General features: G+C 36.9%; 4 protein-coding genes and 3 non-coding genes across 10 annotated transcripts in view; 4 read left to right on the forward strand and 3 right to left on the reverse strand.

Moving 5' to 3' along the window:
• LOC107810206 (type IV inositol polyphosphate 5-phosphatase 11) overlaps nucleotides 1-5,126 on the reverse strand; it is a 6,642-nt gene extending 1,516 nt beyond the window's left edge. For both annotated transcript variants that reach the window (XM_016634960.2, XM_016634959.2), the window contains exons 1-5: nucleotides 4,622-5,126; nucleotides 4,358-4,520; nucleotides 3,982-4,112; nucleotides 2,840-2,916; nucleotides 2,571-2,696 (exon numbers count right to left, since the gene is read on the reverse strand). In XM_016634960.2, the coding sequence (XP_016490446.1) occupies nucleotides 2,571-2,696; nucleotides 2,840-2,916; nucleotides 3,982-4,112; nucleotides 4,358-4,520; nucleotides 4,622-4,659 (535 nt within the window). In that variant the 5' untranslated portion in view covers nucleotides 4,660-5,126. The remainder of the gene's footprint in view (nucleotides 1-2,570; nucleotides 2,697-2,839; nucleotides 2,917-3,981; nucleotides 4,113-4,357; nucleotides 4,521-4,621) is intronic.
• Nucleotides 5,127-21,405: 16,279 nt separating this feature from the next.
• LOC107810207 (F-box/FBD/LRR-repeat protein At1g13570) lies at nucleotides 21,406-26,105 on the forward strand. Of its 2 annotated transcripts, none has more exons than XM_016634961.2 (5): nucleotides 21,406-21,539; nucleotides 22,796-22,889; nucleotides 23,555-24,400; nucleotides 25,075-25,230; nucleotides 25,409-26,105. In XM_016634961.2, exons 2-5 carry the CDS (start codon nucleotides 22,878-22,880, stop codon nucleotides 25,688-25,690), a joined length of 1,296 nt encoding a protein of 431 aa, XP_016490447.1. In that variant the 5' UTR covers nucleotides 21,406-21,539; nucleotides 22,796-22,877; the 3' UTR covers nucleotides 25,691-26,105. The 2 variants fall into 2 exon arrangements, with proteins under 2 accessions (XP_016490447.1, XP_016490448.1); XM_016634962.2 differs by having other exon boundaries at nucleotides 21,431-21,539; nucleotides 22,800-22,889.
• Nucleotides 26,106-27,366: 1,261 nt separating this feature from the next.
• Nucleotides 27,367-30,867, forward strand: LOC107810208 (small ribosomal subunit protein uS9c). Of its 2 annotated transcripts, none has more exons than XM_016634964.2 (4): nucleotides 27,367-27,798; nucleotides 30,019-30,307; nucleotides 30,422-30,463; nucleotides 30,635-30,867. In XM_016634964.2, exons 1-2 carry the CDS (start codon nucleotides 27,454-27,456, stop codon nucleotides 30,304-30,306), a joined length of 633 nt encoding a protein of 210 aa, XP_016490450.1. In that variant the 5' UTR covers nucleotides 27,367-27,453; the 3' UTR covers nucleotide 30,307; nucleotides 30,422-30,463; nucleotides 30,635-30,867. The 2 variants fall into 2 exon arrangements, with proteins under 2 accessions (XP_016490450.1, XP_016490451.1); XM_016634965.2 differs by having other exon boundaries at nucleotides 30,640-30,867.
• A 647-nt stretch (nucleotides 30,868-31,514) lies between these two features.
• LOC107810203 (putative E3 ubiquitin-protein ligase ARI2) lies at nucleotides 31,515-36,564 on the forward strand. The gene is made up of 6 exons (XM_016634957.2): nucleotides 31,515-31,922; nucleotides 33,618-33,650; nucleotides 33,736-34,018; nucleotides 34,663-35,143; nucleotides 35,426-35,971; nucleotides 36,087-36,564. Exons 1-6 carry the CDS (start codon nucleotides 31,779-31,781, stop codon nucleotides 36,196-36,198), a joined length of 1,599 nt encoding a protein of 532 aa, XP_016490443.1. The 5' UTR covers nucleotides 31,515-31,778; the 3' UTR covers nucleotides 36,199-36,564.
• A 1,559-nt stretch (nucleotides 36,565-38,123) lies between these two features.
• Nucleotides 38,124-38,319, reverse strand: LOC142167612 (U2 spliceosomal RNA). Its single transcript, XR_012697707.1, has one exon. It is a non-coding gene; the product is annotated as a U2 spliceosomal RNA (small nuclear RNA).
• Nucleotides 38,320-49,234: 10,915 nt separating this feature from the next.
• LOC142167613 (U2 spliceosomal RNA) lies at nucleotides 49,235-49,430 on the reverse strand. The gene has a single exon (XR_012697708.1). It is a non-coding gene; the product is annotated as a U2 spliceosomal RNA (small nuclear RNA).
• Nucleotides 49,431-62,399: 12,969 nt separating this feature from the next.
• LOC142167610 (U2 spliceosomal RNA) lies at nucleotides 62,400-62,595 on the forward strand. Its single transcript, XR_012697705.1, has one exon. It is a non-coding gene; the product is annotated as a U2 spliceosomal RNA (small nuclear RNA).
• The last annotated feature ends 9,494 nt before the right edge of the window (nucleotides 62,596-72,089 follow it).

The raw sequence follows: 72,089 nt of genomic DNA on the forward strand, positions 1-72,089 counted from the left end.
GGCCGACAAGAAGTAGCAATAGTAAAACCATGTCCAATTAGAAAGTATTCTAACAGTAATTTAGTAATTAATATAGAATATATTAGATAATATCTAATAGGTAGGGTATTGAACTTATTACTATTGGTATATGGATGATGGACTAAATATAAAATTATAAAATTTCGAATTTCCGGACATCCAAAAATTCGAGGTACAAAATCTAATCTCCAATCCAAAATCCAATCCGTAATCCGAAAATCTAAGCCAAAAATTCAAAAAATTCAGATTTCGATCTGGATTTCGGGTTTGCCCAAGTTATGCCCACCCCTACTTATAATTATAAAAGCATAGGACATCATGGATGTTATATAGCTAGAACGTAACGTGCGTGTCTTTCTTCAAGAGTAAGGATCTTTACACAAATAGACGATGGAATTTGTTGTTTATTTTTTCTAGCAAGTATACATAAATTATATAATGTATACATAAATTAAATTATACACATATTATACATAAATACTACTTATATTATACATTTTTCGGCTATTTTAAATTTAAGCGTTTAGGTAGGCGGCTATTTATATGTCCCTTTCTAGCCAATTGATGCAAATCTATGATTAGCTTTGGCCTTTTGTTATAAGTTATAACATATTCTTCACACTTGTTTTCTAGAACTTAAACATGGTATTACTTTCAAATTCCTATATGAAATTCATCATTTTTATTTGATGATCTAATTATGACCACCTATGATTTAAAAGGAAATAGGAGTTGAAGTCTAATGATGGTGATTCTACTCTTGGATTACTTGGATGAGAGTTGAAATCCTACCAAATGCACTTCTCTTTTCTTCATTCCCCTCATTGTTCACAGGCTCATATAATCTTAACTTGTCTATATTTGATGCTCACAAGTCACAGGTGGAACTACTTTTATCGCTCTGTTTAAATTTTTCTTTTGTTTCCCAAGCTAGCAGATAATAAAAGGACAAAAAAATATAATATTGTTTTCCTTTTAAAAGAATAAGAGACCAACTCATGTATTGTTAGAAGGAAATTTTACCTCATATATCAAATATTTACACCTTATTTATTATAAATAAATATATTTTTAAAAAATTATTTTCTATAGTTACCTTTTAGGTTTTATAGCAAATTATGTATTTATAGTAATTTCCTACTCTTAAGTCATTAAATATGCTGTGAAATATTTTTCTCTCTCCTACTTTCTATTCTTTCTCTCACAATAACACCGGTATTGTATACAATTTTGCTAAACCCATGATCTCTCTCCATTATCTCTCTCCCAACCCAGTATCTTCCCCACGAATACAACCACCATTATCAACCGATTCATCTCCATTCTCTCTCTCGATTTTCAAAATTGATTGCTCAAAAAAGTTGTGATAAGTGTTAAACTTGTTAGATTTTTACTGGCACATGTATTCTTATGTATCTCTGTACTATTTTATTAGAAATAATCATCATTGTTATGCTTTTACAAAAAACTCGGAATTTCTTCAATAATGGCTGGTTCAACTCCTTACAAGAGGGTTATTCGAGTTATAAAGACCAAAGCACTCAATTTTGAAAGGCCATCTTTCGATTTGCAAATCACTCAAGCGGAACATGTATTTGCAGGTTCAGCGGTAAATACAGTCGCGAAAAAGAGAACAAAAATACGCAATGACACATCGAATAAATCAATATGTATTCAACAGATTGTACTGTATATGTACTGCAGTTTGTATTCATATGTATTCAAATATATTTACATAATGTATTCATATATATATTCCACTATATATTAAGCATTATGTAATCATATGTATTTAGCAGATTGTAGTGTACATATAATGTAGTTTGTATTCATATGTATTTAGCAGATTGTATATATGTATTCAGATATATTTAGAATCTACATTGGGCCTAGTGAGCAGTAGGTAAAAAGTACACAAATAGCCCTCAAAGTGAATAGTCTTAAATTTTTGTCCCGCTTTGTCCTATGTTCAGAATTTCAAATTTAACAAGTGTTGCCACTCGTTTGTACCATGGACAGCAATTTTAACATTTGTCCTTGAAGTTATGCTCATGGAACAAGTAGATGCTAAAAGTTAAAGATCACCCAAAAAGTGTCATATTTATGCAATTTTTACGTTTAGAACTATTACACATAAACTTTCTCTCTAGGGCCCAAACATGATGGCAGTCAAACTTTGATTTTCAATGCTACCAACTTTGCGTAATGAATTTCCCTTCCCAATTTCAGCAAACATAAAAAGCTAGATTTCCAGATTCTTCTTTGGGATAATCTTAACGAAATTTTTTTAAAGTATATTTCAACGTACTCTTAAGTATATATATATATATAGTCTACTAGTATCTGTCAATTTCTCGACCTAACTAACTACCACCTCTACCTTCAAAGACTATAGGCTTACACAAATTCTAAGTCTATAATACATAGGTATAGATCTTACGGAAAAAAGACTTGCTGTAGAAAATGCAACTAATTTTTAATAATTAATTAACAAACAAAAGTATCCATTGTTCAAGTATAATTTTAAAATTCATTGGTAGAGAACTTACCAGAGAGGTGACAAGAAATAAAAACCATTTGTATGCCTTTGTAGCTAATTCTAACCCCCACTGCTCCTTTCTTTCTCCTGATTAACCATCCTAATCCTCCAATTTCATGCTTATCCACCTTTACTTCTATATGAAGTCAACCAATCAAACATTAGTAATAATCCCAGAATCAGGGCTCAATTCAATTAGCATAAACGTTAGTACATTGAAAATAAAATAAATAATAAAGAACTAAAGAAATAAAAAAGAGAGAAAGAAAGAAACTATACCTCTAGTAAATTGCTCTGAATTCTTGGGGCCAAATACATACAGCTGTAGAGATTGCATTACAGCTTTTCCTAATAGCCTTCCTCACAAAAATGAAGTAAAAATGTCACAATACTATAATAAGGAAACTAATCTAAATTATGACAAGTACCTTTCAATAATATTAATAGAGTTACTAATTTCAATTAGAAAATAGAATAACTTTCTTGTAGTATTCTTGTGAAATGAAATTACTCAACTATATTTATCTAGCAATAATGTGTCATGATTAGTGGTATGCATTTCTTCTCTTTTTCCTAGAAATTTAAAATGTGGCCACAAAAATTTGAAGGTTAATTCATGAGATACGGCAATGTCAGAGAACACGACTTTTCTAGAATAAAAAATCTAAATTGAAATTTGATATTGGAGTGAAAACACGTGAATATTATTTGGGTCGTCATTGTCAAAGATCAATTATATGGTGCTTCTTGTGTGGCTATATATTATGCATGTTTCATCTTATCGTCTTTGAATTTATTTCCTTCATTTTCATATACATATAACCTACCCTACGAAAAGACGATTGGTCCCAACTGAAATATTGATACATTAAAAACATTTTTTTTTTAAAAAAAAACTAAGTGAGAACAGTTTAAATTTCATGATGGATAGTATATAGATTTGTTTTTGTCAAATTAAGTTGACCTACGATGATAACTAACTCTTCCTAACATGTTTGATATGATAAATTGAAAAATAATAAAATAATAATAAATTTTAATAATCGATTAAATTGTAATAATATACTCCATCTGTTTCAATTTATTTGAACATATATCCTTTTTAGTCAGTGCCAAAAATAATAACCTTTTATTATATTTGGAAATAATTTAATTTCCTTTATGCAATATTTTATAACCACACAAAATATATGTGCATCATTTTATACCACAAGTTCAAAAGTTTTTTATTTTTTCTTAAACTCCGTGCACAATCAAATTAAATAGATTTACGTAAATTAAAACGGGAGAGTAATTGTTTATAATATTGTAATTAGTATTTTTTTTATTTTATTAAATTCAAAAGTTACCATATTAAAGAATGATTTATATTTTATCTTTAAAAATGATCTGCTAGAAGGTAGGGTTAAATGTATACATACATATGAGTAGGAGCCAAAGTGTTCTTCAACAAGTTGAGAATGTTGTTTCGAGGAGCCTCTTGCAAACCCATCACCAATAGATCATATTTCCTCTCTTCACCAACTATTTTTGCTATATCCTCGCAAGGGACCTTCAAAAATGTATGTGAAATTTTGTAAAAAATATGAGAGACAAAATAAAAGGGCAACTCAGTGCACGAGTCATCCCGCATTCACGTAGAGTCGGGAGAAAAGTGGCACCTAAGAAGTGCGATGTAGGCAAAAGTTAACTTAATATCTTTTTAAAAAAGCTAACAAACTAGAGCAACAATACCAAATAGAGATTGGAAAAAGAAAAAGAAAACATTACCAAAACAGTTAATTACTAGTAAATTACCTGTCCATTCATATTCCAAGTGACAAAATAGATGCAAAGATCAGAACTTCCAGAAAATTCACAGCGTTTCTGGATATCAACAGTTTTTATTCCTTCGTGACTAGCCTCAAAACTATCTACCATTCCCATTGCTGCTTTTCGTCTCTTCATTTTATACTTTTTTCTGCATCCAATTGAAAAACCAACAACAATAGTTAATTACAATGTTCACTAATTCACACCATAAACAGAAGACAATATAGCAAAAAGGAAAGTAAATCAAACCTTGAAGCTTCAAAAAGCTTAACACATAGCCCCTCCATTATATTAAAAAAGAAGAAGAGAGAAATGCAGTTCTTTGGATTATTCTTGAGTCGCTTAAGCAGGAACACAAAGTTCTAAGATATATCAGAATTGACTGACTTTTGAGATTCAAAATTATTTTTATTCTCTTTCTCTCTCTCTCTCTCTCTCTCTCTCTCTATATATATATATATATATATATATATATATATATATATATATATATATATATATATATATATAAACACGTACTAGCTAGTGGGCGGCGAGAAAATATAATGCATGGAAAAAGAGAATAAGAAGAAGAAGGAAAAGAAGTCAAAGGTTTGGCGATAATTAGATGTTTCCCTCCGCTCACGTCGGCACTTTTTGAATTTGCACTTGTATCGAGAAATAATAAATGAAAGGCATATTTTATCATGTTATCCATTAGGGCCGGCGCTAACAGTATATGGGGTAAGGCAAGTGCCTTAGGCCCCCAAAATTTTTAGGAATAATATATATATATACTTTTTATAGTAGAAAAATAGTTTTCAATTTGATTTGATTTGACAATTCTATTTTTTACTCTTCCCAAGTAAATCTCAACGTTATAATTTCATTTCACTCCTCATATATGATATTCCATATATTAGACATACCTTCTTCCTTCCTCTTTATTCATGCTCATATTCTTTCTACAATTCTATTAGATTTCTTTCTTTCTCCTACAAGCCAACAACTAGATATTTTGGAATCAAAGTCTTCAAACTTTTTGAATCAGGATAATATCATTCTAACTTTCTAGTATTATTTATTATTTATTATTTTATTAATTTTACTCCATACATATTGTTTAATTCTTTTTAGAATATAAATATGTCAACAAGAAAATATGAATCTGGTTATTCAAAAATCCAAAAGAAAAAAAAAGTTAAAAATTTAATAAAATCTCAAAAGGGAACTCTTGACAAATAATGAAAAAACTAAATCCCAAAATGGAGGAAAATGTTCTGCAGATGAACAAGCCACTAACTTAGTTGAGTTAGACGATAACAAAAATGATTGCAGAATGTTGGGAGTAAATAATAATAGTTTAAAAAAATTAAGGCCTCACTTTTTATTTTCGTCTTAGGCCCCATATTATGTCGAGTCGCCCCTGTTATCCATATTAATTGATGCATATTTTATTGGATTTGAGAAAATAATTTGAAATGGTAATAAATACTATGGGTAAAATAGAAATAAATTTATTGTCTTCTCTTGATATGCGTAAAGTGACAAATAAAAGTGAACATCTATTTTTAATATTAATGTCAAGTAAAAGTGACCGGAAGGAGTATGTTACTTGATGATGAACAGTACTTGGAATTTGATATGTCATTAAGTTAGGTAAGAATGCCATCGACATGTTTAAAGACATTGTGACAAATCCGAAAGGGACATGAGCTTAACGTTCAAGAAAATTCTAGAATAGCTAGCCTTAATTTGCCATGACCATGCAAATTACGTATTCCACTGTCTAATTTAATTGATTTTTTTGCTTTTTTTGTGGTCCATAATATTTAATTTTTTCATATTCAAGAAATAATTAACTTTTTTTTCCATAGTTATCATTGGAGTAAAGAGCCTAAAAGTATTTGTTATAGTTTCAATAAACAAACAAATCCTAGGAGTATAATGTGATCTATTTTATTGTTAATTAATCATAATATATGAATTTCCTAATATGTATGAAAACAACCAAAACATCAATTAAAGTGGACCGGAGAAGTATTGAATTTTAAAGAATACCAGTATAAATACTCTTCTGACTTTTTTGAGTTTATCATTTCATATTACTAGGAGTACTCTATTTTAATTGTTGGGTTATATTCACACTTCAGCTTAAGCTTTTGGATTCTCAATATTGCTTTTGCTTCGAGTCCCTCCAAAAGCTATTAATGTTGGTAGGTCATATTACTGGGGGTACCAAAATGAAGAGGACACTTGTTAGCTTTTGAGTGGAGTAACGTGAGAAGGTTTCATAAGTTAATTATTCAGCCTTAACTTATTGAATTTTGAAATCTAATCAAAAGTCAAATTGCAAGACGATGGCCGCAAGAGCTAGATCAAAACCGATTTCGTTAAGTAAAGGTTCAGCAACTCCAATGGCACGTGCGATATTTTTCGGAGCACAACCATCTGTTTACCCGCAAAACGCTACAGTTAAATTTATACGTGATTTTTAAATAAGTGACATAATTTGATTCTGAAACAATACAATAATTGAAGAAATGTACAATACTTAGCCTTGAAATATAGACGAAACAACAAAGATAACAATTTCGGGAACAAAGTTTCTGGGCACATCAATGATGAGATCAAAAAGCAAGAAAGTAACATTGTATTAAGCTTTGTATAGAATGTAGTATAAGTTTTTTCAGAAAATTTGTATCCTCTACAATTATAACTGAGCTCACTATTTATAGTTATGTCTAGGGAAGGAGGTCTTAGGATCGTGTCCTCCTTTAATGTAAATTATGAGGGTCATTGATGAAGACGTAATGGTAGACATAAATGCCAAATTCTCTGTAACGGACCATCGCTCTTAATACTGCAGAATATTCCGTATTAAATGCTACCGGATGCAGAGCATTTAACACGAATTTATGAACGTTATCCTTTCCGGTGACAAGTGGAATGGTTGCGTTCGATCTTCGGTCATTCATGTCTTGAGTTCCACGTGTCCTCCCTTTAGACGACCACGTATCATATCATATTTCACCCTATATAGATAGCCCCCCTGCGTGTCCCTATTCTAAGTTTTACTTTTTCTTGTCTTCTAGGCCAATTTTCTTGCTTCTGGGGGCCTTCAAAGGTTGATTCGTGAAAAGGAAGAACTTACTTCTGAACGGAATCAGCTTTTGGTGGAACGAGACCAAAATGTTCTCCGCCTCTCAGAACTAGAAACCAAAGCTACTCATGCCATTATTTTGGAGGCTCGTTTGCAGCAAAATGAGCAAGAAGTGGTAACCTTTAGCTAAGAAATTGGGCCGCTGAGGGTTAGATTTGATAAAGCCAAGGCCAAATGGGTTGAAGTCCAGGACGTTGTTCTTGCTACAACCGAGCGTGAGGCTGCTGCTGCCGAAAAAGTAGCCAACTTAGAAGCAGCCTTGAACTCCAAAATCGAAAAGTTTGCTATTGTGGGGGCGAAACACGCCCAACTAGAAGAGAAGTACAGGAAAACTATCGAGCATAACAGGCTCTTTAGTTCAACTTTTTGCGACCTTGATGTCAGTCTCAAGTCTACTAGGTCCACCCGCGAAAGCCTTTCTACCTAGGTTTCCCAACTCAAAGAAGAACTTAAGCGCTGAGCGACTTCCCTCATTATTGAAAAAACTTATGCCATGTACAACATGCCCTTGGTGTGGAAAGATACACTTAGGAATATGCTACATGGACTTACACATATGCTACGGGTGCGGATTGAGGGGTCACATTCAGAGGGATTGTCATTCATCCCGCCAGCGTGCGGGCAGGGGCACATCATAGCTAGCCAGTTCTGCAGCTACCACATCCGCAACACATGAGGTGAAAAACCTTGAAAGAGGCCAAAGATGGCATCATTGATTTTGATTCCGAAATTGCTAAGGCCTAAGAGCTTGAGTTGGCTGCTAAAAATGGACTCCCAGTGCAGTCTGATGCTCCTGGTTCTTCTGGTTCCGGTTCCGAATTTTCGGGAACTAAAGAGGGATCGGAAGGCGATGATGCTGAAGACCAATTGGGGAAAATGTCGAGCCATCGGTGGACCCAGAATGCAGACACTTCTCTTTCTCCTCGTTCCGGAGGCGCTGCAGTTTAGCTTTTCTTTTCTTTTTCCCATTTTGTATTTTTATCATTTCGACACATTCTTGTAAATAAAGACATATTGTTTTCTCAAGTATCGTTTGAGTCTTACTTTCATTTGAATATCCATGCAAGTCTTTAACCTTTGCATTTGCTCAAGAATTTTGTGCACGTTTTTCTATTCATATTTTACTATATGTAGTTTCGGATGCATTCTCCTCGAAGCATTTTAGTTCCGAGCATTATCCCTTTTACGTGAGGGTTACTATAAGTATTTGTGCGAGTTTACTTTTTGCGTCCTTTTCATATGCAACTTCGGGTGTATTTTTTCCCGATAGTATTTTAGATTCCGGTCATAGATTCTTCCGGAACCAACCCTTTAACGTGAGGGTTTTTATAAGTATTTGAGCAAGTTTACTTTTTGCGTCCTTTTCATATGCAACTTTGGGTATATATTTTTCCCCGATGGCATTTTAGATTTCGCGCATAGATTCTTTCGGAACCAACCCTTTAATGTGAGGATTTTTATAAGAGAGACATCTCTTATGTTTACGGTGCTTTTGAAGAGGACGTCTCCTGTTCATTACGGCACTAACATTTGAAGTTCTTGTTTAACATTCAAATGACAAAGTTAGCTCATCGTTCAGACAAGAAACAAGATAAAAAGAAAAAGGATTTTATTTTATTCCTTCTATTTTCAAAAAATACATAAGCATTTTGCTATGAAGAAAAGAAATTGCCATTACTTGTGGCTATCTTGTACGACTTATTTCTACGGGGCTGGCTGCGCAGTCCCCGATCCCGATGATGCGTTTATTTTTCGAATTATTGTTCCCCGATTGACATGGCAGTCATTTTTGTCGTATCCTCATATCATTCCCCCTAGTGTTCGAATGCGAATAGTACGAATTGAAACACTCTATGTCTTGTATTTTTGAAGATTCCACTAATGAATTCCTAGATAATCCTCAACTTGGTAACACAACTTTACTTCCCCTCATGAATTTATGCTATCGAGCGAAGGAATATCTAACAGCCCTCTAGTGGTGTGCTCGTGAACAGTTGGGTAACCTTTGTTCGGTAGCAAACTTAACTTCCCAGTGGGAATTTGCTATCGAACCAAAGATTATCTAACTGTCCCCGAGTGGAAGCTTGTTTGTTTGCCTTGCTATCAAAGGTCTTATTGTCGTTGTCTTCGTAGTATGCTTTCTATTGCTGCCTCGTTAAAAACCTTGCCATAAAAACCCAATTGGGACAAAAATTGAATGAGGAGAAAAAGAGTGCAGCACATACTTTCCGCTTGAATAATATTCATCAACAATAATATCTTTTGAGGTACACCACGTTCCAGTTGCTTGGCAACTTGTCTCCATTCTGGTTCTCCAACTCGTATGAACCTTTCCCAATGATAGCCGAAATTTGGTAGGAACCTTCCAAAGTTGGACCTAGCTTCCCCGCATTGAGCTCCCGGGTATTTTGGGTTACTTTTCTCAAAACCAAGTCTCCTACTTTAAAATACCAGAAGTGTCTCTTCGATTATAATATCACTCCATTCTCTGCTTTTTAGCTACCATTCTTACATGCGCCAAGTCCCTGCATTCCTCGGGCAGTTCTAAGTTGATTAACATCCCCTCGTTGTTTGACTCTTCATCTGCCCAAATATATTTCAAAGTAGGTTTACCTACTTCTACCGGGATTAGGGCTTTAGCACCGTACACAAGGGAAAAAGGAATTTCTCTTGTACTTGATTTGTCCGTTGTTTGGTAGGCCCACAAAACTCCGGGAAATTCTTCGGGCCATTTTCCTTTTACCGCTTCCAACCTTTTCTTGAGGCTTTGAATAATCACTTTGTTTGTTGACTCCGCTTGACCGTTTGCGCTCGGATGATATGGGGAAGATGTGATCCTCTTTATCTTTAAATCTTCGAGGAACTTTGTAAATATTGCACCGATAAATTATGGCCCATTGTCGCATGCTATTTTTTTTGGTATTCTGAATCTACAAATTATATTTTCCCACAGGAAATCGTCCACTTCGCATTCTCCGATCTTCTGACAAGGACCTACCTCCACCCATTTAGAAAAATAGTGAATCAAATTTAAAAGAAACCTTACCTTTTAGGGAGTCGTTAGCAGCGGTCCAACGATGTTCATCCCTCATTTCATGAACGACCATGTAGACAGAACCGAATGTAAGGGTTCTGCCAGTTGATGTACTAGTAGTGCATAGCGTTGGCACTTATCACATTTTCGTACGACGTATTTGGCGTCTTGTTCCATACGAGTCCAATAATATCCTGCTCGTACCAACTTTTTCACCAAAGAATCTGTGCCCGAGTGATTGCCGTATATCCCTTCATGGACTTCTCTCATGACATAATTAGCTTCTGATGCTCCTAAGCACCGGGCCAACAGGCCTTGGAATGATTTTCTATTCAATTGGCCTCTCTTGAAGCTATATCATGCAGCTTTGGCGCGTAATGCCCGTGATGCTTTGGGGTCGTCGAGCAACTTCCCGTGCTCGAGATAGTTGATTATTTTATTTCTCCAGTCCTAGACCAGACTAGTCGAATTTACCTCATAGTAACCATCCGTATCTAGGACCGAGCTCATCAGTTGTACTACCGTTTTGGATTATGATCCCTTTATTTCCGTCAATGATCCTAAGTTTGCTAATGCATCCGCTTCGGCATTATCCTCCATCGGGATGTGATTGATTGACCACTCCCGGAATCGAGCCAAAAGAGCCTGAATTTTTACCACAAATTGTTGCATACTCTCTTCTTTGGTATCAAAGATCCCATAGACCTAATTTACCATCAACTGCTAGTCACATTTAATTTTGATAACCTCGGAATCAAGTTCCTGAGCCAATTTGAGCCTTGCAATCAAAGCTTTATACTTTGCTTCATTGTTAGTTAAAGGGATCGTTCTGATGGCTTGTCTTAGGGTAAGCTTCGTCCGTAAATAAGGTCCAAACCCCGATGTCGATTCTGACACCATTACTGCCTCCTTGGTTGCCGGAGACAGTAGTCCCGGGCTGAAATCGGCCACGAAGTCAGCCAAGACTTGCTACTTAATTGCAGTCCTCGATTTATATTCTATGTTGAACTTACTCATTTTGACGGCCCATTTGGCCAATCTTCCCTAGAGCTCGGGTTATAGAGGACGTTCAGCAAAGGAAAAGTAGTCACCACGACTATCGGTTGACATTGGAAGTAGGGCCTCTGCTTCTGAGCGGCGACTCTGAGAGTTAGGGAAAGTTTTTTCATATGTGGGTAGCAAGTTTATGCTCTCGTTAAAACTTTGCTAATGTAATAAATGAGAAATTGTATACCTTCGTCCTTCCAGACTAAAATCGCACCTATCGCAACTTCTGAAACCGCGAGGTAGACTAAACAGTGTTTCACCTTCTTTTGGTTTTGAGAGCAATGGAGGACTCGATAAGTACTTCTTTAGATCCCTCAGAGCCTGTTGGCACTCCGGCGTCCATTCGAAATTCTTCTTCTTTTTGAGCAGTGTGAAGAAGCGATGGCATTTTTTCGATGACCGGAAAATGAACCTGCTCAAATCTGCTAGTCTTCGTGTCAGCCTTGGACTTCCTTTACATTCGATAATTGATCCGGGATATCCTCTATGGCCTTGATTTTGTCGGGGTTTACCTCAATTTCCCTCTATGAGACTAGAAATCCCAGAAACTTACCAGAACTAACCCCGAACGTGCACTTCTCGGGATTAAGCTTCATGTTATGCTTCCTCAGGATGTCGAATATTTCTTGCAAATATTTAAGATGGTCACCTACATTCAAAGACTTAACGAGCATATCGTCTATATAAACTTCCATAGTCTTTCCTATTTGCTTATTTAACATCTTATTTACGAGTTGTTGATAAGTGGCTCCAGAGTTTTTCAACCTACATGGCATTACATTGTAACAATATGGAAATTCATTATGAACTTCCGGGTTCATCTTGATTTGGTTGTACCCGGAATAAGCATCGAGGAAACTCATTAACTCGTGTCCGGCTGTGGCATCAATCATTTGATCGATATTTGGCAATGGGAACGAGTCTTTCGGGCACGCCTTATTAAGGTCTATAAAGTCTACACACATGCAAAATTGATTGTTCTTCTTACGAACTACTACTACATTGGCTAGCCAGTCCGGATATCTTACCTCTCGGACCGAACTAATTTTAAGAAAGCGGGTTACCTCTTCTTTGATAAATTTATTCCTCGTATCGGTAATAAGGCGTTTCTTCTGCCTTACTGGAAGTATGTTGGGATACAAACTCAGCTTGTGCACGGCTATTTCCATCGGGATACATGTCATATCCTCGTGCGACCATGCAAAATAATCAGCATTAAATTTAATGAATTCAACAAAACCAGACCTGAGCTCGGGGTGCAGTCCTGTCCCCAAATGGAATTTTCTCTCTAGGATTTTCTCGAATAATGCAACTTGCTCAAGTTCCTCCACCGTGGACTTTGTTGCGTCCGTCTCTTCTGGAACTTGGAAATATCTTGGCACCTGATATTGTTTTGACGACACTACTTCCGAGCTAACTCCTTCTAGCTCGGGAGTAGGTGCATGTTCCTTTTAATTGTTATGCCATGTGTTCCTTCCCTTTGCTACTGGAAACTGAGATTGCATTCATCTCCCTCGCTGCCGGTTGATCACCTCTTATCTGCTTGATTCCTTCGGGCATTGGAAACTTCAGCAATTAGTGATATGTCGAAGGTAAAACTTTCATATCGTGTAACCATGGCCTTCCCAGGATGATGTTGTATCCCATATCACCATCTACTACTTTTAAGAGAGTTGTTTTCATTACTTCTTCAGCGTTTGTGAGTAGCAAGATCTCTCCACGGGTCGTCACGCTCGCAAGGTTGAATCCAGCGAGGAGTTTTGTTGCCGGAATAATGCTTCCGGTGAGTTTAGTTTGTTACAATACTCTCCATTATATGATATTGGCGAACTCCCTGGGTCAATTTGAACATGTTTAATCTTAAAATCTAACATATTTAAAGAGATTACTAATGCATCGTTGTGTGGTTATTGCAACTCGTTTGCGTCCTCCTCCGTGAAAGTGATATCGTCTTCCCGGAGTCTTTTACTATGAGTTATTGATACTTTCGTCTTCTTCGCTGCCGAAAAGGTGACCTTGTTAATCTCATTCCCCCCGAAGATCATATTGATCATTTGGCGTGGGGGTTCTTTTCCTACTTTCGGAAGTTCCGCATTGTCTCTATTAAGACCATAATTGTTCTTAGCTCGGTCACTCAAGAATTCTCTGAGGTGGCCATTCTTCAATAGTGTTGCCACCTCCTCTCGAAGGTGTCGGCATTCCACTGTCCGTTAACTGTTCGTCCCATGGTACTCACACCATAAGTTGGGATCCCTCTGGCTAGAATCGGATCTCATAGGTCTCGGTAATCGTGCATGTTTAATGTTTCTCATGGCTGACACCAGTTCCACTATGCTGACGTTCAAGTTGTATTCCGATAACTTGGGGTAAGAAGTATCCCGAGACCCCGGCGTCTCTTTATCCTGGAGTGATCTGTTGTTTCGAACACGCTCGTTTACTCTATCAACGGTAAACTTGTTTGCTGCCCAGAAGCTCCTGCCACGGCCTTCGGTCCGCTAGTAAGGTAAAAACTAGCCCCTCGAACTCCGTCTGTCTGGGTCGTAGTCATCCTTTGATTTTACTCTGCTTTTCTCTCGTCCTTTGGCCGATGATGTAGAACCGACCTGGTCATCCTCGATCCTTATCTTTGATTCATATCGGGTTGAACATCTGCCCAAGTTGTTGCTTGAAATTCAAGCAGGCTCTCCTTCAGCTTCCGAGAAACATTTGAGTTTCTCGAGTTTAATCCTTTGGTGAATGCTTTAGTTGCCCATTCATCCGGGATAGCCGGGAGCAACATTCTTTCTTTCTGGAATCGGGTAACGAACTCTTGTAATTAGTTGGATTCTCCCTATGCGATCCTGAATATATCGGCCTTCCGAGATTACACTTTTTCTGGCCCCAACATGAGCCTTGATGAAAGAATCTGCGAGCATCTCAAAGGAATCTATGAAATGCTCGGGTAATAATGAATACCACGTTAGGGCTCCCCTCGTGAGAGTTTCTCCAAATTTCTTTAGCAGCATAGATTCAATTTCGTGAGTAGCTAGATCATTTCCTTTTACCGTCATTGTGTAGGTGGTAATATTCTCCTGTGGGTCTGAAGTCCCATCATACTTTGAAATTTCAGGCATCTTGAACCGATTCGGGATTAGTTCTGGTGCCGCACTCAGCTTGTACAGTAATTAAATATACTTCTTCGAGTTTGGGCCTTTCAATATTGGTGGCACACCAGGATTTGGTCCATCGCAGATTCAATGTCGTGAGGAGCGAGATCATTTCCTTTTACCGCTATTGTGTAGGTGGTAATATACTCATGTGGGTCTTAAGTCCCGTCATACTTTGGAATTTCAGGCATCTTGAACCGCTTCGGGATTAGTTCTGGTGCCGCACTCGGCTTGTACGGTAATTGAATATAGTTCTTCGAGTCTGGGCCTTTCAATACTGGTGAGGCACCTGGGATTTGGTCCATGCGGGTGTATACTTCGCTCAAGAACCGTAAAAGTTCATTCTTGAACTGGTCGTTCTCATTGTTGAAACCGGATCTGCTCCCCTCAGCCCCGTCGGAGCCAACTTTGCCCCTGGGAGTATTGTTACCAGTTCTTTGCGTTGTTTGGTTTGTTGGAACACCGAGAGGAATTGGATCTCGTCTGTTTGTATTATTCGAAGCCCCCGATAGCGCATGTTTCAGTTCCGTCATAACCTGATCTTGCCGCGTGAGATGGCCTGGAATGATTGCTTGTTGCTCTTACAGGATCCTCACCGCATCCACGACATGCTCCTCGTCAGCATCATCAGGAGTTGTCTCTCGACGCTGTCGAGGGTTCTGCCGGTCATGTACCGGCGTGTCGTCATTTCCCTCATTGCGGGTGTCACTGATTGAATCCTCGAAATGAGGCTGATCGCCTCGAATTTTTGGGTTGTACGTGTTGTTAACAATGTTATTCGCCATTTTTTGTGATTTTTTCTATGACAAAAATAATCAAATCGCGTTACTAAAAAAGACAAGGATCAATTTTATTGCACGACTGTCTAGGCCCCATGGTGGGCACCAAAATATTTACCCGTAAAATGGTACAGTTAAATTTATACGTGGTTTCTAGACAAGTGAACTAATTTGATTCTGAAATAATGCAATAATTGAAGAAATGTACAATACTTAGCTTTGAAATATAGAAGAAACAACAGAGATAACAATTTCGAGAACAAAGTTTCCGGGCAGAGCAATGATGAGATCAAAAAGCAAGAAAGTAAGATTATATTAAGCTTTGTATAGAATGTAGTATAAGTTTTTTTAGAAAATTCGTGTCCTCTACAATGATAACTCAGCGCACTATTTATAGCTATGTCTAGGGAAGGAGGTCCTAGGATCGTGTCCTCCTTTAGTGTCAATTATGAGGGTCATTGATGAAGATGTAACGGTAGACATAAATGCCAAATTCTCTGTAACAGACCGTCGCTCTTAATGCTGCAGAATATTCCCTATTAAATGCTACCGGACGCAGAGCATTTAACACACTTTTATGAACGTTATGCTTTCCGGTGACAAGTGGAATGACTGCATTCGGTCTTCGGTCATTCCTGCCTTGGATTCCACGTGTCCTCTCTTTAGACGACCACGTGCCATATCATATTTTACCCTATATACCCTCTTTAACAGAGGCGGAGCTACAATTTTAAGCTTAAGTTATTGGGTTCTAAATTAATAATTTACATATATTTAATAAATTTTTTAAAGACAAATATAGAATTCGAATCAAAACTATTGGGTTCGGCCGAACCCGCTCCCGATATTTTTGCTCCGCCTTTGCTCCTTAGCTAGCTTTAGGTTTAAGCACTAAACGAACAAGACCGGTGACAGCATAAGAACCCACTATTAATTGAAGGGGACTCCAACTTTAAACTGTTTATGAAGTATAACTAATAATTATTATTATAGCTTTTTCATTGTTTGAGTTGCTAATCCATATAGAGTGAGGAATTATTTGTAATTAACTTTAAAAATTATTTCATAATTTGAAAACTAACATTCCCAGTATATAATATACCTTCCACAAAGATTATGGGCTTATGACCCGAGAGACAAATTTAAACTAAAATTATAGTCATGAAATAGTAGAACTGGAACTTTGCATCCACAACAACTCAAAAAACTATACAGTATATTTATAAATAGTCGTTCTAAAAAATAATAGCAAGTGAAATGTATATTTATTGAAAATTAATATATAATATACAAAAAGTGTTTATATTGTTTATATAACCAGCGAATATTTTTTGTATATCAACTAGTAAATGTAATTATTTTTTGTCGACCGGCTAAGTATGTAACTTGTCCATATCTGAACCTTAGATGACCCAATCCATTCACAAAAAAATGTATTGGGCTCTCCGTATAAATGATCCAGACCTTCAATTCTTAGAATTGGGTCTTCCAGAAACTGCTGGCCCATCCAGCGACTAAATGAATCATTATTATTGCTTGATATTGGAAATAAACAGGAACCAAATGCAAACACATACTAATAGCGGCATTAGTAAAGTTTGATGGATTCCAAATTAAAACGTATCATAGACAAACATATGTTTAATTGATCTTTGTTCTATTGGTATAATTTGGTATTATTTTTTTCATTCTATCTATCTTATTAAATTGTTCATAAGTCATGTCAGATTGGCATGACTTTAATTTGTGCTTGTTCGATGTTCATAGAATTCCGTCAGATTGACATGACTTTATATTTTCTATATTCTATCTATCTTGTTATATTGTGTATAATGCCTACCTAATTGACATGACTTTGGGTTGTATTTCATTATATATATATATATATATATATATATATATATATATATATATATATATATATATATATATATATTGTTAAATTGAATTTGGCATAACTTTGTGCTTGTTCAATTGTTAATAAATTCTACCATATTGACATGACTTTGTTCTATATTCAACCTGCTATCTTGTTGGATAACTCACAAAGTCTACCTGATTGTATTATGCATGCATTTCACGCTAAACAAAATATAACGATGGAAACTATTTTCATATTTTTGTTGTACTCATAAATTGAGTAAAATAAAAAGCTAACGGGATTCGTGAAAAAATAGGTCAAAAAGTTGTGACGAGCACATCTCTAATCAAGAAAGGAAAATAATTTTCTAGAAATGTCAAAAAGCTAAAGTAGAGTTAAATTGTGTCAAAACTCAAAAGTTATAATTCAATTCGATTATGGAATGTTGTAACCCACAACTAATTATTTTGTTGGGTAGTGTAGTGACTGTAGTCTAATACGATATTCTTAATAGGCGTTTTGACATAACAACTATGGAATTTCGGAAAAGAGCGGGGAAAAATATTAAATAAAAAATGGTATTTGAAAATTAGAATTATGTTTGAATATGAATACAATTTAAATTGTTTTTGATTTTTTGTGAGTCATTAAAGTATAATTTTTTTGCAGTTTTTCAAATTCCGAAAAAATCTAAAATTTAATTTCAAGTGAAATTTAAAATTTTTATGACCAAATACTAATTCCGCAAAAAAAGTAAAAAGAAATTCGAAAAAACATAATCTTTTTAATGGACAAACGGGCCCTTAATCAGTAGCTCCAAATTCCAAAGCAAGCAGCAGGTCAACATGGAGCAATATGATTGGTCAAAAAGAAATTCCACTGTAGCTGCTGTATATAATTTTGAATGTTGACAAAATTGCCCTTTTCTTCTGTGTCACTACACATTTTTCCCTACAACATTGTTGCCTTACATTAGTACTCCCTCACGTGGATAGCACGTCCTGGCCCCACACAAACCTTCCCACCTTTGCCTTACACATGTGTCAAAGCAATTACACCCTTTTATATAATACTTCATCCGGTCCACGATAAGCGACTATTTTACGTTTTTATTTTGGTTCAAAATAAGTGTCAATTTATATAATTAAGAAGAAATTAATTTTTTTTTCCAAAATTTACCCTTATTTATATATTCCAATCTGTCAAGGTAACAATTAATTAAGGTTAATTTAATGAATACATTTTTTTTTCTAGAAGTTCGTATTTCCTTAATGGGTGTGACAAAAGTAAAATGGTCACTTATTATGGATCGGAGTGAGTATTATATATTTGGGTCCTACTTGCGTATCTCAAGTTACACCCTCATATCCTTTTATCTACTCCTATTATTTAAGAGTTTGATATACTCATTGAGAAAAAATAATCCAATTGAGTTAATAATAATAAGAGATAATTAACTAAGTTACTCTTATCTCCTATTTGAAAGGATATAATTAACGCCTTCTTAATTTTTTAAAGTGGCAATATCTTGAACCAACTTTTTAAAATTGAAATACCAGATAAAAATAATTGGAGAAACATATTACATGTGCAAGAGGCAGTACTTCTTTACTAGGTCAAAAACTATATTCATTCTTTGCTATAGGATAGAAAATTTATTGCCGCACATTGTTGAATTTCTAACAGGACATTAGTATAGTGGTTAATGTTGAGATGCTAAGACCAGTAATCTTATCGAACTATGAATTTGTGTACAATGAAAATGAAATGCGACTCCTACCAAGAGCTTTCACCAATTTAGCATTGATTTTATGGGTAATACATAGTAGCAGTGGTGGCAGAATGAATGAAAAAAATAATTCATTCATATTATTCATTAAAAATGAGTTGGATAGTAAATTTTTTAAAAATTGGTTAAATATAAAAAAGATTTATATTTACCACTTAAAATATGGATAATTAATAGATAACCAATATGTTTAACTTTTATATTAATTTGCAAAGACTCAAATTGGGGTTATTCAAGTTTGGAAAACTATTTTTTTTCCAAGTGTGATCATATTCAATAAACCATAAATAAAATGAAATACATATTATCCACAAGTTAACTCATTTTCTATTCCTATTGGGTCAGATATTTTATTTATTTTTGTATTACCCATTTTCGTCCCGTCCATATCCAAAATGACTCGCACGTTTAATTACCACTCCTAAATAGTAATATCCAATAAGGTAAAGGGCTAAAAATCATATAACCAAGTTTTTATATAGAAAAAGATTTTCTTAGCTCAATATTGGAATCTATATGGAGCTGAATCAGAAAGAAAAGATTGAAAAGGGAAGCGAAATTTTACAATTACTATGTTACGGAAAAGCATAAATACAGCACATAGATAAGCAAACGACATTGGTTTTGTTTAACGATATAATATATAGAGTAACAAAATACTTTATGTAAATTATCTTATTAATGATTTTAAGTGATTTTGAAATAGCTATTGATCGTCTGAAAATAAACTCTAACATAAGAGTATCTTCTAATAATGAAACTAAAATTGCACTCCAACATTTATCAGAGAACCAAAGATATACATATAGATGCGGATTATTCACATATTTAATTTTTATTTACAAAAAAAAAATAATAATAATTGACGGTTATAAGCAGCTCCTAAAGGCATAAGTCTATTACCATATATAATAACTAATTTTTTGACATGCGCATCGCGCGTGTAACCCATACGAATGAGTACAAAAGTTAAAAAAATATATTATTAAAAATGTATTTGAGTCATAGAATTAAAAGAAAATGTTTAAATTTTTTTAAAAAAGTATAAATATGATCTTATTTAGCTCACTCAACAACAAAAGAATAATTGAAAAGAAAATTTATAAAATTAAATGGGCAAAAAGTAATTTTGTGTTCGGCTTCCTATCGAGAGTGAGGAAGTGTGTTAGATTCCTCAAGTCCAAGAACCAAAATTCCTTTGCATTTTCTCAAATGCCCATATTTCAGGAGGCGCACAGTAATTTTGGTAAATTAAAAATAAAAAGATAAATAATTTAAAATATTTTACTGGTATTTAAAAATAAAAAAGATAAGGGCAGTTCAGTTTATCTTACATTAAAATGATCCTCACAATTCATTGAGATACTTTCAGTATTATATCTTGAAAAAATTAGTGAACCAATCAATGTAAATAGATACCTTGCGATGCACTGCAAGAATTGGATTTGCATTCCAAAATATGAAATTAATTTATACTTTTCACATACTAGTATGAATTGCTCACAAATAGTAAAATCTTTTGCAATTTATTTTGAGAAATATATTTGGTGTTTAACATTTCTGCATGGCACTGGTGCTAAATGATTTGGCTCGTTTTGTACTCAATGCGTTGTAGAAGCAGGGAAACAAAATCAGGAAAAATAGTATCACACAAATTCAAAATAAAAATTGAAAATAGAAATAAGAGGAAGAGAAGAATTGAGTAAGTTGTTGAATGAAATTAGGCAAACAAAATATTTAAAGCAGCTCCTCAAATTCTCCAAATATTTTACAACAATGAAGAGAATATTGGTTAATGTATTTAAGTTTGCTAATATGTTTTTTTGTAAATCGGTTATGAAATTATAAAAGGTAGCTCTTAATTGGTGATACATGGATGAAATGTTAGAAGAAGTTAATTTTTTGAAAAATAAAAGCGAACCAATAAATCACAAATGAAAAATACAAGGGAATTGACATTTAAACTTTATGGTTTACAACAAATTAATGTGTAGTTATAATTCATCATATAATAGGATTCCCAATTAACCACATTCATGGTGGAGAATTATTTAACATTTAATAGGAGATTACTTTTTAGTGATGAAGATCAAAGGTTTGCCAACTTTGTCTTTATTTTAATTAAATAGTTTCTTTTTAATTAATTTTCTTATAATGTATATTTACATATCTGTACAAAATCATATTTAAAATAATAATATGTTGAAGAGTATTATAATATAGTATAATAGCATGTGAATTTATAGTTATTGGGCTCTCACTAGTTTTAGTATAAACGGTGTAGCTACTACCCGTTTTCTCTCCTTCGTACACCCAGTAGCTTCCATTTTTTCCGGCTAAACTGAATCATCAAATTCATCAAGCTAAAGGTATTCGTCTTTCTCTCTCTGCTAATTTAGCCCTTTACCATGGTTCAGGAAGTAAGCTCTAGAATTGTTGAGTATTCATTTATTGCCCTTTTGTGTTAAATACCAATTTAGGTCTAATGGATCTTTTTCTGAAGTAGCTAAGAAAACAAATGTTGTTTGTGGATTATGCTCTTTTGAGTTAATTTCATTTGCCTGGGCTCGTTTAGGTCTTTTTTTTTTCCTTTCCGAAAACAACTTGCACTGTATTAATACACTAATTTCTTCTGCTACTGCTCTCTGTTAGTAACATAAGTGTAGCAGATTGTATAATTGCTCATTTTTTTGGGATATGGAATAATTTTTATTCTTTGGTTAAATGCCTCTGATTTAGATTTACTTGGAAACTTTTAATTGTGAGTTATGTTAGCGATTCTCCATATGATTTAATCAATTGAATGTACATTGTACTGGAAGTATGCAAGTGGCAAATTTAAATGATTCGGTTGAAGATTGTACCTCAATTAGCGAAGGACAAGCATAAAATTTATTAAAACCAAATAAAGAAATATTTGAAGAAATTTGTACAAATACGTGTTTGTTTAAATTTTTTTAGAAGCTATTTTTTGAAGAAGGGTGTCCCTTGGCGTAACTGGTAAAGTTGATGACATGTGACCAGGATGTCACGGGTTCGAGCTGTGGAAACAACCTCTTGTAGAACTTACCCTGCGTATAATAGACCTTGTGGTCCGGCCCTTTCCCGAACCCCGCGCATAGCAGGAGCTTAGTGCACCGGGCTGCCCTTTATTTTTTGAAGAAGTTTTAGGGTTGTTTTAAGAAAGTTCCCCGACCTACAAAACACTTACAATCTTCATAAACCTACAACTATTCAAACACATTTTCTTTTTGCTTGATGTCTTTTTAGAAAAAGGGAATTTCGGAAAATTTCTTTCAAAAGTTATCCAAACAACTTTGCAAAATTCTGTAATGAATTCATTAGCTAATTGATGAAGTTAGTAGTTAGGGCATCTCTTTTCGAAGCAACATTTAAAGTGGTTGCTTCTGTTGATGGAGGTGTTCAAATGATTACTGAAATCTAATTCAGCATTCTTAGAACAATGAAACTTTGGTGGTGAAGGAATGAGACTTTTCTTTTGGAAAATAGTAGAGAGCTACAGTTTTAATGTTTATGCAAGTGGATGTGTGCCTTCTACTACTCTATGGATGCTAATGCTACTTGGTGGCTTACTGTTACGTTTGACCCTTTATTTTTGAATCAGGCAGACCAGCCCAAATCCTCAAATAGAGCTTGTACTCTGAACTCTCTGAGGTGTGCCATTCTTGACGATCTCATTTCCAGAAATGAGTGTTGTGGTAAGTTCCATGCTTCCTTTCATGGTGGACTGCGTAATGATGAATTCATTTTTTCCACTGATAGTTGCTTCTTTTCTACATTTTTTTTTCTGGCGATAAGATAATTGATGCCCCTAGTTTTTGGTTTATCTGCTGCATTTCTTGACAGAATATATTAGTTGTATTTACTCTTTGATAAGTTTGACAAATTACATTACTATATTTTCTAGCACAATTTTAGAGGTTGTCATCACTCGCTCAGTCTTGATTGCAAGATGAGGTTGTGCAATGGGAAAAACAAATGCAATAGCTGATTGATGATGGGCACTACTGCTCATTCTTAAACTTATGTGTTTGTGGGTGGAACCCCCCTGACAAGAGTTATAAGGGCAGTTCCTGCTTCTTGAGCTTTACCAAATAAATCACTACTTGAATCGGGGGCATTGCTCATAATTGCTTGAATATTGGTTAGGATATCTAAACTGGTTTCTTTTTACAAAACGTCTAGTAGCATCATATTTTCTATTGCTCGAGTCTGATTATGTTGTTCTTGGTCAAAAACCCGCTGTGATGATTTCTAATTTTTTTTTGGGTTTTCATATTAACATATTTTTAAGGATGTATGTTGTGAACTAAAAAGACATGTTTCTCTCATTTGAATGGACTTCTTCTTTGTCACTATGCAGAAGCAAAGGATACTACCGAACCACCCTTGCAATGCAGAACTGGAGGTGGACAAGATCAGCAACTTACCAGCACAGATTGTTGACAAGATTTTGTCTCATTTGTCACTTAGAGATGCTGCGAGGACAAGTGTCTTATCCAGTAAATGGAGATATAAATGGGTTACTCTTCCAAACCTTGTATTTGACAATCAATCTCTTTTGATCTCTTCCCAAGACCAAACCTTCATAAAAAATAAGATAGTAAACATTGTTGATCATGTTCTCTTACTTCATTCTGGTCCCATACACAAGTTCAAGCTTTCTCACCGGGATCTTCAAGGGGTGTGTGATATTGATAGATGGATTCTCTTTCTATCAAGAGGTTCTGTGAAGGAATTTATTCTTGAAATATGGAAAGGACACCGCTACAAACTCCATTCTTCTATATATCTTTGTCAAAAGTTGATCCACTTGGAGTTGTTTAATTGTCTTCTAAAGCCTCCTCTCTCATTCAGTGGCTTTAGAAGCTTGAAAAGCCTCGATCTTCAGCACATCACCATGGAACAGGATGCATTCGAGCACCTTGTATCGAGCTGCTATTTACTTGAGCGGCTTACACTAATGAATTTTGAGGGTTTCTCTGATCTTAAAATCCATGCACCAAATCTCCTCTTCTTTGACATTGGAGGCGTCTTTGAAGACATCAATTTTATGGACACATTCAATCTTGCCATCGTTTCTATTGGGTTGTATGTTAATCCTGGATTTGACAGAAATCTTACTCTAGGCAGTGCTGGAAATTTGGTAAAGTTCTTTGCTCATTTGCCTCGTATTCAAAGGCTCGAAGTACAGAGCTTTTTCTTGAAGGTATTCTTCATACTTATCTTTCGTGCTATGATTGTCGGTTTCCCGAGAGTTCATGGCAACTTCTCTTCCCAAACATTTGTTTTCTGTAAAACTTCAGCATAAAAAGATGTTTGACAATCAAAAGTATGTAGTTGGATCTTTTACTTTCTGGTGTTTGGTTGTCTAACACACTGCAATTTGATTATGGACTATGGTCAAAGTCATTTAATACTACCACGTGAAAATGACTTGTGTCCTACGGTGCAAGTCATATTTTATTATGAATCTCCCACTGTCACTGCCCATTAGTACTCACTAGTCCTTATTTGAGCCATTGTAATCACCGTTTATGATTTACTATTTCAAAATACACTATCATCACATTTGCCATTACATTCTACTACAGCCATTGGCGTCATTTTAGATTCACTGGAAATTTTGTAAGAATTGGTTTCTTGAAAAGATTTTCACAAATACACTGTTGTGTAATATATCTTGTACCCAGCCTAACAGACCCTAACTGTTTTTATTTTTTAAACCCAATGTAAAAATTTGCTAAAGGATGCCTTTGCCAAATTCTCTCCCTGCATTATTTATTGGATGCTTGAAAATGGAGAAACTAAGTCAACTTTGGAGGAAGTTTTTACATTGCATGTTATGCTCATTACAAATGCTAATCATTGTTATGCCCACAGTATCTGGCTGATGGTAAGGTACCAGGAAGACTACCTACACCTTGTAACGAGCTTAGTTTTCTTTCGATACGCATAAATTTCAACCATTGCGAAGAGTGTCTGGCAGCACTTTGCCTTCTCAGAAGTTCCCCTAACCTACAAGAGCTCGAGCTGTTGGTGAGTTTCAGATATCACTTGAACTTCATTAGGACCAATCTTAAACTGGCATCGCCACGCTTGACTGCATTGATATATTCATATAACACATACCAATTCGCAGCTTTTGTATATTTCTCAGTCTATGTTGAACTGTGCCTTTAAAGTTTTATGCATTCATGTCGTTGTCGTTATGCAGGCACGTACAGACGAACAAATTGCTCTGAGAACAGTGGCCAGTGTTATGGAAGAGAATTATCAGAATTGTATGTTTAATCAACTGCGGCATGTTAAAATTTCTGGTATTTCTGGCGTAAAACAAGAGCTGAACTTCATCAATTTTCTGCTTGCAAATTCACCCATTCTTGAAAGGATGACAGTTAAGCCCGCGTCAGTTGATGGTGCATGGGAGATGTTAAAAGAGTTGCTTCGCTTCAGGAGAGCTTCAGTACAAGCTGAAATTGTGTACCTTGACCCTTAATCGGTAGCATGTCAAAGCTAGAGAGCTTAAGGCCTAGTAAGATATATGCGTTTCAAGTATGGAACTTGACTATATTAGTTTAGCATATATATAATGTAGAAACTGCACTAGGTTGTCTAATGACACAGATGTTAAGATGAAAGCACCAACATGATAGGCCGAGGTATTGGAAACAGAAAGATGTTTCATACTCTGTGGTGCTGAAAACTCATTATCTTGTTTGGTCAGTATGTGTACTTCAATGTCCCCGTGAAGTCTTTAAATTTCTGAACAGTTCTAGTTGTTAAGAGGACGGCAGAGCCCTCTTGTTCTTAGCTGATGCTAAACCCCAATATGAATAGGTTGCTACTTGATACTCACGATACAAACCAATGACTATATGTTACTCTGTTACACGCCAAAACATTATCGTCCCATTACTTTTTATCAAGTCACTAGTTTACAAACCAAATTGCATAGAGTATATCATCTTATTTCAGTATCTTCCTTTCATTCCTCTACTTCAAAGTTTTTATTTTTATATTTTAGGGGGTTAAACAGTTTCAACACCTTTTTCTCCCCTTCTTCCTTTTAGCCTCCAAGAGGATGGGAATTTCACTTACTCCTAACATGACAACTTTCTAGGAGTCCTTTGGTTGACTGCTTTGCTTTAGCAAAATGAATCTTTTACATAATACCTCCACATAAAATATTAATTCCTCCGTGTTAAATTATGTGAACCTATTTGAACGGACACAGAGTTATAAAAAAAAGAAACTTTTAAACTTGTGGTGTAAAATGAGACACATATTTTGTGTGGTTATAAATCACTGCACAAATTATTTTCAAATATGAAAAGGAGTCATTCTTTTTTGCACAGACTAAAAAAGAAATAAGTTCACATAAATTGAAATGGATGGAATAGTATAATGTTTAATTGGTGGTGTAAGAAACATTTTTTTTGGCATAGTTAATGTTACCTTCAATTGTTCGCATAAGAAATAATAATCACAGCAAAGCAACTGCAACATTGGCTCACAATATTAATCTTTGTATTGTATTAGTAATACGGAAAAGGGCCAGAAATGCCCTTAACGTATTGGAAATGGCTCAAAAATGCCCTCCTTCCATCTATGGGTTCAAATTTGCCCTTAATGTTATTTTTAGGCTTAAAAATGCCCCTCTTAACGGAAAGATGACATGACATTGATGGACATTTTAATTAAACATATAGCATTTATTCAGCTTTTACAAAAATATTGCTTTAGAAAATTGCTTTTCAGTTTTTACAAAAATATTGTTTTAGAAAATATTTTTCAGCTTTTTTAAAGCAGTTTTTTGTAAAAACTGGAAAAAAAAATATTTTAAAATTTTTCAGTTTTTAGTAAAAAAAATTCACTTTTTTCGGACTAAATAAATGCTACATGTTTAATTAAAATGTCCATCAATGTCATGTCATTTTTTCGTTAAGAGAGGGCATTTTTAAGCCTAAAAATAACATTTTGAACTCATAGGTGAAAGGAGAGCATTTTTGAGCCATTTATAAAAGGAGGGCATTTTTGGCCCTTTTCCGTTAATAATATATATGCATATCTATGCATTAATATAATATATACCTTTGAGGAAAAAGAAAAAAAAAATCTTGGGTATTGCCGTATTGGGATAATGGATTGGGGATTTAACAGTCCCTTCAACCAAACAGGCCTTTACCGATCGGCTTTACATTATCCACTGCTTCGCTTCAAAATTCGACCCTTCACTCTTAACCCGAGAGAAAGTCGAAAATGGCGATTTCTCTCGCTTCTCTCACCTCATCCTTTGCTTCTCTCTCCTTCTCCTCACAAATTTCTCAAAAACCCTATGCCATATCTTTCGCAAATTCAAAGCCATTCCCTTTATCTCTCACTTCCAAAATTCCTACACTCGTAGTGTCAGCTTCCGTCGCCGAAGCACCGGCGCCGCCGGAATTGGAAACGCGAGAGGAACTTCTGAAGCTTGTGAAAAGTAGACTTCCCGGCGGTTTTGCTGCACAGCCTATTTTCGGAACTGGCAGACGTAAAAGCGCTAGTGCTCGTGTTGTCCTTCAGGAAGGTTCTGGAAAAATCATCATCAATTATCGTGATGCCAAGGTCCGCTTCGTTCTCCTTTCTCAGTTGCATTTACCGATATGCTTTGCTTAATAGAAATTGTATTTCTTAAGTTTATTATAGCGGTATAGAATTGTTTTCTTAAAGTTTCAGTGGAGATTTGTGTGTGTTGAATAAATGTGAGATTTAAAGAACCTAATGTGCCTTGATTGAGAAATTGCTTAGTGTTCGATGAAATGGACCAATTAGAGCAGCGTGCTTCAACTAGTTTGCAATAAATAGGTAGAAGACATACAGACAGGCACTAATGTGGCTAAGTTAACAATTTCTTTACTTTTGGATGAAATGAACCGATTGAAACTGAATGATGACAGAAGATTCATGTAGGCGACATATATAAAATTATCTGTCATTGGAACAATTTATTGCAGATGATAATTTGGAAAAAATTTCGCTTCTCAAGCAATTGCATTAGGTATTATCTTGCTCAGTTTCATAAAATAAGCAGGTAGCCCGTTGGTTTATCATGGTTTGACCATGATTCTCACGTGTCTTATTTAAAGCTGCTGTTTGCTAAATTGGTCACTTAAAATGGATGTAGATAACAGGGTTTAGGAAGACAAGCGGTGCTTCATAATGTTCTATGTGAAGAAATATATAAGGGAGGGACAGCTCTCTTAGGCATCATTTGTTTTTTTTTTTTTTTTAAGATTAAGACGTCTGAATGTGTATTAAGATTAAGACATCTGAATCTGAATACACAACTGAATATTAAGATGTGTATTAAGATCTGAATACTAAATGATTAAGACTGTTTGATTTTTAACACCTGAACGTATAAGATTTATCTTTATTTGAAAATTAATAAACATAAAATTCAAATGAAATACTAACAATCTAATATTCTATCAATAAAATATATAGTTTTTTAAAATATGATAGTTGCTGGTGGTGATGGCTAACGGGTGAATGCCGACTAGAGGCGGTGGTTAGTGGTAGTTTTGGTTGAAGGTGGTGGTTCAGGGTAGTAGCTAGTGGTGATTGGTAACGGTGGCGATTATGATTGAGGATGATGGCGGTGGGTGGTGATAGTTAATAATGGCGGGTAGTGGTGGTAATTGTGATTGAGGAAGATGATAGTTGTGATTGAGGAAGGTGGTGATGGGTGTTGGTAGGTTATAATGATGGGCAGTGCCGTCTGTGGTTGTTGATAGTGATGGGGTAGTTAGTTGTGGTAGTTGAGGTGAATGAGTGTTGATTGTGGTTGAGAATGATGGTGGCGGTAGTGGTGGAGATGATGGGTGGTGATAGTCGATAATGGTGGCGGCTATGATTGATGATGATGGTGGTGTGGTGGCGGCGGCATAGTGGTAGTTGATAATGGTAGGCGATGGCGGCAGTTAATAATGAATATGGATGATAGCATCTTAATGAAATTAAGTCTCCGTTATAGATCTTAATCATACTGACCTATTCAGACCCATTAAGTGGTAGTAAAGTAAAAAAAAAATCACACTTAATGATTAAGATCTGAATAATTAAGATTTAGACTTTAAAAACAAACGTACTTAACGTCTGATATCTGAATGATTAAGATTCAAATATCCATTAAGTGCAAACAAATGAGGCCTTAGAGTGTATATAGATTGTAAAGTGTGATTTGACTTGGAAAAGCAATGATAGCAAAGTTGCAGAGGAATAACTTTGAGTTTCTGAGAAATGCATGTGTAAACTAGTTCTCTGAATCATCGGTGCATATAAGTTATAACAGAAGCCTGAGAACACAACTTATCCGTTTCGAATTACATTTCTAAAAGCATGGCAGAAATTGAATAATTATATTAGATAAGTAGGACGTGCTAACCTAATATAGGGAATTAAGTTGTGTTTAGCACACTTGAAAACCCTTAACTTGGGATCAAAAGGTGTGTGAAATTTGTACCTCTATAGTGTTGCTATGGGAACTCTCGACTTTTTGGGAGTGTAATTGTAACAAGCAATGCTGTAACTTTTTCTTTTTGAAGTACCTCCTTGGTACTTTGTTAATGAAATTATCTTACCTTATGAAAAAGAAAATGTTGCTATGGAAGTGCATCTAGATTATTGAGTTCTCTGTCATATACTTGGTGTCGATGAGGCAACAAGTCATTAACATTCTGATTAACATTGCCTGCTTCTTTTTGTATGTAATGTACTGCTATCTTTTTCTTCATTGCTTTATTGCTTTGATTCTATCAGACTAACACTTGTCATGAATTGCAGGAATATCTTCAAGGAAATCCGTTGTGGATTCAATATGTTAAAACTCCTCTGGCCACTTTAGGATATGAGGCTAGCTATGATATTTTTGTCAAGGTGGAAGGCGGTGGTCTTTCTGGGCAGGCTCAAGCAATCTCCCTTGGCATTGCTCGTGCACTCCTAAAGATCAGTGAGAGTCATAGAAAACCATTGAGGGAAGAGGGCCTGCTAACTAGAGATGCCAGAGTTGTGGAGCGGAAGAAAGTTGGTCTCAAGAAGGCTCGCAAGCGTCCACAATTCTCCAAGCGTTGAGGTTATACTCCAAATAAATTTTCAGTTTGAAAAACTGTGCGCTTTTCCACTGAAGCACACAAGTGCAAGAGCTTTAATGGAATTTACTCACGTTTTCTTTGCTTTCCCTTTCTAGGTTGGGAACTTCTTATTTACCATCGTTGCATTTGGTAGAAAGGTATGGAAATCATCATAGACCATTGCTTTAATAATACGTAATGGATTGATCAGGCATGAAATTCATAGCCATATTATGGATTCCTCAATGCACTTTTTTGTCCCTTTGCGAATAAATGAATGATGTAAACCATGATTTGTGTTTGTAATTCTTTCTACTTTTGGTTTGCAGATTAGGTGGTTTTGTTAATGCAGATTGAGGAAATACCATATCAATGATCTGGTTCGACAGTTGGAGATCGGAAATGTTTCCGATCCATTACTCAAATGCTTCTTGTAAATTTTGTATCAGTCTTGACTCAGAATTACAATTGAATCTGTTGAAGTTGTTATTGAGTTTGTAAGTCTAGATTCACATTGTAAACATTCACCGAGAGAGTTTAATATAATTTGAAGATTTTGTTACCTGTTAATTTTAAAAGCCTGGAATGAAATGGGTCCAGATGGAGCCAAATGATTGGTGAGAAATATCGACTATTAACAGCTATTAGATTGAGATGTGATTGTAAATTAGGGTAATTTTTTGTGTTAGTTACACAAAATATAAACAAGCTAACCTATCTTCAAATTATAAATGAGAAACATGTTAGGGCGGTGAGAAAAAATAATAATTGATTACATCAAATGAATGAATTTAAAAATTTGTTTCTTATAAATACATTTATCACTATCCATGGTCGAATCCTCACTATAATTTGTAATCGTATTAAATTGATTAGTTTGATGTAAACAAGGAGTGCATATAAGTATTATTAACCAACTCAGTTTAACCATATTTTCCTCCACATTATTCACAACTATCTTCATTTCAAAACACGTTTTATTTTCAATCACTAAAAAGTAAATTAATAAATACAAGTAATAAACTGAGGCAAAATTAGTTGTTCAGTATATGGTTTAGCGCCTTTTCTTCTACCTTCTTCTCTTCTACACTATTTACGGTCCACCTTCACTCTAATTAATTTTTAAAAAGAAAATATATGGTTAACCAATGAGCAAGGAGTGCCAGTGAACAAAGAACCTATATAACGGGCAAGAATATCACAACAATCAAAAAACACTCTGCTTTTCTCTTTAATTTCCCAAGAAACAAGAAATTAACAACCTTAATAACATCAAAAAGTACACACACAGAAAAGACAAAGATTGTCTCTAATTGGAGGGGGTATTTGCTTCCCCCTAAAATTCGTCACCAATATTTTGCATTGGTGACTAATTAAAAAGAAGCAAATTCCCCTTCTAAGGAATTAACCTTGCATAATTTACCATTTTTGTGCCACATTTTTTCATTTTTGAGTTTCCTATAAATTATTACAATGTCGGACTCTATGTATGGCAGCAGTGACGAGGAATACTATAATGGAGCGTACGATGATGATGAAAGCGACAATGAATATGATCGTGACCCTGAACCTGAATATGATAGTGACGTGTCCTGTGGCAAAGCTCCTTCTTGCAGGGTATAGTATAAATTTTCCCAAATATCATTTTCTTCTGCCTTTTATCCCTTGTGATTTTTTCCCCCTTAAACTTCTGGTGAGGTAATTCATACACAAACCTTATACCTTACCTTGTGGTGGTAGAGAAGGTATTTCCGGTAGACCCTTGAAATATGTTAATTCTGCTCATATGGCTGATACATGATGGTTTTTTACTTGATTAAGTTGTAGGATAGGTTTGCACAATTCAGTGAGCCTTTTTGTTATGTTTAGAAAATTGTGTGTCACTAGAAAATGGAGAGAACCTCTAGTATTAGAGAACTTATAATTAATTACTCCCTCTGTCTTAATATATGTGACACTTCGCTTCTCGAGATTCAAATTATGTGAACTTTAACTATCATTTTAAAATATATACTTTTCATCATATCGACCTGAGAAGAATTGCAGCGTATAGTACTAATCGTATAGTTTTTGAATATCAAAATTTTAGTTTTATAATATTGAGTTGATCTAAGCTTCAAAAATTAGTAAAGTTGACTCTGGAGAAGCAAAAAAGGTCTCATAAACTGCGAAGGAGGGAGTATTTAAATGAAATGCGTCCAAATGGAGCAGGGTGCATATTACAGATTCAGCTGGTGCCGAATAGTTTGGATTGTTGTTGTTGTGTTTGTTCTTTGCTCTGCTGAGTGATTAAGAACTAGCCTGTTTGAGTTTGATAAGGGTTGGGGTTATCTAGTTTGTTGCTTGAGGATATATTATGAACTTCTGGTAAAATGGCATTGATTTCCTCTTAACTCATTCATAGAAAGCAAAATGGCTCTTCAATTATGTGACCTTAGGTATTTAATGAGCTGATAGTTGTGTGATTTCTTATGTGTTAGTCCCGCCAATATTGCTGTATTTGTAAATAATAATTCTGGGAAATATAAGTTATCGTAATAAAACAGTAATTAATTCGAGCTCACTGAATTCACAGTGTTTCCTTAAGGAATTTAATCCCCTCCTAGTACCCAAAGTTATGGATTATTTCCTCCCATGATAGAACGAATCACACACTGGTGTAGCGGTACTTCAAACCCTAGTGTTTCAGCGAACACAAAGTTCGGTAGCAAATCATACTTACAGTTGCTTTGTTTGAAGTTAAAACAATGCAGAACAAAGGAGTAGAAACTCAGAAAATCGTATGTAAATGCTGAGAGGAAAGAGTGCAATGTATAGCCAAAGTTGAACGTTTTCAGTTTGGTGTCTTTCTTCAACAGCTGCTGCACATATTTATAGCAGTCAGCTTTGAAGATGAACGACCCTCCACCCTCCATGGTGGAGCATGCACTGGCTTGTTTGTGGAGCAAGCACTTGGCCATGGTGAGAAGAATATTAAGCGGCTGCTATTGCAGCTGGTGGTCAATACACGGATTGGAACATATCCGAAGCCGAAGCCGCCGAAGCCGAGTAGAGCGATGACGACGACGGCGCGAGGCTTACTTTCTTCTTAACTCTTTAAGAGCTACAAGAAGAGCAATTATATATATACCCACCAAAAATCTTTTCCTCTTTCAATATGGGACAATGTCTCATTGTCAAGAGGGGCAAACTTAAAATTTTACTCAAAATTTTTATTTTCTCTCCATTTCCCATTCACCTTAAATAACAAAAACCTCAAGTTTATGTCCTTTTAAATTTGAAAATTTAGTCCTGGTTTTTTGGCTTTTGCAGGTAATAAGGAAAGAGTCCCTTTTAGCAGCACAGGTGAGCACATCTTTGTCCTAAAATTTCTTCTTTTTTCAATTTGTTATTAGTGTCTGAGATGTGAAACATTTCTATATATTTGCAGAAAGAAGATTTGCAAAGAGTGGTGGACTTGCTTTCTCTTAAGGAACATCATGCTCGGACATTGCTTATTCATTATCAATGGGATGTTGATAAGGTTTTTGCAGTGTTTGTTGAAAGAGGAAAAGAAAAATTATACGCAGAAGCTGGCGTATCACTTGAAGAGAAAGATGATCAGCATCCTGCCTCCGAGCCCTCAACAGAAATAACATGTGAAATCTGCTTTGAAGATTTCCCTGCTGAGGAAACGACGATAATGGATTGCAATCATAGGTTTTGCAATGATTGTAAGCATCTTTCATCCTTCCCCCTAATCTATCTTTCTGTGTTTGCTTTTTCTGAATCACATGGCCGCTCATTGATCAGTATAAACAATGCTGTTAACTTCCTTTGTAGGTTATTGTCCAGCCATTTTACATTTCTGTTGTCATGTGAGAGCCTTATGATCCTTCTCCTTTTACTGCATCATTAATCAATGGCATCAACCATATGAAGAGGTCCTCTTTGTACCGGCTAGTGTGATAGTGTTGTCTAGGACTGCTAGCGGTTTATGTTGTATTTCACACTTTTGCATAGTATTTGTGTTATTGCCCTTCCATTTATTTGTTGTCTCTCACGATGCTGATATTATTTTTCTGATTTTTGTTGTTGTTATGGATCTTTTGTCTCTGAGCCGAGGTTCTCCCGGAAACAACCTCTCTACCCTTCCGGGGTAGGGGTAAGGTCTGCGTACATTCTACCCTCCCCACACCCCACTAGTGGGATTCTACTGGGTTATTGTTGTTGTATCAACCATATGAAGATGTCATTTCCTTACTTGGTCATAGATTTGTTTGATTGACCTTCTTGTTTTTCTCAGTTTTATGGATTTGTGACTCCTATTTATGAATGGTGTAGCCTAAAGGTTGGGTTTTTTCATTTTCTTGCGTAGGTTGGACGGAGTATTTCATAGTAAAGATAAATGATGGGAAGAGTAGACGTATAACATGCATGGCTCAGAAGTGCAAAGCAATCTGTGATGAAGGAAAGATTAGGGATCTAGTCACTGCAAAGGATCCTAATTTGGCGGAGAAATTTGATCGTTTTATCCTAGAATCATATATTGAGGATAATAAGAGGGTTAAATGGTGCCCTAGTGTTCCTCATTGTGGAAATGCAATCCGCGTTGAGGATGACGAGTACTGTGAAGTTGAATGTGCATGTGGTAAACAATTCTGTTTTAATTGCTTGTGTGAACTGCACTCACCTTGTTCATGTGTGATGTGGGATCTTTGGCTTAAGAAGTGCGACGATGAAGCGCCAACCGTCACTTGGATGTCCGAGAAAACCAAGCATTGTCCAAAATGTCATAAAATTGTCGAAAAGGATGGAGGATGCAACCTTGTACAGTGTATATGTGGACAGCCATTTTGGTAAGACAAATATAGTAGATCAATTGAAGGGGAGCTTGGCGTAACTGGTAAAGTTGCTGCCATGTGACTAGGAGGTCATGTGTTCGAGCTGTGGAATCAGTCTCTTGCAGAAATGCAGGGTAAGACTGCGAACAATAGACCCTTGTGGTTCGGCCCTTCTCCGGGCTCCTGCGCATAGCGGGAGTTTCGTGCACCGGGCTGCCCTTTAAATATAGTAGATCAATTCCTCTTACTTGATGCTTTACGATCATATTAACATTTCTGCAAAATGTTCTTTGTTAGTTGGCTCTGTGGTGAAGCTACTGGACTTGAACACTCATGGTCAAGTATACAAGGCCACACTTGTGGCAGATACAAAGAAAGCCATTTGAAAAGTGCTGATACCGTAGAGGATTATTGGCGCCTTACTCACTATTATCGTCGATATAAGGCTCATATTGATTCATTGAAGATTGAAGCATCTGAATCTAAGCAAAAAATACTTAATAAAGTCCGTATCCTTGAATCAAAGGAATTGCAATTAAAAGATTTCAGTTGGGCAATGACTGGATTTGATAGACTTTCCCTATCAAGGCGAGCTGTCGCATGTTCCTATCCATTTGCATACTACTATTTTGGTGATCTTTTCGCGAATGAAATCACAAAAGAGGAAAGGGAAATAAAGCAAAACCTTTTTGAGGATCAGCAGCAGCAACTTGAAACAAATATTGAAAGACTTTCAATGTTTTTAGAAGAGCCGTTTGCTAATTATCCTGAAGATAAGCTTATGGAAACAAGAATGAAGATCATTACTCTCTCCACAGTAACTGATGATCTCTGCACAAAGTTGTGAGTGTACATTAATACATCTAATTTGTCAAATGCAGTGTAGATATTTGCAGCAGCATCAAGTATATCGTATTTTTAAGTACTGAAGCTGATTTCTCAATTCGACTTTTTTCAGGTATGAGTGCATTGACAACGATTTGCTGGTTCCTCTACAGCAAGCAACTCATACGATAGCTCGTTATAGATCCAAGGGTGTGGAGAAAGCATCAGAACTACTTCCTAATTGACATTCTACGGCGTACTATACGTGCAGATACTATACGTGCAGATATATATACTCTCAATGTATATTTAGCTATAGAGAGCGCTCTGAAAGTCTTATTTTTGTGAGAAATGTTCCGGTTGAAACATCAACTTGCTGTAGTTTCTAAGAAGAGGTCCAGGATTCTGTCCTTTGTTCTTAGTATAATGTACATTAACATGTCACAGGACAAGCAATTGTATTTTTGAATAGCTAGTAGTTAGTGTATCTGGGCATTTTTTTTGTGTGTTTAGAGGGCCAATGATTTGCTATTGCAAGATGCACTTTGTAAAATGGTTGCTGATTACCTATTCTAGGAACTGTTATTTATAAATTTACGTTTTGAATTTCAGTTTTTCAGTTCAAATTTTCGGGACACAAAGCTATCTGTGCACTTGCCCCATATTGCTGCCATTTGCGGGAAAATATTTGGATTAATTATGAGTCATAGCCATAAAAACATAAATCGTTTAATTATTTTCTATGAGATTAAAGATATTAAGAATGATGTAGTTACAGAGACTTTACCTTTAATTTGACACATTTTTTTAGTTTTAGAGTAAGAGGTAATCCTTGAGTTAACAATTTGCTTAAACTTAAGCATCTTCGTCCAAAAAAGTAATTATTGCCAATTGCGGGAAAATTATTTTAGCCTAATTACGGAGTCAGTCTTTCCACCTATGCCAATTCATTTATCGATTCGCATAGCCGTACCATCTTCGAACAAATAAAGGAGGTTGTGGTTAGTTGATATCAGTGTAAAAATAATGAGAACATCTTAAATCCTTTAAACATTGAAAATGGAATTGATTTTCAATAGCAGAATAGTTATAAAGAATTCATATATAATTGATCCATATCCCTCTCTAGTTTTATGTGATTTAAAGTTTGTGAAAGGATACGGAGTCACATTTGTATTTATGCTTTTATTATTGTTTATGCTAGACCTGTTAAATGGGTCGATCCGGACCTGAACCCGTTGACTCTTGGCTTGTAGGTCCTTAATCGGGCCGGTCCGGTTCATTTTCTTATAGGAGACTGTCCGGATTTGACCCATTAATAAAAAAACGTTGACCCGATCCGGACCCGTAATCCCTTAACCCGGGCCCTAGTGGGCTAAATCTAATTTAATTAAAAAAAGTTAAAAACTAATAAATGTTAAAAATTTCAAACTTTATACATATATACGAACTTGAAATTACTACATGTCCTTGAAGCCAATTAGAATAAAAATGAAAGAAAAATCATACTTTATTAACATTATAAAACTTGAGAAACATATGTAATTCAACTATTTTGACAAGACGCCTCATAGTGTCTGGTATTCGACTATTTCGACAAGACGCCTCATAGTGTGTGGTACTATATTCTTTCTTCAATGTTTGGATTTAATTATATATATATATGTGAGCTGGTCCGGGCATGTTGACCCGTGGGTCAGCTACCGGTTCGGGTCCGGTACAGTGGGTCAAAATATTATAGCCCCACCCAGACTCCTTAAATTAATGGGTTGGTCCGGTTAGGATTTCGTGGGTCATGGGCCGATTAAAGGGTCAATTTTAATGGGTTATGTGGGCCGGTTAACCCATTTGACATGTCTAGTTTATGCCAGTGTGTAGGCAACTAGGCATATTACTTGAATTCGTTTTAGCAATGCTATTCTTGTATCGAGCATTGTGAAAAACTCAAGGAAACAGCACTTCATATGCGCTCTCTTAACACTTCAGATTAAGTTTCAAATATTTTGTTCATTTTTGGTGCAACAAAATGTATTTTTGAGATTTAACTTTTTTACGGTCAATTTCTTTTCTTACAAAAGTTTCTAGACAAGGCAAGAGAATGTACTGCTGGAACTGGGCTGAAGATCTTAAATTAAGCCCAGATAAGTATCGAAATATTTAACTTGATTTGGAGGGGTGCGCCAGGCCCAAGCAACAGTGCAACACATGGGCGACGCATGAAAGCCCAGATAGCAAGCTACCTTAGTGAACTTTCCCCCTTAAAAAATTAAGTTAATATCGTGTGAACCGATGATCCACATATCAGATATTAAACTGATAAGAACAGATACTACACTTGATCTTAGCCAAAAGGCCGAGAAAGGTATGCTTCAAAACGTAAACGGGCTTCGCCTTTTATAGCTCCTCTCAACTGTCGACTTATTTGCTCCTTTCGGTGCGGGACAATACTTCCTACAAGAGAGAGAGCAAAGGCAGAGTAGCTTGAAACACTTTAATTAACTGTACAAAGTGTAGCATATATTTATGCCCCACACTAGTTTTTAAGAACTAACAACAGTTCAAAAAGTGAGAATTAAATTAGTTAATAACTTATCCCTATCGAGTATTTAGGGTCAATCAATAACCAATAAGGGCATGTCATGTGTTGCATGTTATAACCCTGTATTGCTGTAATAAACAATTAAACTTTCTGAAAAAATAAAATAGAAAGTTAGTAATACTTGTTTAACGAAATAGATTCTGAAAAACAGAAAACAGTATAGGAACAAATTGAGCCCACTGAATACACAGTGTGTCCTTAAGGAAATTATTCCCCTCGAGTACCTGAGGTGCTGGAATATATCCTCCCATGATAGAACGATTTAACTCACCAGTATATTGATACCAAAAACTCTGATGAACTGCGAACGACTCAATGGTCGTAAAACACACTGGAAAATATTGTGCAGAAGAAGAAGAAGAAGAAGCTCAGAAGATTTCGTAAGGAAAGATTCCGGGATTCAAACTCTATTTATAGAGTTGCTGGCGTTTCTGAAAAGGTTTGCAACCTTTCAGAATGGCTGTTGAAAAGGGGTGTTTGAAATATTGCGGGAAAAATATATTTAAAATAATCCGGGAAAGAAAACGGGCCTGACCGAACCGGGTCGCGGGTCATGGGTTATTCCGGATTGAAATTTTTTCGTTAATTATTTAATTAATTAATTAAATAATTAAAAGGAATTTTGTCCAAAAAGATTAATCAATCAATCTTTGACCGAAGCCGAAGCCGAGCGAGCGACGACGACGACGGCACGAGGCTTGCCTTTTTCTTAACTCTTTAAGAGCAAGAAGAAGAGCAATTATATATATACCCATCAAAAGCCTTTTCTTCCTCCGATATGGGACAATGTCCCTTTCCCAAGGGAAATTCAAATATTTCATTTTCCCTCCATTTCTCATTCAACCTCTTTAAGCTACACAAACTTAAAATTCCAACAATCCCCCACATGAATGGGGAATGGCTATAAAATAAAGGAATACACGGATGCGTGTGTGTTTTACATGCAAGAATTAATTGCATCTGGATAAGTAGGTTTCCCTTTGAACTTTCCGTAGTGAACTTATATCGGATATACTCGGTCAATCGGTAAATCTGATATCTTTAAACCGTCGAGCTTTGTTGTATACCTAGACAACATAAGTCACACAATCAATCCTTAACCATCTATGGTTCTCACGGTTGTGTTCGTTTCAGCCATGAACACCGCCTGGTTTCATGAGTGCTTAGAGAATGGGCCTTTACTTTCATTCCCCTTGAAGCGGCTTACACTTCACACTCACATAGGTGATTTCTAAACATGTAATCCTATAGACACACTATCTGGTCATATCCTGCCAGACTTAGCAAATCATTAAAAAATATTTAAGCTTTGTTGACTCATCAAAAAGCCTTAATGCTTTACCTCGATTTCTGAACATTGTCTTCATCACGAGAATGGGTTGAGTTATTTGACAATGTTGAACCGTCATTCATAACTTTGTTTGATCTCTTTGAACCTAGCTCGTGGGATCTCCAGTCTGCTAGGAAGAGTTACCGTCATGATGACTTGTCCTAGACCTTAACCCCATTCCCTTTGATGATCTTTCAACTGCCTCTCTAGATAGATCTTTTGTAAGTGGATCCGACACGTTATCTCTTGACTTTATGTAGTCAATTGTGATAATACCACTAGAGAGTAGTTGTCTAACGGTATTGTGTCTCTGTCGTATATGACGAGATTTTTCGTTATACATAACGCTCCCTACCCTGCCTATTACCGCTTGACTATCACAATGTATACAAATAGGTGCCAAAGGTTTGGGCCAAAATGAAATATCTTCCAAGAAATTTCGGAGCCATTCAGCTTCTTCATCGGCCTTATCTAAAGCTATGAATTTAGATTCCGTTGTAGAACGGGCGATGCACTTTTGTTTGGATGATTTCCAAGACACTACTCCATCCCTAATTGTGAAAACATATCCACTCGTGAATTTAACTTCAGATGATTCAGTGATCCAATTTGTATCACTATATCCCTCGATCACGGAGGAATATTTGTTATAATGCAAAGCGTAATTTTGGATATGTTTAAGATACCCTAAAACTCGTTTCATTGCCATCCAATGTATGTGATTGGGATTACTTGTATACCGACTCAGTTTACTAATAGCACATGCTATATCTGGTCGTGTACAATTCATGATATACATCAAACTTCCCAATACTCTTGCATAATCCAATTGTGAGTCACTTTCACCTTCATTCTTTTGAAGTGCATAACTCACGTCAATTGGAGTCTTGGCAATTTTGAAATCCAAATACTTGAACTTGTCAAGTACCTTTTCAATGTAGTGAGACTGTGATAATGCTAGACCTTGTGGAGTCTTATGAATTCTGATTCCTAAGATCACATCAGCAACTCCTAAGTCTTTCATATCGAATTTGCTAGCCAACATACGCTTAGTAGTATTTATATCTGCCATGTTTTTGCTCATTATCAACATGTCATCAACATATAAACAAACAATGACTTCATGACTTGGAGTGTTTTTAATGTAAACACATTTGTCGCACTCGTTGATTTTAAACCTACTTGCCAACATTGTTTGGTCAAATTTGGCATGCCATTGTTTGGGTGCTTGTTTAAGTCCATAAAGTTGTTCCACCAGCAGAGAAATCGGAGAAATTTTCCGGAGCTAACTTCAAAGGATGGCAGCAAAGGGTGTTCTTCTGGCTTACCACACTTGGTATGCAGAAATTCACTAGTGAAGAACCTCCAGTTCCTGCTGCGGATATGCCGGACAACGAGAAATTCATGATTGTTGAGGCGTGGAAGCATGCAGATTTTCTTTGCAAAGGCTATATCTTAAGCGCTTTAGAGGATGACTTGTACAATGTGTACAGTGCGATGAATACTTCGAAAGAATTATGGGACGCATATGAGAAGAAGTACAAGACTGAAGATGCATGCTTGAAGAAGTTCGTGGTTGCCAAGTTTCTAGACTATAAAATGATAGACAGTAAAACTGTTGGAACCCAAGTTCAGGAGCTTCAACTTATTTTTCATGACCTTATTGATGAAGGTATGGTCGTGAATGAAGCATTTCAAGTGGCTGCAATGATTGAAAAATTACCTCCTTCGTGGAGAGATTTCAAGAACTATCTTAAGCACAAGTGCAAAGAAATGAAGTTGGAAGATCTTGTAATTCGTCTCAAGATTGAGGAAGACAATAAAACAACCGAGAAGAGACTGCTCCAAAAAGTAAGAAGAGAAAGAGGTCTTCTGGACAGACTAAGGAGCAGAACAAAAAGAAATTCAAGGGCAGCTGCTACAATTGTGGAAAAATCGGTCACAAAGCCCCTGATTGTCGTCTCCCAAAAAAGTATAAGAAGAAGGGACAGGCCAACATAGTGGAGAAGAATGATGACATTGATGATCTGTGTGCAATGCTTTCGGAATGCAACCTAGTTGGAATTCCGAAGGAGTGGTGGATTGACTCTGGAGCCACTCGACATGTTTGTGCTGTCAAGGAAGCATTTGCGACTTATTCTACTGCTGGTCCCGAAGAAGAGTTTTCCATGGGAAATACTGCAACAGCCAAGATTGAAGGTTATGGGAAGATATTCCTGAAGATGACTTCCGCCAAGGTGTTAACGCTCAACAACGTTCTTCATGTTCCTACTATTAGGAAGAATTTAGTTTCTACTTCTTTGCTTGTTAAGAATGGATTCAAATGTGTATTTGTTTCTGATAAAATTGTTGTAAGCAAGAATGAAATGTATGTTGGAAAGGGCTACCTCACAGAGGGCCTCTTCAAAATAATTGTAATGGTTGTTGACAGTATGAATAAAATTGCAGCTTCTTCTTATTTATTGGAGTCAAATGATTTATGGCATATTCGTTTAGGATATGTCAATTACAAAACCTTGCGGAAGTTAATTAATTTAGAAGTGTTGCCTAAATTCGAGTGTAATAAATCAAAATGTCAAATATGTGTTGAGTCTAAGTTTGTAAAACATCCTTATAAGTCTATTGAAAGGAATCCAAATCTTTTAGACTTAATTCATACTGACATTTGTGATATGAAGTCGACACTATCTCGAGGTGGAAAAAAAATATTTTATTACTTTTATTGACGACTGCACTCGATATTGTTATGTTTATTTGCTTAATAGTAAGGATGAAGCAATTGAAGCATTTAAGCATTACAAGAATAAAGTGGAGAATCAATTGAATAAAAACATCAAAATGATTAGAAGTGATAGGGGTGGATAATATGAATTTTCATTTGCAGAAATATGTTCGGAATATGGAATTATCCATCAAACTACTGCACCTTACACACCTCAATCCAATGGAATTGCAAAAAGGGAAAATCGGGCATTAAAGAAAATGATGAATTCTTTATTAATAAGTTCCGGATTACAACAGAGTTTGTGGGGCGAAGCTATCCTTACAGCTAACCGAATACTCAACAGAGTACCCCATAGCAAAACGCAATCTATTCCATATGAAAAATGGAAAGGAAGAAAACCCAACTTGAAATATTTCAAAGTGTGGGGGTGTCTAGCAAATGTACAAGTTCCTTTACCTAAAAGGGTTAAAATCGGACCAAAAACTGTTGATTGCGTTTTCATTGGATATGCTACAAACAGTAAAGCATGTCGGTTTTTGGTTCATAAATTCGATAATCCCGAAATTCACGTTAATACGGTAATGGAATCAGATAATGCTGAATTCTTTGAAAGCATCTATCCGTATAAAACTGAATGTGAGTCGTTAAGTGAAAGACCTAAACGACCTCGGGAAGAACCAAAGGAAAATACTCCAAGTATAGAAGATCCAAGGCGTAGCAAAACGTCAAAGAACATCTACTTCCTTTGGACCAGATTTTGTGACATTCTTGCTTGAAAATGAGCCTCAAACTTTTAAAGCAGCTATATCATCTTCTGATTCAACGTTTTGGAAAGAGGCAGTCAATAGTGAGATTCAATCAATTTTGGATAACCATACATGGGAATTGGTAGATATTCCTCCGGGAAATAAGTCTTTAGGTTCGAAATGGATCTTTAAACGGAAAGTGAAAGCTGATGGCACTATTGACAAATATAAGGCAAGACTTGTTGTCAAAGGTTATAGACAAAAGGAAGGCCTTGATTACTTTGACACTTACTTGCCAGTAATGAGGATAACATCTATTAGGGTGTTAGTGGCACTAGCGGCCGTGTATGGTCTTGAAATCCATCAAATGGATGTTAAAATAGCTTTCTTAAATGGAGAATTAGAGGAAGAGATATACATGGAACAACCTGAGGATTTTGTGGTAACTGGTAAAGAAAAGAAAGTGTGCAAACTTGTTTTCCGGCTTGACGAGGCTATCGTCGTTGCCGCAATAGTCGCAGAAGAATTTCCGTTATCAATTGCCATTTCTCACTGTAAACAACAGAAGAGTTCAATTAATGGCAAAATCAGAACAGTAAACAATATTGTTATTAACAAAAACAGTATGTATAATAAATAAAACCGAAGTTTTTATATACTGTTTCACAGAAAAACGATGAAGTTTTTATGTTCTTCAAATCGTTTTACGAATTTCAATACTCTGATGAATTTTTTATATCTTCAAATCAAAATAGTAAAATTCAGAAGGAGTAGAAAACCATACAGGTTTTAATCTCCACAAACAAAATACAGAATAAAAAAAATTCCTTAAGAATATTATAACCCTGTATTGCTGTAATAAACAATTAAACTTTCTGAAAAAACAAAACAGAAAGTTAGTAATACTTGTTTAATGAAATAGATTCTGAAAAATAAAAAGCAGTATAGGAACAAATTGAGCCCATTGAATACACACTATGTCCTTAAGAAAATTATTCCCCTCAAGTACCCGAGGTGCTGGAATATATCCTCCCAGGATAGAACGATTTAACTCACCAGTGTATTGGTACCAAAAACTCTAATGAACTGCGAACGACTCAATGGTCGTAAAACACACTGGAAAATATTGTGCAGACGAAGAAGAAGAAGAAGCTCAGAAAATTTCGTAAGAAAAGATTCTGGGATTCAAACTCTATTTATAGAGTTGCTGGCATTATTTCTGAAAAGGTTTCCAACCTTTCAGAAACAGCCATGGCTGTTGAAAATGGGTATTTGAAATATTGCGGAAAAATTAAAATAATCCGGGAAAGAAAACGGGCCTGACCGAACCGGGGCGCGGGTCATGGGTTATTCCGGATTGAATCCGAAGCCGAAGCCGAGCGACGACGACGGCGCAAGGCTTGCCTTTTTCTTAACTCTTTAAGAGCTAGAAGAAGAGCAATTATATATATACCCATCAAAAGCCTTTTTTTCCTCCGATATGGGACAATGTCCCTTTCCCAAAGGAAACTCAAATATTTTATTTTTCCTCCATTTCTCATTCACCCTCTTTAAACTACACAAGCTTAAAATCCCAACATTGCATATACACTTTAGCACTTTAATCATGGTTTAGTGTCGGTACTTGGGGTGTGTAAATACTTACCATTAGAACATCTAATTTTTAATGAGATTTCAGACAGTAGTTCTTCGGTATTCTGTAAAAAGTCTTATCAAATGATAAGGAAGTAACATTTATTACTCAGGAAGAAAAATGTGAATGACTATTTTGGTAAAGACTTATATAGTACTAAAAATAATATTTTCTAAGATATACCCGAAAAGCACAAGAGTCACGATCAAGGGACATTTCAATGAAGGTCCTTAATTTTTTTTAATTTTTTTAATTTTTTTCCCTGTAATGAAGGTCCTTAATTGTTAAGTCACTTTAAGTGAATAAAATTAGATTTTCTAATTCCTTGAGTCATGAAACTTATAGAACTATGCATATATGTAATATCATCTATATTCTCATATAGAATTCTATATAGGACAAAATATGTTCATGTTAAATACTCGCATAATAAAGCGATACATGGAACCGGAGACAGATGAAAAGTGAAACAGGTGGAAATCAAGTCTGTGGGCAGCAATCTCGGTTGTCCCCGGAAGGAATATTGCTCATAAAGACAAATAAATATATGCAACCCAGTAGCATTCAATGGAGAATATTCTGTAGTATTAAGTACATAGTCCGTTATAGAGAACATGACATTCATAGCCTGTCGTTACACATTCTTCAATGACCCCCATAATTGTCATAGGACCTTATTCCCAAGGCGCAACTATAAATAGCGAGTTCAGCATCCATTAGAGGGGACACGCATTTTCTGACAAACTTATGCAGTATACTATTCAAAAGCTCAATAACATTTTATTTTTTGCTTATTAATATTGATATTACTGTCTTCGAAAGCTCTGCTCCCGGAACAAAGCCATATACTATCTTATCACGATTTCAATGTTAAGTCTTGCAGTATTATTTAATTTATTTATCATTTTGAGATCAAATCAATTCGCTTGTCAATAAACCACATATAAATTCAACAATACTATTTTACGGATAAACAGTTTGACGTCCACCATGGGGCTTAGACAACTGCGTAATTGAGTTGATCATTGCATCTATTACTAACATGTTTGATTCTTTGTTTCTTAGCGAAAAATCATTAAAAAAATGGCAGATAACGATGTCAACATCACACACAATGTTGAGGCCCAAGAAAATCAACCTCAACACGAAGATTTGATCAATGATACCCGTAATGAGCGGGTTGAGGCCACATCGTTCCATGGTGGGAAATATCCACCACATGTTCGGGAAGCAACTCATGATGATGCTGAAGACGAGCACGTCGCAGAAACAATAAGAATCCTGAGGGAGCAACAAAAGGCTATTATGGGCCATTCTCGAGACAGGATCAGTTCATGACGGAGTTGAGGCAGGCGTTGTCGAGTGCTTCCAACAACGCAAATGGAAGAGGTCAAGTTCATCCTGGTACTCCCGCAAACCAAACAACACAGAGGGTTGATAACAACACCCCAAAGGGCGAGGTCGGATTCAATAGGGTCGGGGGGAACGGTAGCGGATCCGGTAACAATAATGAGAATGAGCCTTTTAAAACCGAACTTATGCGGTTTATGAGGGAAATAAATGCCCGAATTGACCAAATCTCGGGTGCGCCGCCAGTATTGAAAGGACCAGATTCAAAGAAATACACCTAGTTGTCGTTCAAACCAAGGGCACCGGAGTTGATCCCGAAACGGTTCAAGATGCCAGACATGCCAAAATATGATTGGGTTTTGGATCCTCAGGAGCACATAACCACCTATACAACGATGATGAAGGGAAACGACTTAGCTTCACACGAGATTGAGTCAGTCTTATTGAAGAAATTCGGGGAGACCTTCACGAAATGGGCTCTGACATGGTATTCGCTTTTACCCAAGCACTCAATAGATTCCTTCGAGATACTCGCAGATTATTTTATCAATGCCCCTATCGGGGCCAGGAAGGTACAGGACCTAAAGGCCGACATATTCAGGATTGCGCAAGGAGAATTCGAATTGCTGCGGGAGTTCGTAATCAGATTCCATAAGGAAACGATGTTGCTACCGGTCGTGCTGGATGAATGGGCAACTAAGATATTTACTAAAGGACTGAATCTGAGGAGTTTTAACGCTTCCTAGAAATTGAAAGAAAGTCTGCTTGAGTTCCAAGCAACAACACTGGCAGATGTTCACAACCGCTACGAGTCCAAGATAAGAATTGAGTATGACCAACTCGGTTTTTCGGCTTAAACTAAGGGTTGGGACCATGAGAAGAATAAGGAAAAGTTTAAGACGCAGACCGACGATCTTCTAGAGGTCGATTTTTGCCTTATAAAAGGGTCGAAAGACGCGATAGAAGTTTCTGGTCGGTGGATAGATTTGTTGCCGATAGGAGAGCTAATCGATGCCGAAATAACATATCATTGTAGGACAAAGAGGTATCCGGCTCCCGAGACTCCACCTACCCCAGGCTATCCGAATACAACTTCAACGTCAGCGTGGTGGAACTGGTATCAACAATGAGAAATATTAATGAAGTACGATTTTCTAGGCCGATGAGATCCAACCCGAGTCAGAGGGATTCTAATCTATGGTGCGAGTACCATAGGACCAACGACCACTGGACTAGGGACTGCCGACATCTGTGCGAGGAGGTGGCAACATTGCTGAAAAATGAACATCCCAGAGAATTCTTAAGTGATCGGGTTTAGAACAACTACGGTCACAACCGGGATAACATGGAACCTTCAAAAGTAGGAGAAGATACTCCTCGTCTGACGATCAACATGATTTTCGGGGGAACGATATTAATGGTGTAGCCTTTTCGACAGTGAATGATGTAGTTACAGATAAATCTTTTAATTATTTTCTATGAGATTAAAGATATTAAGAATGATGTAGTTACAGATACTTTACCTTTAGTTTGATACATTTTTTTAGTTTTAGAGTAAGAGGTAATACTTGAGTTAACAATTTGCTTAAACTTAAGCATCTTCGTCCAAAAAAATTATTATTGCCAATTGCGGGAAAATTATTTTAGCCTAATTACGGAGTCAGTCTTTCCACCTATGCCAATTCATTTATCGATTCGCATAGCCATACCATCTTCGAACAAATAGAGGAGGTTGTGGTTAGTTGATATCAGCGTAAAAATAATGAGAACATCTTAAATCCTTTAAACATTGAAAATGGAATTGATTTTCATTAGCAGAATAGTTATAAAGAATTCATATATAATCGATCCATATCCTTCTCTAGTTTTATGCGATTTAAAGTTTATATGGAGTCACATTTGTATTTATGCTTTTATTATTGTTTATACTAGAACTGTTAAATGGGTCGAGCCGGACCTGAACCCGTTGACTCTTGGCCCGTAGATCCTTAACCAGGCCTGTCCGATTCATTTTCTTATAAGGGGCGGTCCGGATTTGACCCATTAATTAAAATATGTTGACCCGATCGAGACCCGTAACCCCTTAACCCGGGCCCTAATGGGTTGTATCCAATTTAATTAAAAAAAAAGTTAAAAACTAATAAATGTTACAAATTTTAAACTTTATACATATATACAAACTTGAAATTACTACATGTCCTTGAAGCCAATTAGAATAAAAATAAAAGAAAAATCATACTTTATTAACATTAAAAATTGAGAAACATGGAATTAGACTATTTCTATAACTAGTAGTCTAAAACATATGTAATTCGACTATTTCGACAAGACGCCTCATAGTGTGTGGTACTATATTCTTTCTTCAATGTTTGGATTTAATTATATATATATATGTGAGCTGGTCCGGGCATGTTGACCCGTGGGTCAGCTACCGGTTCGGGTCCGGTACAGTGGGTCAAAATATTATAGCCCCACCCAGACTCCTTAAATTAATGGGTTGGTCCGGTTAGGATTTCGTAGGTCATGGACCGGTTAAACGGTCAATTTTAATGGGTTATGTGGGCCGGTTAACCCATTTAACATGTCTAGTTTATGCCAGTGTGTAGGCAACTAGGCATATTACTTGAATTCGTTTTAGCAATGCTATTCTTGTATCGAGCATTGTGAAAAACTCAAGGAAACAGCACTTCATATGCGCTCTCTTAACACTTCAGATTAAGTTTCAAATATTTTGTTCATTTTTGGTGCAACAAAATGTATTTTTGAGATTTAACTTTTTTACGGTCAATTTCTTTTCTTACAAAAGTTTCCAGACAAGGCAATAGAATGTACTGCTGGAACTGGGCTGAAGATCTTAAATTAAGCCCAGATAAGTATCGAAATATTTAACTTGATTTGGAGGGGTGCGCCAGGCCCAAGCAACAGTGCAACACATGGGCGACGCATGAAACCCCAGATAGCAAGCTACCTTAGTGAATTTTCCCCCTTAAAAAATTAAGTTAATATCGTATGGACCAATGATCCACATATCAGATATTAAACTAATAAGAACAGATACTACACTTGATCTTAGCCAAAAGGCCGAGAAAGGTATGCTTCAAAACGTAAACGGGCTTCGCCTTTTATAGCTCCTCTCAACTGTCGACTTATTTGCTTCTTTCGGTGCGGGACTGCGAGAATACTGCAATACTTCCTACAAGAGAGAGAGAGCAAAGGCAGAGTAGCTTGAAACACTTTAATTGACTGTACAAAGTGTAGCATATATTTATGCCCCACACTAGTTTTTAAGAACTAACAACAGTTCAAAAAGTGAGAATTAAATTAGTTAATAACTTATCCCTATCGAGTATTTAGGGTCAATCAATAACCAATAAGGGCATGTCATGTGTTGCAGATACACTATTAGCACTTTAATCATGGATTAGTGTCAGTACTTGGTGTATGTAAATACTTACTCATTTTTAATGAGATTTCAGACAATAGTTGTTCAGTATTTTGTAAAAAGTCTTATCAAATGACAAGGAAACATTTCTTACTCTAGAGGAAGAAAAGTGTCATATTGGAATGACTATTTTGGTAGAGTTTTCTAAGATATACCCGAAAAGCACAATAAGTCACGATCAAGGGACATTTTAATGAAGGTCCTTAATTTTTTTACGTTTTTTTTCCTGTAATGAACGTCCTTAATTGTTAAGTCATTTTAAGTGAATAAAATTAGATTTTCTAACTCTCGCAAGGCTGATATATTCAGGATTGCGCAAGGAGAGTTCAAATTACTGCGGGAGTTCGTGACCAGATTCCATAAGGAAAGGATATTGCTACCGGTCGTGCCGGACGAATGAGCAACTGAGACATTTACTAAAGGATTGAATCTGAGGAGTTCTGACGCTTCCCAGAAATTGAAAGAGAGTTTACTCGAGTTCCAAGCAACAACATGGGCATATGTTCACAACCGCTACGAATCGAAGATAAGAATTGAGTATGACCAACTCGGTTTTCCGGCTTCAACTAAGGGTCGGGACTGGGAGAAGAATAAGGAAAAGTTGAAGAATGATTTCGACACAGACCGACGGTCTTCTAGAGGTCGATTTTTGCCCTATGAAAGGGCTGAAGGACACGGCAGAGATTTCTGGTCAGCGGATAGATTTGCTACCAATAGGAGAGTTGATCGCGGCCGAAATAACATATCATTGCAGGACAAAGAGGTATCCGGCTCCCGAGACTCCACCTACCCTAGTCTATCCGAATACAACTTCAATGTCAGCGTGGTGGAATTGGTATCGACAATGAGAAATATTAAGGAAGCGCGGTTCCCGAGGCCAATGAGATCCGACCCCATATAGAAATAAAAGTTGTATGCTCACTATCTAAGAAACTATCTTTCTTTTCGTTTTTTTTAATCTTTATTTTGTGGAATAATCTGCATTTCATACTCCATTTCACATATGGAAGAACTAATAAAAAGATGTTGCAATTTGATATAATTTCTACAATGAAATAGAATTAGAGCAACTGAAGATTCAACACTGTTTTTTAGTTTGATGCCATGATACTCATCAAGTTAATCCCTTATTAAGTTGGAACAATTCTTTGATATCACCTTGTAAGGAAGACTACTAAGATACTTGAAGCAAAATGTAGAATAGTTTGTTGAGACACTTAAGGTAGGTCTTGTTGACTACTTACCGCCGCTCGAATTTTACTACTACTAACCACTTCTTTTTAGTGCTTCAAAAGAAAAACACTATAGAGTCTCTAGTGTACTTTGGAAAGATTGATACATCATGAGTTTATAGGAGACTCTTGAGACCAAAAAAATACTTCGCAATAAGCTGTGTATTTTTAACAAGTAATTCAACATTTTTTACTGTCGTTTGAACTTTATAATCACTGAGCACTTTACTGTTTAATACTTCAAAGAAAACTCTAGAGTATATTAGGTAAAGATCAAATATATCATGAGTCTATAGGAGAGGGTAGAGTACTTGAGGTATGTGACTTGTTCAAGCCACATTTATGTGGGAAATGAACATTCCATAAAAGGTAAAATGTTTGAGGTTTTTATGTGAATTTCATGTTTGTCTAGTTTCTCAAGGTTCAAACTTTATTGTACTAGAATTTGTTTTCTTGAGAAATATTTTGACAATTATTACATTGGTGCTATTTGAATAGTAATTGTTCTCCTTTTTTTCAATTTAATGTGTTTAACTGGACCAAATTGCTTTCAGGTCACATCAGATCTTGTTTCTAAAATTTAAATTTTTCTTTGATTTGAATATAACCACAATAATACCTCATTTCCTATTTATTTGCAGGCTCAGATTAAAAAGATTATGTAAGCAGACGAGGATTTGCGGAAGATTGCCATGGTTGTCCCTCTTTTATTCTGTAAATGCTCTTGAAATCACAAAGTTCAATGAACTAATTTAATATCTTTTAGTTCATATTTCGCATACGAAGTAGGGTTCAAAGAAATCTTGATGGTATGAAGCTTTGGAATATTTCATTGATAAGGCCTCGAAAATATACATTGTCCTGTAGATTATGATCAGTTCACGCTAAGGAGTTTAAGTTGTCTTATTTGATTTAACAAACCACAAAGTTCCAATAATACAAATGCTCATAGTATTTCTTATTCCCATTATGATACCTACTGGACCATTATTGGGACCCATAACAATGGAATGGAGGGTCGATTTTGATGAAGCATTTCTTAGCCTACTTATAGAAATTTTAAGACTATGGGTGTGTTTGGTACGAAGGAAAATATTTTTTGGAAAATATTTTTTAATTTTCTCATGTTTGGTTGGCTTAAAAAATTCATAAGAAAAATATTTTTCTTATGAATTCATTTTCCTCCAAATGGAGGAAAATATTTTCCCCCAATTGGAGGAAAATATTTTCCCTATCAAGAGAAGGGAAAACATTTTCCAAAACTCTTTTCCAACATTCCTCATCGCCACCAACCCCCACCAACTCACCCCCCACACCTTCAACCCACCCCAACCCAACCCACCCTTGCCCCCACCCACTCCCACCCTAAATAGAAATATTATTAATAGTACTTTCTTTTCATGTTATAAATGGAGTATTTTTTTTCATTTCAACAAATGAGTATTTTCTTTCATTCTAACAAATGACATATAACAATAACAACATACCCAGTATTATCTCACACCGTGGGGTATGGGGAGGGTAGTGTGTACGCAGACCTTACCCCTACCTTGTGAGGATAGAGAGGCTGTTTCCAATAGACCCTCGTCTCAGGATAGTATAAGTATCACATTAATGAAAATATAAGCAAGAAGGGACAGTACCAAAAAGTCATATAAAAACAGAATAAAACAACAAGTGACATAGTAAAAAATATTTTCTTTTATTTTAACAAAAAAAAATATTTTCTTTTCATGATGTAGAAAAAATATTTTCTTTTATTTCAACAAAATGGGTACTTTCTTTTCATGATGTAAAAAATTATTTTCTTTCATTTCAACAAAATGAGTATTTTCTTATCATGATGTAGAAAATTATTTTCTTTCATTTCAATAAAATGAGTACTTTATTTTCATGTTGTAGAAATAGTACTTTCTTTTTCAACAAAAAAAAAGAGAGTATTTTTTTAGTTATAGAGCACAAATTTCAACGTTGTTTTTGCGTAAAAAACTAAAGCAAAATATTACATTAGTTCCTTTGGGTTTGTGTGAATTTTTAGAAGAAAGCACAGGAAATATAGGGACTTGGGGGAAGGGGGGTGAGGAGAGTAGCATAAAAAATTATTTTCCTAAAAAATAGTTTCTACTCTCTAACCAAACACTAGAAAATATTTTCCGGAAAAAAAGATTTCACTCACCAATCAAACAAGAGAAAATAAGTGATAAAACCACTCATTTTTCATGAAAATATTTTTTAGGAAAAGATTTTTCTTGATACCAAACACACTCTAGAATAGAATACATTTTAATATTTTGTACAATTGTGATAGAAGAAATACATACACAATTCAAGCTAATTAAATGTCATAAGAGAAAGGATACTCATCATTTATCGCATTTGGGAAGTAGTATCTATAAACTTAGCATGTTATCTAAGTAGGTATCTGTGAAATATATAGACACCAATCGACAGTTAAAATAAGAATATTACATCTGTACAAAGTTCTTATGAGTTGCAGACTTTGATCTAAGTATTTTGGATTGCTTATTAAATCTTGACTTCTACTTCCCTCCACATTTTACTGAACTTAACTTTGAGGCAACACAGAAACCTCTGCTTTGCGTAGACATTCTTGGCTTCTTTAATTTATAAATTTTATTGTATAGCTGAAGCAATAAATCTGTGTATAGGCCCCCTTTAGTTTTCTTTATTTTCTCGATTGTAGATGCAGTTAATTATTTGAATTTGTCCACCACTTTATACTGATAGTAATCCTGCCTAGAATAAATTGAGCAACTTTTTTTGATTATCCATACTGAAATTTAGTTGCTTAATCACTGGGAGGGCAAAAAAGAGGAATATACTAGAAACGTTTTATGTCAATAGGTGAGCAATGGAGTTCTAATTTTAACTTTCCTTTTTTTTCTTTCTTACTGTCAATTTAAACAGTTGTCTATTCTGCTAATTTTACCAACTACAGAGAAACCTTTCTCTTCTTAACTTTTGAGAATATATAAGCATGCCAAAAAATATGTTTATTTTTGAGAGTTTGGCAGTTGATAATGAAAGTTGAAAGAACAAATGAAGAGGCAAAAAGATATGCTATTATGAACATGTAAATGTCGCATAATTATTTTCTTGTGTTCCACTACTCTGACGTTGAAGTTGTATTCGGATAGCCTGGTGTCACGACCCCAAATTTCCCTCCGTAGGATATCGTGATGACACCTAATCTCTAAGACTAGGTAAGCCTATCAATGCGGAATAATAATAATATCTAAAATAGATAAACTACAATTCAAATAATTTTAACTTTCAAAACCCGGTAGAAATAAATCACAAGCTTCTAAGAATTTATTATCAATGTCTCTATAAGTCAGGGTCTAAATAAAATATAAGGAAGCAACATAAAATGATAGAAGGAGACTCCGGAGTTTGCGGACGCTGGCAGATATACATCGAAGTCTCTGTGCGCAAGTAACTCACTGACGTCTAGGCTGGTAAAATGTACCTAAATCTGCACAAAAAGATATGCAGAAGTGTAGTATGAGTACACCACAGCGGTACCCAGTAAGTGCCAAGCCTAACCTCAGTAGAGTAGTGACGAGGTCACATGAGGCCCTACTGGAATATAATAATGGCATGGTAAAATGTTTATCAATATAGTAAAATAAAATGACATTGGAAATAAATCAAATAGTATGTCACATTTAATGACACCAAATAATTGCAAATAATATCTCGTGGAATCAAAACAGAATTTCCTTCAACTTTATGAAAATCACAACAATTAATCGAAAGCAACTATGGCCATAAATCAATATCAACAAGGGCACTACCGAGGTACCGCCTCGTAGTCCCAAATTATAAATAATTTCACAATATCTCATTTCCTTATACCACCGCGGGAACCTTCACAATTTATTTAAAGAAAGCATTTTTTCCCGAAATAGCATCCCGCGTTTTAGCCACCCTTATCACACCGCATGACTTCTAGTAGTCACCCCTACTAGCCACGCGTATCAAGCTACCCTCATCTCACCGCATGCGTTTCAACACCCATACCTTATACCATCGCATGCGTATCAATATCACAATATATCACAATTTGCACCTCAAGTGCCCAATATTTTAATTTTTCACAAAAAATCAACAACAATATTTTTCAATAATAAAGAGCTCACGGCTCATGCCAGAATAATCCAAAAAAAAAAATCTTACGAAAATATTCAAGAATAAATAATTCAGGAAAATAATATTTCAAATTTTTAATACGTTGCTTCAATATTAAATTTAAAAATGTCAAATATTTCATATTAATAATATTTAATTTAAAGAAAATCAACCTTCAAATAATGCACAATATAAAAGAAACTAAGTTTCAATAAAATAGGTAAAATAATTAGCAGGAAAAAGGTAAACAAATCTAAAATATATATCATAGATCAATGATGAAGAATATAACAAGATAAAATAATTTAATAATTGCGCAACAATGATCTACACAATTTAAAAATATAATCTTTCACATTTAGCCCGTGTACACACTCGTCACCTCGTGTACACGACTTTCAACACATTTCAATAATCACATTAATATCAATTCTAGGAGAAATTTTCCCGACACAAGGCTAGACATGTCACTTACCTCGACTTGCTCAAATTTAATCAAGTATTATATTTTTTTCTTCGATTTTTCGACTCCGATCGACTCGTATCTAGTCATAATTAATTCGATACAATCAACAAAAATTATAGAAATCAATTTCATAAGAAAATATTACATCTTTTTTAATAAAATCCGAAATTAACTCTAAATTTCTCCATGGGGCCCACATCTCGAAATCCGGCGAAAGTTATGAAATATGAACGCCCATTCAACTATGAGTCTAACCATACCAAAATGACTAAATTCCGATAACGATTCGACCCTCAAATCCTCAAATCTATCCAAAAGGATTTTCAAAATTTTCCCAATTTAAATCACCAATTAAATGTTAAAAACAGTGATGGATTCGGGTAATCTAACTAAGATTGAGTTAAAAATACTTACCCCAATATTTTTCCTTGAAGATATATCAAAAATCGCCTCTACTCAAGCTCCAAGTTGTTAAAAATGGCGAATGGGACGAAGCCCCCCTGATTTTATATCTTACAGATCTGTCGAGGGTGACCTCGATCATGGGGTCCGATCCTGGACCTCGATCATGGGAGTCCGATCATGGGGAGTCCAATTAAGGGGAGTCCGATCACGGGGTCTGATCATGGTCCTCGATCATGGACCTCGGTCATGGCCTTCGATCATAGCTTCGATCATGGCCCTCGACCCTGGGGCTCGATCACAACCATCAATTCTGGCTATCGATCATGGCTTCGATCTTTATGGCCTTCGATCACTGGTCTTGGACATAGCTCTCGATCCTGGGCCTTCGATCAGTGGCCTTCGATCATGGCTCTCGAGCCTGTCATCGATCATGGATCTCGAGCCTGCCATCGATCATGGATCTCGAGCCTGTCTTCGATCCTCAGGAAGTTCGATTTTGACAGCATTTCCAACAGAAAATTGCAGCAGCTGTTTAAGTCCCGTTTTTGATCCGTTAACCATCCGAAACTCACCCGAGGCCCTCGAGACCTCAACCAAATACACAAACAAGTCCTAAAATATCATACGAACTTATTTGAAACCCCAAATCACATCAAACAACGCTAAAATCACGAATCACACATAGATTTAAGCCTAATGAACTTTGAAACTTTCAGTTTCTACAAACAACACTGGAACCTATCAAATCAAGTCCGATTGACCTCAAATTTTACACGCAAGTCATAAATGACATAACGGAGCTATGAAAATTTTCAGAATCGGATTTTGACCCCGATATCAAAAAGTCAACCCTTCGGTCAAACTTTCCGAAAATTCAACTTTCGGCATTTCAAGCCTAATTCCACTACGGACTTCCAAATAAAATTACGATCATGCTCCTAAGTCCAAAATCACCATACAGAGCTGTTGGAATCATCAAAATTCTATTCCGGAGTCATTTGCACATAATTCGACATCCGGTCATTATTTGAACTTAAACTTTAAATTTTTCATCAAAATTCTATATCTCGGGCTAGGGACCTCGAAATTTGATTCCGGGCATATGCCCAAGTCCCAATTCATGATACAGACCTATCAGAACTGTCAAAACACTGATCCGAGTCCGTTTATTTAAAATATTGATCAAAGTCAACTCAGTTGTGTTTTAAACATCTAATTCACATTTTAATCCATTTTTCACCTGAAAACTTTCCGAAAATTTTTTATGGACTGCACACGCAAGTCGAGTAATGGTAAATAGTGCTTAGATCATGTAATTAATCATTAAACTTAAAGATGATATTTTGGGTCATCACATTCTCCACCTCTAAAACAAACGTTCGTCCTCGAACGGAGTTAGAAAAAGTACCTGAGCTGGTGAATAAGTGTGGATAACAGCTGCGTATATCATGCTCGGCCTCCCAAGTCGCCTCCTCGACCGGATGACCCCTCCACTGAACCTTCACGGAAGCAATATTCTTTGACCTCAGCTTTCGAACCTGCCTATCTAAAATAGCCACTGGTTCCTCAACATAAGATAGATCCTTGTCCAACTGAACCGAACTGAAGTCTAACACATGAGACGGATCGCCGTGATATTTTCGAAGCATAGAAACATGGAATATCGGATGAACTGCAGAAAGACTAGGTGGTAATGCAAGTCTGTAAGCCACCTCTCCAACTCTCTCAAGAATCTCAAAAGGCCCAATATACCTAGGGCTCAACTTGCCCCTCTTCCCGAACCTCATCACACCCTTTATAGGCGAAACCCGGAGCAATACCTGCTCACCAACCATGAATGCAACATCGCGAACCTTCCAATCCGCATAACTCTTCTGTCTAGATTGGTCTGTACAAAGTCGCTCCTGAATCATCTTAACCTTTTTCAGGGCATCCTGAACCAAGTCTGTACCCAATAATCTAGTCTCGCCCGGTTCGAACCAACCCACTAGAGATCGGCACCGCCTACCATACAAGGCCTCATACGGAGCCATCTGAATGCTTGACTGGTAACTGTTATTGTAAGCAAACTCCGCAAGTGGTAAGAACTAATCCCAAGCACCCCCAAAATCTATCACACACGCCCGAAACATATCCTCCAGTATCTGAATAGTGCGTTCGGACTGCCCGTCCGTATGAAGGTGAAATGTTGTACTCAACTCTACCCGAGTACCTAACTCACGCTGTACTGCCCTCCAAAACCGTGAGGTAAACTGTATACCTCAGTCAGAGATGATAGATACTGGTACACCATGAAGTCTGACAATCTCGCGAATATATACCTGAGCCAGCTGCTCTGAAGAGTAAGTAGTAATCACTGGAATCAAATGAGCTGATTTGGTCAGCCTATCCACAATCACCCAAACTGCATCAAACTTTCGCTGAGTCCGTGGGAGCCCAACAACAAAATCCATAGTGACCCGCTCCCATTTCCATTCTGGAATCTCTAACTTCTGAAGTAATCCACCCGGTCGCTGATGCTCATATTTCACCTGTTGACAATTTAGACACCGAGATACATACCCCACTATGTTTTTCTTCATCCGCCTCCATCAATAGTGTTGTCTCAAGTCCTGATACATCTTTGCAGCACCCGGATGAATAGAGTATCGTGAACTGTGAGCCTCCTGGAGAATCAACTCACGCAACCATCCACATTAGGCACACATAGCCTGCCCCGCATCCGTAATACATCGTCATCTCCAATAGTGACTTCCTTAGCATCACCGTGCTGAACTGTATCCTTAAGGACAAGAAGATAGGGGTCATCATACTGGCGTTCCCTGATGCGATCATAAAGAGAAGACTGAGAAAACACACAAGCCAAAACTCGACTCGGCTCGGAAATATCCAATCTAACAAACTGGTTGGCCAAAGCCTGAACATCTAAGGCCAAAGGCCTCTCTGCTACCGGTAAATATGCTAAGCTGCCCAAACTCTCCGCCTTACGACTCAAGGCATCGACCACCACATTGGCCTTCCCAGGATGATAGAGAATGGTGATATTATAATCCTTAAGCAACTCCAACCACCTCCGCTGCCGCAAGTTAAGATCCTTCTGTTTAAACAGATGCTGTAGACTCCGGTGATCGGTGTAGACTTCACAATGGATACCGTACAAATAATGCCGCCAAATTTTTAAGGCATGAAAAAGCTGGTAACTCCAGGTCATGTACATGATAATTCTTCTCATGCACCTTTAACTGTCTGGACGCGTAGGCAATCACCCTACCGTCTTGCATCAACACTGCGCCAAGACCAATACGCGACGCGTCACAATACACAGTATAAGATCCTGTACTTGTAGGTAATACCAATACTGGGGCTGTAGTCAAAGGTGTCTTGAGCTTTTGGAAGCTCTCCTCACATTCCTCGGTCCACCTGAATGGAACACCCTTCTGGGTCAAGTTGGTCATAGATACATCAATAGAAGAGAAACCCTTTATAAATCGGCGATAATACCCAGCCAAACCAAGGAAACTCCGGATTTCCGTAACTGAGGACGGTCTGAACCAACTCTGTACTGCTTCAATTTTCTTCGGATCTACCTTGATCCCCTCACACGAAACTATATGACCCAAATGAAGGTTGCCATATGGCAAATTCCTGAATATCAAAATGTATGAACTGAAATGATAAAATAAAATGAATATCAAACATTCAACCATATGTGAAATTCTTCAACAGTCAAGAAAATAATTATTCGACATTTACATGTTCAAAATAGCACATCTTTTACCTCTTCATTTGTTCTTTCAACTTTCATTATCAACTGCCAAACTCTCAAAAATAAACATATTTTTTGGCATGCTTATATATTCTCAAAAGTTAAGAAGAGAAAGGCTTCTCTGTAGTTGGTAAAATTAGCAGAATAGACAACTGTTTAAATAGACAGAATGAAACAAAAGGTAAAGTTAAAATTAGAACTCCAATGCTCACCTATTGACATAAAACGTTTCTAATATATTCCTCTTTTTTGCCCTCCCAGTGATTAAGCAACTAAATTTCAGTATGGATAATCAAAAAAAGTTGCTCAATTTATTCTAGGCAGGATTACTATCAGTATAAAGTGGTAGACAAATTTGAATAATTAACTGCATCTACAATCGAGAAGATAAAGAAAACTAAAGGGGGCCTATACACAGATTTATTGCTTCAGCTATACAATAAAATTTATAAATTAAAGAAGCCAAGAATGTCTACGCAAAGCAGAGGTTTTTGTGTTGCCTCAAAGTTAAGTTCAATAAAATGTGGAGGGAAGTAGAAGTCAAGATTTAATAAGCAATCCAAAATACTTAGATCAAAGTCTGCAACTCATAAGAACTTTGTACAGATGTAATATTCTTATTTTAACTGTCGATTGGTGTCTATATATTTCACAGATACCTACTTAGATAACATGCTAAGTTTATAGATACTACTTCCCAAATGCGATAAATAATGAGTATCCTTTCTCTTATGACATTTCTTAATTAGCTTGAATTGTGTATGTATTTCTTCTATCACAATTGTACAAAATATTAAAATGTATTCTATTCTAGAGTGTGTTTGGTATCAAGGAAAATCTTTTCCTAAAAAATATTTTCATGAAAAATGAGTGGTTTTATCACTTATTTTCTCTTGTTTGATTGGTGAGCGAAAACCTTTTTTCCGAAAAATATTTTCTAGTGTTTGGTTAGAGAGTATAAACTATTTTTTAGGAAAATAATTTTTTATGTTACTCTCCTCACCCCCCTTCCCCCAAGTCCCTATGTTTTCTGTGCTCTCCCCTCCCCCCCCCCCCCCAAATTCTATAAATCTTTACCTGAGCTCGGGGTTTAGTCCTGTCCCCGAGTGGAACTTCCTCTCCAAGAATCTCTAGAACAATGCGACTTGCTCGAGTTCTTCTGCTGTGAATTTTGTTGCGTCCGTTTCTTCGTGTACCTGAAAATATCTTGGTACCTGATAAGATTCCGATGACTCCTCCCCCCTGTTGACTTCGTTCAGCTCAGTAGCAGGTATCGATTCCTGTAATTGCTATGCCGTATGCTCCTTTCCTTTGCTACTAGAAACTGAGATCGCATTCATCTCGCACCATTGATTAGGATCCCTCTGACTGGGATCGGATCTCATTGGTCTCGGGAACCGTGCTTCCTAAATATTTCTCATTGCCGATACCAATTCCACCACGCTGACATTGAAGTTGTATTCGGATAGCCTAGGGTAGGTGGAGTCTCGGGAGCCGGATACCTCTTTGTCTTGCAATGATATGTTATTTCGGCCGCGATAAGCTCTCCTATTGGCAACAAATCTATCCGCCGACCAGAAACCTCTATCGCGTCCTTCAGCCCTTTCATAGGGCAAAAATCAACCTCTAGAAGACCGTCGGTCTGTGTCGAAATCATTCTTCAACTTTTTCTTATTCTTCTCCCGGTCCCGACCCTTAGTTGAAGCCGAGAAACCGAGTTGGTCATACTCAATTCTTATCTTCGACTCGTAGCAGTTGTGACCATCTGCCCATGTTGTTGCTTGGAACTCTAGTAAACTTTCTTTTAATTTTTGGGAAGCGTCAGAACTCCTCGGATTCAGTGCTTTAGTAAATGTCTCAGTTGCCCATTCGTCCGGCACGACCGGTAGCAGTATCCTTTCCTTATGGAATCTGGTCACGAACTCCCGCAGTAATTTGAACTCTCCTTGCACAATCCTGAATATGTCGGCCTTTCGGGAGTTAGAAAATCTAATTTTATTCATTTAAAGTGACTTAACAATTAAGGACGTTCATTACAGGAAAAAAATTAAAAAAATTAAGGGCCTTCATTAAAATGTCCCTTGATCGTGACTTTTTGTGCTTTTCAGGTATATCTTAGAAAACTCTACCAAAATAGTCATTCCAATATGACACTTTTCTTCCTCTAGAGTAAGAAATGTTTCCTTGTCATTTGATAAGACTTTTTACAGAATACTGAAGAACTATTGTCTGAAATCTCATTAAAAATAAGTAAGTATTTACATACACCAAGTACTGACACTAATTCATGATTAAAGTGTTAATAGTGTATCTGCAACACATGACATGCCCTTATTGGTTATTGATTGACCCTAAATACTCGGGATAAGTTAAGTTAATAATTCTCACTTTTTGAACTGTTGTTAGTTCTTAAAAATTAATGTGGGCATAAATATATGCTACACTTTGTACAGTCAATTAAAGTGTTTCAAGCTACTCTGCCTTTGCTCTCTCTCTTGTAGGAAGTATTGCAGTATTCTCGCAGTCCCGCACCGAAAGAAGCAAATAAGTCGACAGTTGAAAGGAGCTATAAAAGGCGAAGCCCGTTTACGTTTTGAAGCATACCTTTCTCGGCCTTTTGGCTAAGATCAAGTGTAGTATCTGTTCTTATCAGTTTAATATCTGATATGTGGATCATCGATCCACACGATATTAGCTTAATTTTTTAAGGGGGAAAGTTCACTAAGATAGCTTGCTATCTGGGCTTTCATGCGTCGCCCATGCGTTGCACTGTTGCTTGGGCCTGGCGCACCCCTCCAAATCAAGTTAATTATTTCGATACTTATTTGGGCTTATTTTAACATCTTCAGCTCAATTCCAGCAGTACATTGTCTTGCCTTATCTGGAAACTTTTGTAAGAAAAGAAATTGACCATAAAAAAGTGAAATCTCAAAAATACATTTTGTTGCCAACAAAAATGAACAAAATATTTGAAACTTAATCTGAAGTGTTAAGAGAGTGCGTATGAAGTGCTGTTACCTTTCGTTTCTCACAATGCTCGATACAAGAATAGCATAGCTAAAACGAATTCAAGTAAAATATGCCTAGTTGCCTACACAATGGCATAAACTAGACCTGTCAAATGGGCCGGGTCGACTCGCGAACCGGCTCACATAACCTACCCTTTAACCGGCCATGACCCACAAAATCCTAATCGGACCAACCCATTAATTTAAGGGGTCTCCGGTCCCGAACCGGTAGCTGACCCACGGGTCAACCAGCCCGGACCAGCTCATATATATTTAGACAAGTGGTAAGAAATTGAATCCAAACATTGAAGAAAGAATATAGTACCAGGCACTATGAGGCGTCTTGTCGAAATAATCGAATTACATATATTTTAGACCTACTAGTTATAGAAATAGTCGAATTTCATATATTTCTCAATTTTTAATGTTAATAAAGTATGGTTTTTCTTTCATTTTTATTCTAATTGGCTTCAAGGACATGTAGTAATTTCAAGTTTGTATATATGTATAATGTTTGAAATTTGTAACATTTATTAGTTTTTAACCTTTTTTTTAATTAAATTGGATTCAGCCTATTAGGGTCCGTTAAGGGGTTATGGGTCTGGATCGGGTCAACATGTTTTGATTAATGGGTCAAATCCGGACCGTCCCTATAAGAAAATGAACCGGACCAGCCCGGTTAAGGACCCACGGGCCAAGAGTCAACGGGTTCAGGTCCGAGTTGACCCATTTAACAGGTCTAGCATAAACAGTGGGGCAATAATAAAAACATAAATACAAATGTGACTCCATATCCTTTCACAAACTTTAAATCGCATAAAACTAGATAGGGATATGGATAAATTATATATGAATTCTTTATAACTATTCTGCTAATGAAAATCAATTCCATTTTCAATGTTTAAAGGATTTAAGATGTTCTCATTATTTTTACGCTGAAATCAACTAACCACAACCTCCTCTATTTGTTCGAAGATGGTACGGCTATGCGAATCGATAAATGAATTGGCATAGGTGGAAAGACTGACTCCGTAATTAGGCTAAAATAATTTTCCCGCAATTGGCAATAATAATTTTTTTGGACGAAGATGCTTAAGTTTAAGTAAATTGTTAACTCAAGGATTACCTCTTACTCTAAAACTAAAAAAATGTATCAAACTAAAGGTAAAGTATCTGTAACTACATCATTCTTAATATCTTTAATCTCATAGAAAATAATTAAAAGATTTATCTGTAACTACATCATTCGCTGTCGAAAAGGTTACACCATTAATATCGTTCCCCCGAAAATCATGTTGATCGTCAGACGAGGAGTATCTTCTCCTACTTTTGAAGGTTCCATGTTATCTCGCTTCTTTATCATATTGTCGACATTTTGAACTTGTGAATTAGTAATTATTCTTGTTTGATGTGGATTTAATGAAGTGTATTATGCATTTTGAAATGGATTATTATTATTTACTTTTAATTGCAATAAGAAAAGTTGTTAAAATGTCTTTCTATATGGTAGTAAGATAATTTTATACTGGTCATAACAAAAGTCCTTAATTATGTAAAAGAAGATGAATGCATGGATAGTTTAGTGACAATCACAATTGTCGCTAGATGGTGTTTCTTGTACCATCAATTGAATTTGTCTTTAGCGGCAATAATAAATGCCGTAAAATGTGTTATATACGAAATTTTGTAGGCGCTTTAGTGGCAACTGTAATTGCCGATAAATAATTGATACTGAAGCTTGTTCACATTTACTGACCATATTAGGGGTCTTTTCTAGCAATTGATCTAACGGCCGCTGAAGCCTTTGCCAACGCCAGCAACAACGACCAATAATCAATAGACGGTAAAGGTTTTTGCGGCCATTTGTATTGCCGCTAATAAGTATTTTTATTGTTGCTAAAAGTCTTTTTTTGTTGTAGTGTGTTTTGCGTGATCGTATGCGGACATGACAGGTATTCCACCAGAAGTGGTCGTACACAAGTTAAGCTTAGATCCTAATATCCCTCTGGTAAGGCAAAAGAAACGCCCTATTGCGGAGGTCAGAAACAAATTCGTCAAAGAAGAGGTAACTCGATTGTTTGATATCAGTTCAATCCGGGAGGTAAAGTATCCTGACTGGCTAGCTAACGTAGTAGTAGTTCCAAAAAAAAATAATAAATTTCGCATGTGTGTAGATTATAAGGATCTAAATAAGGCGTGGCCAAAAGACTCGTTACTATTGCCAAACATTGATCAAATGATTGATTCGACGGCCGGGCACGAGTTGATGAGTTTCCTCGATGCCTATTTCGGGTACAACCAAATCAAAATGAACCCGGAGGATCAGGAAAAAACTTTGTTCATAACGAACTTTGGCACATAATGTTATAATATGATGCCTTTCGGGCTTAAGAACGCCAGAGCCACTTATCAGAGGTTTGTGAATAAAATGTTTGAAAAACAGATAGTGAAAACCATGGAAGTTTACATAGATGATATGCTGGTTAAGTCTTTAAACGCAGGTGATCATCTTAAACACCTATAAGAAACCTTTGACATCTTAAGAAAGCATAACATGACGCTTAACCCCGAAAAGTGTGCATTCAGAGTCAGCTCCGGTAAGTTCTTCGGGTTCCTGGTATCACAAAGGAGGATCGAAGTCAATCTCGATAAAATTAAAGTCATCGAAGACATCCTCGGCCAGCTGTCAAACGTGAATGAGGTTCAAAGGTTGAAAGAAAGATTGGATGCTTTAAGCAGATTCATTTTTCAGTCCTCAGAAAAATGTCATTACTTCTTTTCACTTCCGAAAAGAAGAACAACTTCGATTGGGAATGCCAGCAGGCTATGAAAGATTTGAAAAAGTATTTATCGAGCCCTCCATTATTATCGAAACTGGAAGATGGCGAGCAGTCTCAGAGGTAGCGGTAAGTGCCATTTTAGTCCGTGAAGATAAAGGTACGCAATCTCCTATATATTATGTTAGTAAAATTTTAACGGAAGCAGAAACTAGCTACCCACATCTGGAAAAATTGGTCCTAGCTCTCGTAGTCTCCGCTCGAAAACTTAGGCCTTATTTCCAATGTCACCCGATAGCCATGGTGAAAACCTTTACCCTGCAGAATATCCTTCACAAACCTGAACTTTCAGGTCGATTGGCCAAGTTGGCAGTCTAAATGAGTGAATTTGACATAGAGTATAAACCTAGGACTGCGATCAAGTCACAAGTTTTGGCCGACTTTGTGGCTGATTTCAGTCCTGGACTGCTGTATTTGGTCACCAAAGAAGCGGTGATGGTGTCAGAATCGACATCGAGAGTCTGGACCTTGTTCGCGGATAGAGCATCCAATGTAAAATGATCCGAATTCGGTGTAGTACTAATCACGGCCTCGGGGGAAACCCTAAGGCAGGCCATAATAATTGTTCTCTTGACTAACAATGAAACCGAGTATGAGGTTTTGATTGTAGATGGACTGGAAACTGGACCCTGAGGTCATAGGAATCAACTGTGATTCCCAATTGGTAGTAAATCAGATCTACGAGATCTTCGACACCAAAGAGTGTTCGCATGCAACAATACATAGTGAAAGTCCAGACTCTGCTCGCGCGGTTCAGGGAATGGTCAATTACCCATATCCCGAGGGAAGAAAACATGGAACCAGATGCACTAGCCAATCTGAGCTTGTCCACTAAAATGAAGGGATCAGACTCCGGTACAGTAGTGCAGCTTATGCATTCAGTATTGGATGTGGATGACAATTATGAAGTAAACGCGACCAATTTGGTCTGGGACTGGAGGAATGAGATCATTGACTATATTGATCACGAAAAACTACCCGAAGATCCCAAAGTATCTCGAGCGTTGCGCACTAAAGCAGCCCGATACTGCTTTAGGGGAGGTCAATTGTATAAAAAATCTTCTCAAGGCCTGTTGGCCTGATGTTTAGGAGTCTCCGAAGCTAATTACTTCATGAAAGAAGTTCATAAAGGGATCTGTGGAAATCACTCGGGTGCAGACTCCTTAGTATTAAATCTAATTAGGGCAGGATACTACTGGCCCCGGATGGAATAAGACGCTAAGGACTACGTTCGGAAATGCGATAAGTGTCAATGCCATGCACCGTTGGTGCATCAACCGGCAGAGTTATTGCACTCGGTTTTGTCACCCTGGCCATTCATGAAGTGGGGGATGGACATAGTTTGTCTGTTGTCGCCGGCTTGTGGTAAGGTAAGATTTATTTTAGTTTTTGTCCCAATTGGGTTTTTCTGGCAAGGTTTTTAACGAGGCAGCAACGAAAATTGGCGAGCGCGAAGTTGTAGATTTCCTGTGGGAAAACATAATTTGCAGTTTCGGGATACCTAAAGAGATAGCCTGCGACAACCATCCATAATATATAGGCGCAAAAGTCACAAAATTCCTTGAAGACTTGAAAATCAAAAGAGTCACATCATCGCCATACCACCCGAGCGCAAATGGCCAAGCAAAATTGAACAACGGTCAAATCAAGCATAGGGGAGACACCATTCTCTATCGTATACGGAACAGAAGCCCTGATCCCAGTGGAAATAGGAGAACCTACCATGAGATACTTCCGGGCAGACGAAGAAGCAAATAATGAAGCATTATTGGTCAGATTGGAGCTGCTCGATGAACGCAGGGACTTGGCACATATAAGAATGGCGACCCAAAAACAAAGAATGAAAAGATATTACAATCGAAGAGCCAATCTCCGTTATTTTGAAGTGGGAGACTTGGTTTTAAGGAAAGTAACTCAAAACACCCGGGAGCTCAACAAAGGAAAGCTAGGTCCAACGTAGGAAGGCCCTTACCGGGTTTCAGCTGTCACCAAGAAAGGATCATATGAATTGAAAAATTAAGATAGTAAAATTGCCGAGCAACTGGAATGTGGTACACTTCAAAAGATACTATTGCTGATAAACATCGCCTATACTGAAAGTATGTGCTGCACTCTTTTTGCCTTCGTCCAGTTTTTGTCCCAATTGGATTTTTCTGGCAAGGTTTTTAACGAGGCAGCAACGAAAATCGGCGAGCGCGAAGTTGTAGATTTCCTGTGAGAAAACATAATTTGCAGGTTCGGGATACCTAAAGAGATAGCATGTGATAACCGTCCATAATATATAGGCGCAAAAGTCACAAAATTCCTTGAAGACTTGAAAATCAAAAGAGTCACATCATCGCCATACCACCCGAGCGCAAATGGCCAAGCAAAATTGAACAACGGTCAAATCAAGCATAGGGGAGACACCATTCTCTATCGTATACGGAACAGAAGCCCTGATCCCGGTGGAAATAGGAGAACCTACCATGAGATACTTCCGGGCAGACGAAGAAGCAAATAACGAAGCATTATTGGTCAGATTGGAGCTGCTCGATGAACGCAGGGACTTGGCACATATAAGAATGGCGACCCAAAAATAGAGAATGGAAAGATATTACAATCGAAGAGCCAATCTCTGTTATTTCGAAGTGGGAGACTTGGTTTTAAGGAAAGTAACTCAAAACACCCGGGAGCTCAACAAAAGAAAGCTAGGTCCAACTTGGGAAGGCCCTTACCGGGTTTTAGCTGTCACCGAGAAAGGATCATACAAATTGAAAAATTAAGACAGTAAAATTGCCGAGCAACTAGAATGTGGCACACTTCAAAAGATACTATTGCTGATAAATATCGCCTATACTGAAAGTATGTGCTGCACTCCTTTTGCCTTCGTCTAGTTTTTGTCCCAATTGGGTTTTTCTGGCAAGGTTTTTAACGAGGCAGCAACGAAAATTGGCGAGCGCGAAGTTGTAGATTTCCTGTGGGAAAACATAATTTGCAGTTTCGGGATACCTAAAGAGATAGCCTGCGACAACCATCCATAATATATAGGCGCAAAAGTCACAAAATTCCTTGAAGACTTGAAAATCAAAAGAGTCACATCATCGCCATACCACCAGAGTGCAAATGGCCAAGCGAAATTGAACAACGGTCAAATCAAGCACAGGGGAGACACCTTTCTCTCTCGTATACAGAACAGAAGCCCTAATCCTGGTGGAAATATGAGAACCTACCATGAGATACTTTCGGGCAGACGAAGAAGCAAATAACGAAGCATTATTGGTCAGATTGGAGCTGCTCGATGAACGCAGGGACTTGGCACATATAAGAATGGCGACCCAAAAATAGAGAATGGAAAGATATTACAATCGAAGAGCCAATCTCTGTTATTTCGAAGTAGGAGACTTAGTTTTAAGGAAAGTAACTCAAAACACCTGGGAGCTCAACAAAGGAAAGCTAGGTACAACGTGGGAAGGCCCTTACCGGGTTTCAGCTGTCACCAGGAAAGGATCATACGAATTGAAAAATTAAGACAATAAAATTGCCGAGCAACTGGAATGTGGCACACTTCAAAAGATACTATTGCTGATAAACATTGCCTATACTGAAAGTATGTGCTGCACTCGTTTGCCTTCGTCCAGTTTTTGTCCTAATTGGGTTTTTCTGGCAAGGTTTTTAACGAGGCAGCAACGAAAATCATACTACGAAGAAAGCACCGCCAACACAAATAAGACCTTTAAATGACAAGGCATGCAAGCAATGAGCCACTACGGGATAGTTAGATAGTCTTTTGCCCCATAGAAAAGTTCCTACCGGGAAACAAAGTTTGCTATCGGGCCAAAGGTTACCCGACTGTTCATGAGTGCTAGTCACTGGGGGTTGTTAGGTAATCTTTGGCTATATAGCAAAGTTCCTAACGGGAAGTGAAGCTTGCTATCAGACCAAAGATAATCCAACCATTCACTAGTGTTCAAATTCGCATACTTCACATTCGAACACTGAGGGGAGGGAATGATATGAGAATACGGCAACACGACTGCCACATAAACCGGGACTATAAAATTCGGGAACAAAGTTGTATCATCAGGATCGGGGATTGCGCGGCCAGCCTCGTAGAAACAAGTTGTAATAATTAGCCACAAGTAATAGTAATTTCTTTTTAGCATAGCGAATGCTTATGTACTTTTGAGAATGGAAGGAATAAAGTAAAATCCTTTTATTTTTATCTTGTTTCTTGTCCGAACGGTGAATTAATTTTATCATTTGAAGTTAAACAAGTACTTCAAATGCTAGTGCCGGAATGAACATGAGACGTCCTCTTCAAGAGTACTATAAACATAAGAGGTCCTCTCTTATGAAACCCTCACAATAAATGGTTGATTCCAGAAGAACTTACGCACGGAATCCAAATGCTATCGGGGAAAAACACACCTGAAGCCTTGCATAACTCGACGCAAAGAGAGAAATTTGTGCAATGCTTAAATGAAAAAGTACTTCTATATAACAACATGCCAAGAAGCACAAGTATAAAATGTATGAAGTGAAAAAACAAAAAGGAAAGAAAACAAAAAGCTAAACTACTGCATCCCCAGAATCCGGGGGAAGAGAAGCATATGCGCCCCTAGGAGAAGTAGGTGGATCTGCCGTCGGATCGAAGTCTTGACCTTCATCATCATCCCCTTCAGGTTATTCTTCAGTTCCCAAGAACTCAGAACCAGAACCAGAAGAGTCAGTTATATTAGGTTGGACCAGGAGACCCCTTCGGGCAGTTGACTCCAGCTCACGAGCCTTGGCGATCTCGGCATCAAAGTTAATGACGCCTACTTTGGCCTTTTCCAAGATTTTTCTCCTTAGGCTGTACATAGAATATGCTTTCTCAACAATGAGGGAAGTCGCTCGGTGTTGAAGCTCTTCCTTAAGCTGGTCAACCTCGGTCGAAAGGTTATTCCGCTCAGATCTAGCGGCCTGAAGGCTGATGTCAAGGTCATGGATAGTGGAGTTATAAACTTTATTATGCTCCATGACCTTCTTATACTTCTCTTCCAGCCGAGCATGCTTCTCCTTCGCAGTAGCAACCTCTTCAAATTTGGAGTTCAAGGCTGCCTCCAAATTATTTATTCTTTCAGTAGAGGCAGCCTCGCGATCGGCAACAACAAGAACATCATTTTGGACCTCGAACCACTTTGCCTTGGCCTCTTGAAATTGTAGCCTTAACAGGGTGTCTTCTTGGCCAAGGGTCACCACCTCTTGCTCGCTCTGCTGCAACCGAGCCTCCAACCCAATGGCCTCGAAAGCTTGTGCTTCCAGTTCCGGGAGGCGAGCAACAATTTGATCCCGCACTGCCAACAGTTGATCCCGCTCGGAAGTGAGTTTCTCTTTATCAAGGATCAACCTTTGAAGTCCCTTAAAGGCAAGGAAGTTAGCTTGTAAAGCAAAAGTTCAAATAAAAAATCCTGTCATAGTGAAGCTAGAGGAAACAGTAGAGGGAATAAAGATCATACTACCACTGCGTTGCGTATGGCATTATTTAGCATACATTTCCTCGAGAAAAATGTATTTTATTCCTATATTTCTCTGAATCCAGAGGCTTCAGGTAATTGGCAAGTTCCACCGGCCAGGACAGGAGATGGCATTTGGTAGAGACCGAGAAGGAGACGTTCCTCCTCCTTTGAGGATCTGCCAAAGGGGGTGAATAGTTATGCCCTAGATTCCCATGGACTGGGGACCGGGGAGGAGGGACATCCTCCTCTCGGATGTCTGCGGCTGGTGGAGATGTTGTAGCAATTGCTGGTGGTGAAGGCAAGGTTGGCTAAGAAGGAGATGAAGCTGATGGCGTTGTGGGTTGAGAACAACTGCGGCAAAAGCAGTGCTAATTATTGGTTGCTCAGCAACCGAAGACGAAAGAGACCCGGTACCCAGCCTTACGGTACCGAGTGCAGTGACTGGGACTCGAAAGCGAGAGTTGGCATCTTCCACTATATTTGTAAGGCCCCGTGAAATTTTTCCTAAAAACCGGGGTTCCGTGTTGCCGGAGGTAGGCGTAGGGTTAATAATAGTAGAAAGCTCATCGCGGTTCGGACTTTTTGGATTGAACAATGTGCTGGGGAGTTAAAGGAAAATATTTTTGCAGAAATAGGCATTTCTGCGGCCCATTATGCGGCCGCATAATCACTCTGCGGGCCGCAGAATAGCCGCAGAGTGAAGCAGTTACTTGGGCCATTTTTCACGTCAATTTCGCGGCCAGTTATGCGACCGCACAACCATTTCGCGGGCCGCACTTTGATCGTATAATCAGCCTTAGGATTTTTGTGGAGGGAGGTTCTGTGGTGCATTATGCGACCGCAAAACAGGTATGTGGGCCGCATAATTACCGCAGACCTAGGCAGATTTTTTTCAGTTTTTGGCACCAAATTATGCGGCTGATATGCGGACCGCATATCCATTCTACGGTTACATATGCGACCAC

This window comes from Nicotiana tabacum, chromosome 12, assembly GCF_000715075.1.
Source record: "Nicotiana tabacum cultivar K326 chromosome 12, ASM71507v2, whole genome shotgun sequence".
NCBI lineage: Eukaryota > Viridiplantae > Streptophyta > Magnoliopsida > Solanales > Solanaceae > Nicotiana > Nicotiana tabacum.

What these genes read in the sequence shown, in the direction of transcription:
- LOC107810207 (XM_016634961.2), top strand. An exon ending in TACAGAGCTTTTTCTTGAAG is followed by an intron (nt 24,401 to 25,074) that starts GTATTCTTCATA and finishes TTATGCCCACAG; the next exon opens with TATCTGGCTGATGGTAAGGT. An exon ending in TACAAGAGCTCGAGCTGTTG is followed by an intron (nt 25,231 to 25,408) that starts GTGAGTTTCAGA and finishes GTCGTTATGCAG; the next exon opens with GCACGTACAGACGAACAAAT.
- LOC107810208 (XM_016634964.2), top strand. Translation starts at nt 27,454, where the DNA reads ATGGCGATTTCTCTCGCTTCTCTCACCTCATCCTTTGCTTCTCTCTCC. An exon ending in TCAATTATCGTGATGCCAAG is followed by an intron (nt 27,799 to 30,018) that starts GTCCGCTTCGTT and finishes CATGAATTGCAG; the next exon opens with GAATATCTTCAAGGAAATCC.
- LOC107810203 (XM_016634957.2), top strand. Translation starts at nt 31,779, where the DNA reads ATGTCGGACTCTATGTATGGCAGCAGTGACGAGGAATACTATAATGGA. An exon ending in AGTCCCTTTTAGCAGCACAG is followed by an intron (nt 33,651 to 33,735) that starts GTGAGCACATCT and finishes ATATATTTGCAG; the next exon opens with AAAGAAGATTTGCAAAGAGT. An exon ending in ATATGTGGACAGCCATTTTG is followed by an intron (nt 35,144 to 35,425) that starts GTAAGACAAATA and finishes GTTCTTTGTTAG; the next exon opens with TTGGCTCTGTGGTGAAGCTA.